Genomic DNA, 60,948 nt, shown 5'->3' on the forward strand with positions numbered 1-60,948 from the left:
ATCTTTAGTAGTTAGGTCATGCTTTGTACCAATGATGGAAAATAATAAAATTGCTTAGTAATAGGTGTAAATGCATGGGGTATCCAGTGATACCAAAATTAGTAAGTGTTTTCACCATACCATGAAACCAGACTTGTGCCCTACTTTGCATGGTCCTTTCCTGGTCATGACATGATAAGTCTTTCATAATACACAAAATAAAGTAAGTTCATCCTTACTCTTCATCACAAAGATTAAGAGATTTTTCATTCATCTGTGGGGTTGAATGTTGCTGCCTTAATATACCCGTAGCCAGGCATGCACCAGCCCTGCTGTGAGACCCCTCCCTTTGCCCCGACAGACCTGGGGCTCTCGGTGGATAAGGCAAGCAGAAAAGACTTCAGGTCTCACATCAAATTGAATTTAGCCAAACAGCCCCAAAGCCTGATGTTTCTGTCTTCTCTACGGTCTCTTGAGACATGCTCCCAGTGTATTCTTAGCAAGGGTAATGTGGTTGCCCTGCACCTACTAATAATTTGTCACCGCCTCAGATCCTGTTTCCCCAGAATAAGGAGTAACAGGTGAAGCCGTTGCAGCAAAGGGCAGCCGCTTGCTTTTGACTGTTTTAAGGGTTAGGCATTTTCTCAGCCAGCTTACAATTTTAACTATTCAAAGCAGCAATTTCTGTATTTCTTGCAGAATTACAGTAGAAATGCTTTAGCCACTTGTATGCTTTGAACAGTGATTTTTGTTGGATGAGAGTACCGTGCCACACCATGCTGTATCAGCTGCTGCTACAACTATTTTAAGGTTTCATTCCCGCGAGTGCTCATGAGGGAGGCTGGTTGCCACCTGCACCCCATCATTACAGGTCCTAGGAGATGCCCTCAGCCCAGATCCCAGGCTCAGTGTGTACTCCAGCTTTGCTCTCTTGATGCAGCTCCATTTATTTTGCCCTTTGCACTCAGTTGTCTCTCCGCTGTGGTGACTTGAAGGCAGAAGGGTCAGGTTTGTATAACCAAAAGTAATTAATTAGATCAATCTCTTGAGGCCTATTTGTAAGGGAAAAACACCTCCTGGTATTAATTTGCTTCAGTAATGTAAATAATGTATTTCTGGCTCGTCTTCTCAGACACTGTTTCCACTATTTTCACACTTCTAAAAAGGGAGCCTACAGTGCAGCAAATGGTCCGGGTTTAGCCTATGAGCTCCTGCTACATCATTAACCTCGGGGCTACAGCTCAGATTTAAATTCCTATCCTTTCCTATCTGCACTAAATATCACTTTAATTTTTATATAGAAGTCCACTAATGCCAGGCAAAATTCCACATCGTGGAGCCATTCAGGCTAATCTATCATAAAAATCCTGCCGTATCCACGCGTCTTTTTAGATCCTCCTTCTCTGTGGATCTTCTTTCTATAGCTGTTTGCGGTGTAGTGGGATAATCAGGGCAGCAACCGCAGCCCTGTTGCATGTCCTCCTCCGGAACACTTCTTCTGCCTTCAAAGTTATTGCATAGCTCCTGGCCCTGCCCCGTGCCAGCGTCCCAGAGAGCACAGGAGCTCCACTGTGCCCCCAGCAGTGGGAAGGATGTCCCAGATGGGGGGGCGGGGGGCACACTAGTGGGGAGCTTTGCGGAGGCTCTGGGTGAAGGCATTTTTGGAGGGATCACCCAGACACTCAGCTGCTGCCTCATGTGCCCTGCTGCAGTGAGCACCAGCACAGGCACCTCTCGGAGGAAGAACCGACAGACGCAGCTCCTTGCAACAGCACCTTATCGTGGCTCCACCACCTACCAGGCAAACTGAGTTTAAGGCCACAGGTATTTCACCTTGTGCAAAGTTATTTCAGGACAAGACTCTTGTAGTAAAACCGAACTGGCAAGGAGAGAAAAAGGGAAGGTATGATTCCTGTAGAATACAGCCAGCATTTCGACATCTGCCCGTTTCTGACATGAAGCAAATGGTGCCTTTTACATTCTGGGCATTCCCCTTCTTCTTCTTTCTGTCTTTTGGTCAGAAAATACACTCAGCTTTGAACAGCCAATTTTCAAACTAAACATGGTATAGAATAGGGCAAGAGCCAAGAGGTACTTTTTCTAGCTACTGATTCACACCTAGCACATGCTTTAGGTTGTTTTTAATAACATTAGTACCTAAATGTAAACACTAATGTAGTTTTAACTATAGGGAATAATTTCACTTAAAGGGAACACTTGGATTCTGGGAAAATGTTGGCTTTTTGCTGCTTGTTAGCTGCTCTGATCTATCACAGTTCCATGTCTGCTGAGAGTATTGAATGGTAAACCCTTGCCTGTGATCTGCTGTTCATCAAGTCCGAAGTCCTACAGAAGGTGTGATGTGCAATATTACATGGGAATTCTGCCATGCAGAGCTTTGGTGTCTGCCAATTACCAACACACCAAAAAAATTCAAATGCAGTTTTATATCTAGAAGACAGTTGTCAAAAAGCTACACTGCCACATACACCCTGGTCTCTGGCTGACTGAGCCCCACAAAAAGTCTGTCTCCTGCATCAGCGGGAACAGAAGAGGTCAATATCGATACCTCAAGCAACTGTCAATTTATGGTAGGTGACATCCATCAGATAAAATGATTAAGAGATCAGCTTTCCAAACCATGACCCCAATTGGCCAACAAAGATGCAGAGTGCAAGCACTAGTATGACTGCATCTGTCAGGACGCATTAGCTCTGAGAAATCATTACCCACCCTAGGGAGGAAAATTAGCAAAGAAAACCATCCTCCCCCAGCATTAGTCTGAACTGTGTGTAAATGGGACTTTCAACAAGCAGGAGAGGAAACAGAGCAGAGCTTTTTCTTACTGTTGGGCAAACATTAACTTTCCACATCTATTCCTGTAGGAAAAAAAAAAGAGATCTGAGAGAATAAAGTTTGGGAATACTGATTTTTTTAAGACAGCTCCTTCTGGCCTCCCTAGCCTGCCTTTTGTGAGAAGGGGGTTTGGCAAGACCTGGGAGTTACTTCTTCCTTTTGGTTTTGAGGTCAGGTTCCCTGAGCGCTAACAGCTTTACGTTCAAATGATACAACAAAACACTATTCATTCATAAACTAAAAGTTTTCCCTTTTGGGGGGGTAGTTTTTCTTGTTCTTGTTGTTGTTTTCATTACTAGCTTATTTTCCTAGCAAAAGCACTTCTCCCACCAGAGGCTGCCTCTGGGAAAGCTACCATGTCTTTAAATGAAGGTTAGACTTTAGGAATTTTTATATCTGAGCTAATCCTTAGCACTTGTTACTGCACAGTGTGCTCTACAGAGGTGGACCAGCAGCATTAGCTCTGTTTCAGAGGTAAAGAAGCAGGGGTGCAAAACTTTCACTAGTTCTAGACATCCAGTTCAAGGAAATTGTGACCCTGATTTTCAGAGAAGATATTATCTCACTGAACCTCAATTTCTCATTTTTACCCATTTCAGCTTAAATTACTTTTTGCTCATATTACTGTACCAGGTTTTAACATACAGTCCTAACTGTTGCATATGATGCACAGAACGAAGTCGCCTGTGGCAGGGAGGATGGCTTCATTGTGCATTTCTAGGTCTGGTAACATTCTGAGCTCGTAGGAGGTGTAAAGTTTTTGGTAAAAAAGATGGAATTTTTGGCACATGAAGTTGACAGACAAATATATATCTTTTGAAAGATCTTGTTAATGTCATTCTCTTTTCCTATTTTTTTTTAAAAACAGTGTGCTGGTTTTGGAATGCTTCCTTTTTTTCAACTACATTAGAATATAAGCAGTAAGGAAAAATCTATCCAGGTCATACAGTACAAAGGAGTATTCCTTCTACTTGGTGACAGACAGCCACTGGTGTTGGAGATGATAGGTAAGGAGTGAAAAGTCTTTGAAGCTAAAACTTTACTTTTCTACCCTAGTTGTGTACCAGACTGAAGGCAGAAGAAACATGTACCTGTGAAAGCAAAGCACTCAAGAAAAACCTTAAAAAAACATCCTGGGAAAAATCTTAGCTCTGCTAAATGAGTTTTGCTATCGACTTGTACAAGATGAGGCATTTACCGGCTTGCCCCAAGCTTCACTACTGGTTCTGCTGCTGTTTACAGGGTACCTGGGGACCTAACTGGTCAGGAGCAATGGCCCAGGACATAGAGGGCTGCATAAGTATTTATCTCTGCCTTGTCAAACGTCTGCAAGTACATCTAGGATCAAACACCTAACACAAATATTAGCATAGGTAGTCTTCTGCTTACTCTCCCTTCTGCTACTAACTTAGACAAGATGCTCAAAGATATTTACACTTTTTAATAGTTTTCAGAATCTCAGCCATACTGATGGACTCTACAGCCCTGGCAGGGCCACTCCTGACCCATAGTCATATGCCCAGAGGATTGGAAAGATGTATTAAGCAAGTTAAAAGCATTTGAACCGTCAGGGTATTCACAGACAAGGGCTATTGCTACATTTGCTGCAGGTTTCCTGGGTGGCTACAGGTATGTCACAAAATCTCCATGTGCATCAACTGCCCATCGCTGGGATGGAGCATTTCACTTTGTTTTCTCTTTTTACAATGTAATTCAAGTATAATTAATGCAATGTAGTATCTAAAGGATCTCTGTTATCTTTCTTTTCCTCCTTTCCTCTTTTAATCTTGTTCCTTGTGCTTTTGTCAACTGCCCTACACTTTAGTCTTCATGTCATGGTGCTCAAACTAGGTTTTAAAAACAAACTCAGTACCTACATGGTTTTTGCACATTACCACTGTGACCTCTGTTTGCACACTTTTAGGAGTGGTTCTGGTTTCTGCAACATAAACATAGCTACACAGGTCCAGCAGGGATTATCAGAGAAGGCACTGAGATCAAAAACAGTGGGTAATACAGAAGATCCCCACATGCATACTTGCAAGGTAGACAGGTTCATCTAAGACTGAATGAAAATTGGGGTTAAGTCACAATGTGAATTTGGGGGATTTTGATGAGAAAGCCATCTAGACTGTGCCCAGTTGCCCTCCACACCCCGTTGGTGACAAAGGAGAGCATATCACTCTACTCTGAATACAGCCATGTGCTAGGGTCTAACCTAGAGCATCTTTCCTTCAGAAACTGGGGATGGTTCTGCTGCTTTTATTTTTAGTTCATGCGAAATTCCCAGACACTAATAGTTCTGTAAGTGGAAGAGAATCAATGGCAGTGCTTTGAATAAAAGCAAATCAGAAAATAGGCCTGGCATCGCTTTCTTTGGCCTCGGAGCACTCTTCTAGTCATTCTTCCGAGAATGAGTAATGCTGGGCGTGGAAGATCCCATTTGTCAATGAGGCTGCATTGACTGTGAAAAATCAGAAGTGTAGGTTAACCTGAGGCATACAGCAAACTGAATAAACACAGCAGTGGCAGTAGATTTCATGAGAACGTAAAGTGAAATTTCAAAGCAAGAGAGAAAAGTTCAAATTGAGGTCACTCAGTTGCTGAGTGTTTACCTTGGCCCAGCAAGCAAGTCTGTAAATAATAAAGTATATTAATACACTGGCATACTTTCAGCCATTGCTGTTTCAGAAAAAAGCAATTACAACCTGCCAGACATCCATGTGTTTCCGAAGGCAAGATGCCGTGAGGTAATCTCAGCGCCGGTGTCTCTCTAGGCCTAGTTCATGGATGACTGAAGACAGAGGAGGGTCCTCCACTGGCTCCCACAAATGTTAGCTCAAGACCTATGGGCACATGAAACAGAAAACAACAAGCATCTGTCACCTCAAAAGCAGGGAGCGAACAGAAGTGTCAACCAGATTTCATTAGCTGTGTACAGGCAGGTGCTGCATTAACGCAAGTCTGTGCTTTGGATCAAAAAATACACCCTTGGATGCTCCTGCAGCATCCTGGGACTGAAAATGTGCACAATTTTATACATGGTCTTCAGTGGATTTCTTCCATTGCAGCATTTTTAGCTCTTTACTCTCTCCCACCAAATTGCATCTCAAGAGGAACTGCCATCTCACAGCCCCAAAATGTAAAACACGGGGTGTCTAGTCTTCTAGCTGCAGAGTGTCTGCGAGATCACGCACGGGGCCATCCTAGCACAGGCACAGCTACGGGCAAGTTGTTGGCAGCCTTTCCTGTTCTTTAGAGAGAGGGGGGGACAAACACAACATGAAAATGAGGAGGCTAAGGCTGCCTTTTAGTCCTTTGGCTGCTAGCTGATTTTCGTTGGACGGGAACATGAAAACAAAGGGAAGGATCAGCCCAAGGCTGAGCTCTTTGGACCAAATTCACCCTGACATGAAGCGGGAGCAGCTCCCTTCTGGAGTTGTACCTGCCTACTCGCTGTGTGGAGACCTTCCCGTCCTGGAGGATTTGTTCACGTGTTTTGCCGTGTGCTGCTTTTCTGCTCTTCTGGCATCACTTCTGGGATCAGGGAACATGAAATCTTCTGATCTTCAGTACAAAGGAGCAAAATGAGCAAACGTATGCCTGCAAGTCACAGAAAGGGGTGAAAACGGCATCGCCCTCCCCATTGCTGCATCTCCTCTGGCCAGCGTCTCTCGCCGAGGCTGGTGGGGCTGTGCGGCGGGCAGGGCCACCGAGGAGCACCCACGGTGGCAAGGGTGCACGGCCCCCCGCCGCAGCGGTGCAGCCGTGCTGCCGAGTCGACCGTGGCCGTGGCACAGAAAACCCCCGGCTGCTTCTCGACGGCCTTCGCGTCTGATTTACGACTCTGCGGGGCACAGTTGCGGCTCAGGGACAACACAAAAATAGGCTGCGCAGACAGACTGATTTTCTGCAGCAGCGGTAGCAGGTCTGTGGAGACGGGGCTTCCTACAGTTTATCATGCTGCTTTCAATTAGAAGTCTGTCAGAAAAATACAGTTATAGAAACCAATCGTAGCAAAAATCTGTAAGCATATGTAGGTGCTGATATAGGGGGCAGCATGGAAAATGGAAATCCCTGGAGATGGCTTAGCAGACCCAAAGGGAACAACAAATATTTTCCTTGTGAAATAATGAATACCTTGAGCTATTTGCAACAAAAATTTTATTCTAAATCTTTAACCCCTTTTCTCTCCATGATTTCTCTGCAACTACTCAATTGTTTATGACTTTACTTCTTAAAGTAGTCCATGAATGTTTTATATGAACATGTTTCAGTCTATGCATGCTCTTGAATAGTATATGGCTTTAGCCTTGAGTGTTTGCTTATCCTGATTTGCTCCATGTTCTCTCATTGCTCATCTAAACAACAGAAGCTATTTTTCTTCCTTACTATACGAGTGAGCCTGCACAGATGGAAAGAGCATTTGTTATTACTTTGCTGAGAACATAGAAATGACCACGTAAGAGATCCATGTTTCAGATAAGAGGCAATGCATTTATTTCCCCAACATATTTTTATGCTGTTATAAACGTGTTGCCCAAGGAAATGAAAGCACTCCCCGTATTAAATTAATTCTCACAGAATTCTGGTGATTACTATCCACATTTTACAACTACAAAGCATGGAAGAAAGAGGACATCAGTGATGTGCCTTGGCTTACACAGACAGAAGTTGAAGGAAAAACAAAGAACTGAAGATGTATTTTGCTGCAACAAGGTCTTCTTTAGCAGTGAAGCCACTCTTCATTTTTCCAAAATGCCATTTTCTGAAGCACAGTCATAAATTGGGGGTTTAAATTTTTGCTTTTCTATTCCTATAGTTCAGTCTCTGTAGTGAGATTTAGAGGTAGGTGAAGCAACGAACTCTTTGTTTGGTGAATCCATCCAGTGCTTACCCCATCTGCTTTTCTGGAAGAAAAAATTATGCCTGTCTGTCTAACTGTCTGCTTGTGCTGGTATATGCTCTTAATTTTCACTTTCTTCAGAAGTAATTTCTTTGCTCATATTTCGCTAATCAAATATGTTCTATAGATCAATTTTCATTACATTGCATTTCTGCCTCACTGGTTATGAGGAATGAGCCATGAACTGTAGACCATATCTCATCCTGGCCAGGGGAGATAATCAAAGAGATGGTTAAATCTGCTTCCTATACAGTCTGATAATTTTGAGCAATAATGTCTTTTTTTTTTCTGTCTCCCTTCTGACCCCTGTGAATATGACTTATTAATCGGAGCTTCAGATGAAAGAGGAGGGGAAAAATAAAACTACATACAGTAGCATACTGGGGCTCAAATTAACAACTTCATTCAGTGATTCTCTCTTGGCTTCAGAACTGCAGTAAAACAAATCACATTCTTAATCTTTTAATTAGAATTTTTTCATTTGAGTCATGTGAAGTGACACTTGATAATATATAAACAAATGTGACACTTAGCAGAGGGAGGTCCTATAAAAAACTGCCAAGGAGTTTCAGCTGATTCTTGGTATTTTTTAAGAAAAATATGTGTGGAGAAAGAACTACTGTTTTATAATGCTGCCAGAATCTTATCTGAAAATCAGAGGTTGCACCAAAACAATGGTGCAGTCTATTGTACTTCAAGATTATCAGAAAACAGCTGTGAATATGTTTATTATCTATGCTCTGTTTTGGACTCTTTTGGCATATCAAAGTTCTGATTTACGATGCAATATAGCCCAGGTATTCATGAATTCCAGATCACTCAAAAATCATTATATTGATTTGATATCTGTAAGATTTAAGTTCTTTTTACAGAACTCTGGGAACTGAACATAGAGGATTCAAAGTTTAAAAGTCCTGCGTACTAAAATGTCCCCCCTTTTTTCTCTTACGGGAAATTAATATAAGATCACAAGAACAGATACATTGGATCAGATTCAAGGTCCAGCTAGCTGAGGATCCTGTCTCTGGCAGTAACAAATATTCCCTACTTTGGGAAGAATATAAAAATAGGCAGTAATGTAGTGACATTCTCTTAATATAGTTACCAGCCTTCTGTGACTGCAGCTCAGGGGATGCCTGCACCAGAGATGGCATCTTGGTGTTCAACAGCCCCTGAGGATTTTTTCTTCCATTAATGTATTCAATCAATTTTAACCATTTTAGATCCGTAACATCCTGTGGCAATGAGATCCACAACTTAGATACCTGTTGTGCAAAGAACACATTTGTTTTTGCATTTCTTCTCAATCTGCCACCTAGGACCTGTAAGATTTCTCCCAAATTCCTTTGTTCTGAGAAAGAGCAAATGATTACTCTCAAATGACTTTTTCAGGTCCACTCAGGACTTAATAGAGGTCTCTGTCATACCCCCTCATTCACTCTTTCTCCCGGCTGTAGAGTGTCTATTTGTTACTCCTTGAACAGAAGCAGTGCCACAACTTTGGTCTGGCTGGTTGCCTTTCTATGTAGCTCTTCCTCTGCTATTATATTCTTTTAGAAGAAAGTGGGGGAGAGAAACCAGATCCAGATGCACCATAGATTTATATATATTATGGCATAATGAAAAATAGCATAATAATGTGAAACACAATAAAATAGCAAGAGTTAGTAACACTCACAGTGAAAGCAGCACTGCTGACCCATTAGCAATAGAGGACAACACACAAAATCTAGTTTAGATGGTGCTGTACCAGCATTATAATCACATTTGCAACTTCACTTCCATGAATTAAAAAAAGATGCACTTATTGAATCATTACATCTGTTTTAGAAATTTCAAGTCTTATGGAAATTATGAAAGTATTATAAACTCCACGTTGACATGTCAATCTTAGGTCAACCTGTACTCCTTGCCCAGCTTTTCAGGCTTAATTTTTGCTTTCAACTCCTCAAATTTTGGTAATATTTTCAAGCTTCTAAATGAAATATTTCAGGTTTTACCTTGGCGTAGATCATTTCAATTAAAATGTAAGAACTAGGAAAAATGGAAAAATACAGATTCTTTTTTCTGTTTTTAATAACTTTTCAGCATATCTGTACAGTTGAAGTTCTTCCATGCCAAAAGCTAAAATTTATCGTGGAATAGCTCCAGTTACTGAAAAGGGCTTTGAATGTTTTGGTAGAACTGATTGGGTGACGATTTAAGTCAACCTAGAGACCTATCACTGCACAGGAGTGTTCATTCTGTACAGGCGGTGGCAACGTCAGGGCTAATTTAGCACCACAGAGAGGAATGCCTTGAAAGCTACACAGAAGAGAGCCTTGCAGAAATCTTTGATTGGGTGTCCACAGGTCAAATGCATGCAGGAGTTATCCAGAGCTGCTACGTGCTTTGTAACTCATGGCTGATGTGGGACACATGCTCCATGAGTTATGCTTCACGTATCCAGGAGTAGCAATCGGTCCTCAGCTCACTATACCAGAGGTGCTCCCCATGGAAAGCAAACCCCAAACCCCTGAAATTGCACACAAGGTTTCCTTCTTCTTCCTCATCACCTCATGATGGCATAGGTGCCAACTTCCCTTCGGCTGGTTTCCAGTTCTCCTAGGCATTGGTGGGACGGGTGGGAGAACGGCGTTGCACGCACCAAAAGAGAGCGACCCAGAGCTCGGTGTTGCGGAGCGTGATGTGCTGCAAGCTCACTTTTCTCCCATATGTCCCCATTGGACCAAGGAAGCAGCAAGACAGGGTGCTGGCAGGGCTCGCAAGTGACCATCCTTGGGACATGGGGCCATCTGAGCTGCAGAGGGGAGGACCCCAGCCCTGCAGTGAAATACCAGCCCACTTTTGTCTTTGGGGTCTTGCTGCCGTATGAGCGACACCTAATCACAAGGTGCACAGAGCAGCCTGATGATGACGGACATATACGTGAGCTATACTTCTCTCTTGCTTGTTGTTTATTTGAAAGACACAGAGAGCTGGAGGGCAAAGGGAGCATGACTGTGTGTGTGCAAAGGACAGATAGTCTGCTCCAGCCCAAACGCAGCGACTCGGGCCATGACAAATCTTATCTTCCTTACAATATTTACTCTGCAACTCATGAAGCTGAGAGAAGCTTACTTCTGTGGACAGCTAATTTTTAAAACGTAACAGTGTTGGAGGGGGAGGAGTATTTGGGAGGGTTTTATTTTGTCTTTTTGATATTTACTTCCTCCAAAGCACATGGAGCAGTAAAAAGCTATAGCTATCATTATTGTGTATTTTTCCACGGACTCTTATTAGTATCAGGGCATCTGCAGTGCAAAGAATTGTGAGTACTGTTTGTTTAACTAAACCATTACAAGCAACCGCTTTCTGGACAATCTGTAACAAAAATATCTGTGTAGTTCTCTTCTTTCTTCCTCCTCACTGCTACTCCTGGCTTTGCTCCCAGACAACTACCCTCTTTGATGCAGAAAATGTCCTTTATTACAAGTCAAAAGCAACACATCCCAATAATTAAAAAATTTTTGCTATGGTAATTTTTATTTGTTCCTGCCTAGTTTGAGTCTATAATGTATATTCTGTGTCTACTACAGCAATGCTTGCTCTTAAACTTCCAGCCCAACAAGCAATACCACGAAAGAGTTATATTTCTTTGCCTGCAAATAAATAATTAAAACCAGAATGATGGTTCTAAGAGACAAGACTAATCTGACTTTCCTTATTATCATCATCAGAAATTGGAGGCTGTTTGAGAATACAGGCCAATGTATTTATGTGTGCCAAATATTAACAAAATTCTGGAGCTATTTAGGTGTCTCCTTTGATTTCAGGATGTTAGACAACTAATTATTTTTGAAGTAAGCTTAAGCAAGACTTTGGGAATTAAGTTCTTAGCTTGGGGAACTTAGTTCTTGTTGAAACTCTGCAGGTGTGGGGCACGATGATTCTCCTCAGCTCATTTGAGAAGCACTGCTCATCTTTTGCTGTCAGTAGAAGCTGGGAACTCCAGCCCCAGGCAGTAAAAGATGTGTTGACATGAAGGTTTTAGTTCACATCAGAAGTGTTTTTTCACAGGGACTCACCTGATTGTCCCCACTGGGCTTTGTTTCACACTGTGCAGCAGGTGCAGAAGCCACAAAATGGATTCATTTTGGAAGAAACCAAACCAGATGATGCAATGCATTTACAAATAACAAATGCATTTAATGAACGTCAGGTGCTAAAGCCTTTCAGCCCCCAGGACCAGCCCGGAGCCCTCCGGTTCACCAGCACCTCCCTCTGCAAAGCCACTGCCTGCTCCTGTAAGCAGAGGCAAACCCGTGCCAAGACTAGTGCCCTTTGCTAAACTGCTGCCAAACTATTCCACTCATTGCAAAATACAGTCCATGACAATTTAAATATGTTGTTGCCAGAGTTACTGAAGTGCTGTGCTACCCACAGCACTTACTCGTAGTGGAGGGCACATGGTGTGCAGAAGAGAAAGGAGACAACAGGGCAGGGCAAGGATACAGGATATATTTTCTTATCATCACTCATGGGGAAGCTGCTCTTTTAGCATCAATAGGGCACTGCAAGGCCAGAACCGCTGCAATCTGCCCTTTGTAACTCTCCAGACTTGTGCTTTTCTGCATTTGTGACAGCATTTCAAAATAACTCCTTTACATCCCATATAAACCAAGCTGCATTTACCATCTCATACTATTCCATCTTTATTCAGAAATCTTTACTACCTGTTTAAAAATTGTCACTTCTTCACTGAAATCACTTTAACTGCACTGGCATGTGTGTTGTCAGTACTTCTACACAAGTTTACATGCTATAGAAACAGCATGCCTGGGTCTTCAATCAAACTCTGAAGCTGTAACTCTGATCAGCAGTCATGATACAGACCTCTATTTCACTTCTTTCTGGTGCTATTAGGATGGTATGAATATCTATATTTTTATGTAAATGACAACCAGGGAGCTTTTTAAGTTCAACAACGACTGTATTTGCTCAGGAGTCTGGTATTTCTTCCTTATTTTCTATGAGTGTTCCTCACATGACATTTAACTTAAAAATTTACTGTCTTTGTGGGAGAGAAAGTGGCTTGTGGAGGTAGGCATTGCTTATGCAAATTGTTCAGTCCTCTGAGAAAAGGTTTAGTCACTTGTCATTAGTTTCCTTATTACCCACTGTAATGGATGAACAGTTACTGGTTTGAATATACATTTTCAAAAGTAATATTTAATAAAAACTCACCTTTTATATAGCAAAATCATTTGTGAACCACTCATAGAAAATCTACAGCCTGACAGCAAAAATGTGTTAATTTCTGTTCTCTTACTGTTAGTCACTACTATGAGACAAAGCCAAATGTGCATACACGCGTAGTGCGCAGAATTAATTTCATCGAGAACAAAGAAACACATGGTGGCAGAGTGAACAATGTTAGGGGTTTTCAATGCTCTGCTGACTGGGATATTCAGTCCCCCGGACTCTTCCACCATTGTTAGTTTTATTCCTACAGATTCAATAAGGCCTGATCCAGCTCTGTACACACAGTTCATTTACTTGTATGGCTTGTTTCTATGGTGATACTAAAACAGGAGATTTCTGATTACTCATGCTTCCTTATTTAGAAAAAAACAATGTCAGATGCTATAAACTGAATCATTTTAACCCATGAAACTAGGTAAGTGAGTTACTTTGCATCAGGGTGTGCCAATGCATCCTGCTACTATGATTGCCCAAAGTGACCTTGGCTTTACAGGACAGAAAAAAATGGGGTTTTTTTCAGATGAGATGGTTCCTCACTTTACCCCTCATTTCATTGCTTCCATTCCTGCCAGTCACAGGAAGAACGGCCTGGTTCTCTTCAGCGTCTGTTACAGTGGGATGTGTACAATGTTTTCAAAGAATTACCCTCCAAGTTGCAAAGGAAAACCACTGTAAAGGGAAAGTGTGTTCAACACGGGTTTCAGTTCAGCTTCCTAATTATTCCCTCAGGGAGCAGAATTTCTTCCAGTTGTAATCAGGATAAGTCTGGCCCTTCAAAACAGTAGATTTCCTGAATTTTACATGGTTTGGGGGCCACCTGTAGAGGGTGAGGAGACTTTGTATAATGGCACATTGCCATTAGCAACCATTTTGTCAGACCTTTGCTGCTTTCCCTGAGGCTATTCAGGAACGGCACTTCCCACGGTGCCACAGGGGTACGGGGACAAGCTTCACACTCGGTTATGTACTATCTGTCTCCTCTGCTAGGTGCCACAGACAGTGTCTGCTCAGCCATCTGCTTCTGTCCCACAGACATCACTACGATCCCACCTCCGAGGAGGTGAAATTTCCAAGGAAAGGAGATCTTCAGCCTCACTGCTCCTCACTTTCTCAGTGTATTTCCCCTGATTATCACCTGGCAGGTCCCAGCAGCTGCGGATTGTCCCCAGCCTCAGTGGGGCTACAGTCTCCTTTCACTAAAAAAGGAGACCTACCTCCCTTTTACACTATAACCACCTTCTAAACAACCGTCTGTTGCCAACCCATTTGGACTGCTGACTAATATTTCTCTGCTGTTGATGACAAAAATTAAATTAATCTTGAGGGGTTTGCGTCTTTCCCAACTTGTGCAAAGACAACCCAATCCAGAAATCCCCTTGGCATCGCGAAAGCAGCCACCGGCCTCGCAAAGCGCTTTCACACTTCACAGACCCTGAAAGATTTAACATCACAATTTCAGCAGAAAAGCAACTTAATTAGCCAGGCTTTCACTGATGAAAACTTATTCCATCTAATGAAAGAGAATATTGCCAAATCCTGAACTTGAAGGTCAAAGGTGAATCAGAAGAGATTGGCTGAGATGGATTTGGGCACCCCTTTGGAAATTAGGGATTTGGCATACATGCAAGAAAGCATCCTGGTCAGGAAAGCATTTAGATGTGGGCCTGTTATGAGGAGCATACTCACAAGCTTTCCTGAAAAGGACCTCAGTTAACTGGTACCTTTGTATAACCCCTGGTAAAGAACTTGAGAGTAGCATCTATTTTTTCAAATGTTGCCAATTCCCTTTAAATGAATACATTTCTCACCACTGTCTGAATATTTCAGAGTTAGAAAAACTCTCCCCCTGGAGAGAACCATTTTAAAAGGCCATACTTGGGTCTAACCTCATGATAGTACCCCTTAAATTAAATGCACTCTTAAAATTCATTCATTCATTCCAGTGATAGTGTATATCAGGGCCACAGCGAGGTTAGAGAAGAAGGATTGCTCTCCCGGGATGCTGGTAGAGTGGGCAAATATGTAAATACAGCTAAGAACCTAATTTTTAGTGCTGGGACTGGGCTGAGGCAATTACCACTTAACGCTGTCCTTCCCTGAGGCGAGCAAGTTAGGTAAAATGAGTGAGGGGAGGACTGTGCCAAAAAAATCTTTCTTTGGTCCTGCTAGAAATAATGTATTAGAACAGCAACAGAAGCAAATAATCATATCCTATATGAGTCCAGAACTGCTCTATTCAAGCCTGCCTTTGAGCAACAGAACATAGAAGGTGATGCCCTTGAGTAAGACTTTCCAGACTTACCCCCTGATGATTTATATACTTCATTATAAAATATTAAGAATGACAGTTGATATATCACTTCTGTTCCACACACACCATGTAAAATAGGCTGCGTGTATCCAACCGAACAATTTAATAACCCACTAATGAATTTGGGGTTTGTTTTCTCAAGGCTTCGGCAGGGAAAAAACCTTCCGTAAAAAATACTGTACAATGTACCTATCAGATTGCCATGTTGACACAACACAACCTACATCTTTCTCAAGCCTCCTTCCCTCCCCATGCTCTGCTCTGCTCACTGCAGCTACTGTAAGAGAGAGGTAGCAGAGGCACTGTGTACAAAAATGAGACCCCACGCTCTTCAATGTGCTGTGCCCTGTGGGATGCAGCAGCGTCTAAGGCTGCACGCTCGCAGAACAATGGCGGTGTATGTTAAGCTGGAGTTGGTAATTCACCTTATTACTGGGTTTCAGATTAACTTTTGTGGGTGCCGGGCATAGTCATCTCCTGTTGACTGCATAGCGCCTCCTGGGTAGGAAGGGGTCTGAGGCCAGAGCTCCAGGCACATTTGGGGCACTTGGGTTAAAAGTAAAAAATAAATAAACATACCAACAAATCAAGTAGAGAAATGAGTAATAGCAGGAGATGACAGTTTTCTGAGGATTTCCTCAGATGTTTCTGGATATCAAATTGTAAGGTTTGACCAAATGCAGTATTTTGTGGGAAGCTTCTGGTTTGGGAGGACAGTTGGTCAGGGAAGTTAAAAAAAAAGACTGAAAAGCATTATTTCAGCTAAGATGGAAATTTTGCGCAAGGGAAAAAAAACCACTTTCTTCCAACAGGTTCTACAAAACAACAATTTAACCTGTCTGATTGTGACATTTAGGAATTGCTATTACTTATCCTGAGATAAATTTCGTTTTTATGTGTTCTGTAAACAAAGGTTGCTGCTATATATTATAATAGGGTCTGCTAATTCGAACTCTTTCCATTTATTTAAATGGGAAATATGTCACACATTTTTGGCTACTGTAAAAAGAAGTCACTATTCAGGAATCCCTTCCTGTAGTTAATGAAGTAGTAAATGAAGAAACACAGAAGCGTATGCAAGCAGGAATGCTAAGTTTTATATTCAGATAGATGTATTTACACGGATGCTTTCCTGTATGTCATTTTGCTAGAAGACTCAGACACACACTTTGTTTTCACTATGTGTTTGTGCAATGGCTAAGATCCAAATGCTGACAGAAGAGCATCTAAACCAGTTCTGCATTAGAGAGATTGATGTCCCTTTTGTTCCTCCTTTAACCGCACTCACTGATGATGATGCAGATAATTAATTACAGCTATGAAGACTGAAAGTGAAGGGGCCATATTCCCTCCTCAGCCATGACTCTGCACTGGATTAACATCAGGGAGGTTGCAGGGTCAAAGGAGTTCAGGAAAAAGCCTTTGGTAATAAATTATACTGAGATTATGTCCTGTAACCTAACTGCAACATTTCCATCAGGGATTAAAGATCAAGTGTAAAGAGCTCTTAAAAATCTAAAAGTCATTGTTTCTCCCTGCAAGGAAAGTGTGGCTGAAGATGGATGCGTTTCCCTACAGCTCGCAGGGCAGATTATTCGGCAACCTTTCCTGTACCAGGGCAGCGCTGACCGGCTCATAGCTGCATCTGTAGGTGCTTCTCTTACTGTGTTTGAAGGAGAGCTAGGACCCAAGTGCGTTGCTTTGCCCTTTCCTTTGTTAACTTGGAGTCATCTTCTGGGTTTTTGCTTGCTGAACAGGAACCTGTATGTGAGCTGCAGAGGCTGTTTTGTTAAGAAGTAACCAGTCCAGTTTTAGAGATGAGGCAAAAGTTCATTTTTAAAACAGCTTTGGTAGGTAAAGCCAGTTTGCCAGCCCACCCCACTGCCAGCTGCTACCTCCAACACCATTGGTGGCACAGGGCAAATGAATTATGCAAAACCAAACTGGCCACAAACATATTGTGAGCATGATCCAGGCACCCCATGATGCTAGGGGAACGTGCATGAGCCCAACTCCTCTCCACCAGGGGAAATAAAATCCGCTGCAGAGAGACTATAGCAAAAAATGGCCGTTTCTGCAGCAATGGTCCTTACGCTGGTGCTGGTGTTGGTGTAGAACGGAAACACGGGAAGTGTCTGAGGGAAGGAAACACGTCAGGATGTCTATAGAGAAGACAGCCTCCCTCTTACTGTAGATGATCGATAAATCCCCAGCCCAGACCTTCCATGGACCTCAGCATGAGTCTCTCTAGTTTTAAAAGTCCTCATTTCTGGGCATTCGGTACCTGAAGGTTCTGGCAGATGATGTCCATCAGATTGGGCTGTTTCGGCTTGGGAAATCACAGGTGTGGAAGGTGCAAGGTGAGCCATGCTGCCCACCGTGACTGGTGGTCACAGACGTGGAAGCACCTGGCCATGACTGAGACCAAATACACCTCTCACCTATGATGTTGGGAGCCTCAAGCAGGAGAGAGGGACCCACCAGCAGCGACCTGCAGCTAAATCTCCAGAGCACAGGTCTCCTGAGTCAGCAGGTCTCCTCACGGGCGTTTAGACTGGACATGCTTGAAAATGAGGGGATGCTTTTTAGCTTGACTCCGTCTCCCTGCTCTGTAGCCTCCCTTCTGCACAATGAAGATAACAATTCCTGCGTCACTCAGGCACACGCTGATGACAAAATCATCCACCAAGACCACAAACACTGCTGTGCGGACTTCCAGAGAAGACCATACAAAAATAGCATATCTCTTTATCTCAGTTAAACGCAGCCTGCAGATGCAGTAAAATCCTCGAATTGTTCTCTGGGCACAAAAATAGGTTTCTTGTCACTATGACACAAAGCAACAGGATTAGGACGAAATTCAGGAGTTTTCAGACACTAGCAAAAAAGCCAGGAAATACCTTTGGCTTTGAGTGGCAGGTTTTTGAAGGGTTGGCCACTCTGCGTTACCTGAGAATGCTTATATTTGGGATTTTTCCTCCCTCGAGAAGTGTCTGTGACCTGTGGAAAGCAGCAGGGCTCATGAGCGTAGTTGACCTCCAAGCCCAGTTTCACGGTTTCACAGTGTCAGCCCCATCTCATCGGCGGTGCGGAGCAGTGCCAGCGGCGTGGCACTGTCATCTCTCTTCTACCATGAAACATCCAGCTGCCATGGGCCCTACCCTGCACCCTTCAGAGCAGATGGCCCCAACCCACTCAGGGGTGGTGAACCCCTCTGAGCCTCAGCTTCGGCCCTAACCTGCTCCCAAGGCAGGGGGTGGTCTCTTCCTAGCAATAGGAAGCATTGGAGACCCTGTGGGTATACTCCATTGCCACTTCCAGGCCGCCCTTTCCATCAGTTAATTGGGAGAGCAGTGCTGCTGTACTGGGTCTGCGTGGGGTCTCTGCATCCCTAGGGACATGGGATCTCATAATCCACACAGCAGGAGACGTCCCTTAAACATTGGAGAAGAAGCTGGGCCTCGGCCCTGCTCCTCCACACAGAGCTTCTCAGAAGGGAACGGCACTATTTCCTCTAACATGCATCATGCTTTCCCGTCTCTAAAATAAGGGGGTTACAGCAAATTCAAGTTATTTATTTCATAGCTTTGGGGCTTCCCCCCCCCCCTTTTAATTTTGTCTTTATTTAAACACGCCCTAACATAACACCCCGGGGGGAAATATCGGGTTGCATTAAAAGGGAGGGAAGGCTCTGCACCGTATCTCTTTTTGTCCCAGCCCTAGCTGACAGTTACCATTACAAAAATAGGAAAAAACATCCTACACAGAGATCACCTCCCCCCAGCATTTATGGCTGCATGACACAGAGCTTAAAAACATAAAACACTAGACTCCACGTGGGCAGGACTTGACTAACAGTCCATCTGTGGAGCAAAGAACTAAAGATAGGGCCCTGACAGCTTCCCCGGCTAGCTCAGTTTTCGAGAGCAGGTGGGACGATTTTGATGCCGGGGGCGATTTCTGAGAGCTTGTGGAAATCAGCATCTCCTTCTGCAGAGTGGGCTCTCGCTCTGTGTCCCTCAGGCGGCTCCAGCAGGGCTGCGGAGCCGAGGCGCGGGGATTCGGGGAGGGAGCCGGCCGAGGGGGGCGATGCCGGAGCCCCTTCGCAGCCCCAGCGCCGTCCGACCGCCCTCGGGCGCCCGGGGACCGGCGGCTCGGGGGAAGCCCCGCGGGGGCTGCGCGTCCACTGGGGACCGGGCCGCCTGCGTGCCCTGAGGGTACGCCTGGGACCGGGGCGGGGAAGGCGGGCGCAGAGCTTAACTTTACGCCAAAGGCGAAGGGAGAAGAAAGAAGGAGAAAAGGAAAAGGAAGGAGAAAGAGAAAAAGAAAAAGGAGAGAGAAAAAGAAGTGAGAAAGAAAAATAAGGATAAAAAGAAAGAGAAAGAGGAAGAGAAAAGAAAAAAGAAAAAAGAGAAAAAAGAAAAGAAAAGAAAAGAAAAGAAAAGAAAAGAAAAGAAAAGAAAAGAAAAGAAAAGAAAAGAAAAGGAAAAAGAGAGAAAAGAAAAGAAAAGAAAAGAAAAGAAAAGAAAAGAAAAGAAAAGAAAAGAAAAGAAAAGAAAAGAAAAGAAAAGAAAAGAAAAGAAAAGAAAAGAGAAAAGAGAAAAGAAAAGAGAAAAGAGAAGAAAAGAAAAGAAAAGAAAAGAGAAAAGAAAAGAAAAGAAAAAAGAAAAGAAAAGAAAAAAAAGAAAAATATTAACAATAAAATAGAAAAATTTGTTAAAATAACAATAACAAAAAAAATAACAATGCAGTCGGGCGCGGGTTGGTGCACCGGCTGCCCCGTGCGTGTAAAGCCCGCCGGGAGGGATGCTCTCAGCGGGGCGGGGAAGGACACCCTCTCGGGGGCGGGGGAGCCGGTGCCGGTGCCGGTACCGGTGCCCGGAGCGGTTCACGTGGCGCCTCCCGCGTGGGGCGGAGCGGAGCGGGGCGGGCGGACAAAGCCGGGCTGTCAGCGGGGCGGGCGGGAGAAAGGAAAAGCGGCGGCGGCGGCGGGGGTCCCAGCAGGTGAGGAGAGCATCGCGGGGGGCCGGGAGGGGGAGAATTGTGCCACCCTGGCACCGGGAGCGAGCGGGAGGTGGGGGGGAGGACCGGTCGTGCCACGCGTGGGTGGCCCTGCGGGGCGTGGGCGGCTTTGTGCGCCGCGGGCGAACGGATCGGCCCGCGGAGGGGGGACGGGACCCCTGTCGCCCCCCCCCGCGGGCCCATCCGTTCACCCGTGGGCAGCTCGGGGGGGGTCGCAGCCGTGGGTCCGAAAGGACTTTGGGAAGGGAGCAAAGCAGTTAGTAGTAAGTCACTCTTTGTAAAAAAAAAAAAAAAAAGGAAGTGAAATTTTAGCGCTGTGACGGTGCTAAAACAGTCTCCCGACTCCAGCCGAGCCCGCTATCCTGTGGCAATTAAGCCAGAAAAATCTCAGGAGCGTTACGATGAGTAGCATCGCTAGAGAGTGATTAGTTTTTAGGGGGCTTCAGGACTGAGAAGCATGTTTATGTGTTTGTTTTGTTGACGTGAATAGTTGAAAAACCAAAGAGTTGTTGGCTGGCTCTGCAATGCGTTGTGTCAAGAGCAAGAAGACGCTTACAACCAAATTAATTTCAAATCTTTCGATATATAACTGGTTTGCACCTCGCTGCTGAGTTGTGAGCATCCAAAACAGCTTGTGGTAACAGAGGTTTGAAAGGAGCTTTCCTTCGGCATGCTGCGTGGTAGGGAAGCTCCGTGGTGAATAAATCCCATTCCAGAGAATGCACCTAAAAGCCTAATGATTCAGCATGCTGCATTCACTGACCAAGAGTGGCAGCTCCTGCAAGGAAGGATGCAGCACTACGGGCAGATAGTAACGCTACCTGAAGCTGCAAGCTTCCTATGCAGCAGTGGCACATGTGAGGTTGTAGGAGAAAAAAAAAAAAAAAATTACCGCCAGTTTTTCTTTTTAAACAGCTGCTTCTGATAATTCAAACAAACAACCCTCTGGTGCTTTCTACAGTGAGTGAGTTACAGTCCTTTTTGTACTTTCCTTGCTTCCCAAAGGGCTATTTGCTTTTTATCTGTGGCCCCAAACTGTGTAGCAAATGAATTGAGGCTAGTAATATAAGCTCATAATTTAACATAGCAGGAAATCTGAAGTGGTAAAGAAGTTGAAAACTTTTTACAAGAAATACTGTAGCAATTTTGCTATGTTTTAAGAGAAGATAAACACTGAGATAGAGATAACATTTTAGAAGTGGAAGAGCCGAACAATATTTCAAACAAAGCATCATACAGCTTAAAGGTTATTTTGTAAGATGCACTTCCTCTTTCAAAAGACACTGTCTTTTGAAGTCAAACAAACTGTGAAAACTTCTACAGGAACACTATCGCAGGGTAAATCTTTTAGTCAGGGTTCTGATGGCTCCAATGAAGAGCTAAGTATTTAGAAGTACCATCTCAAGGGCATGTTGAGATATTTATTATCCAACAGCCGTATGAGCAATTGTACACACTGTCACATCAGGCTGCCCAGGTCAGGGGCCAAATGCTCTCCAAATCCTTGGTGTATACATGCTTGCTCCATCTCCTTTGCCTGACATGCAGGCACTTCACCCAAAGAGAGAGAGAAGATACAAAGAGCACAAAATGTCTTTGTCTCCCACAGGGGTTGTCCGCAACCACTGCTGAGATTCAATGGCTGCTTGTTAGTAAAGTCCTTGCAGTGAAAATCACCCCCAAAGTGGAGGACAGGAGGGTTATGACCCCTTAACTCACCCGCTGCCATATCCTGTGGGTGCGGTGTTTGAGTTACAGGAAGCTGTCTTCCTAAAACACTCAAGATTTATGGTATTGCTGCTGCAATAGTGAAGTTTCATACTATGCCTAGCAGAGAAAGCTGACTAAGGTGCTACACAATCTATTTAAATACAACCAAGGGCTTCAGAAACGACTAGCAGTTGGTAAATTTGACTTTTCCTGAGGGCAAGTGTGGTTTCCTTCAGTGTGCCTCAAATTCAGCGTACAGAATCCATGAGCTACTTCAGCTTCATGAGGAGAAAAGGATCATCTTAGTAAGAGAGGGAAGGAGTCAGGGACAGCAGCATACAGGGCAGTTAACATCTCGGGGACTTGGTGTCTATGAGGTACTTACGCCTTCTGGAGATGTTTCAGAGACAGGAAAATATGAATATTTTTCTATGACCTCCCTTTGTGGGGTGTGCCATGGCAGGTCGGTATAACTTGGCCAATTGCCCTATCAGACTGTATCGGAATGCCTGGTGCTGAATATGGTTTGGTCATTTGGGGTGTCTTCTGCTTATTTAAAACTTTTGGCAATTGGCCACTTACCAGGTACCTGTTTTCCAGGTTAAGTCTTCCTGTAGCGTGCTGCTTCCTCTGAGCAGCAACAGAGACTCTTGTGCCATTGCTTTTGCTCCTCAGGCAGGAGAGGTTCCTGTCCACAAAGGTGGTGGGGACAGTTTACTCAGGAGGACACAGAGTCTGTCTAAAGAGTGTTGGAAATAACCTAGGCATTGACAATGCTGACTGGTAGTCTGGGGCTGGAATAGTTATTTCAGCCCTATGATTTTGTTTGTCATGGCCTGATTTAGTTTTAGTCTGATATTCTAAATCTAAGGCCCCTCTCTGACAATAGAACTCTCAAATCAAGTTTCTTCTAGCTCTTCGAGTCCAAGCATTCTCAACAGTTTATCATTGTCTCTTCTGGCTAATTAACATCTTTCTATGCTGTTTTTGACCATTCCTCCAAATGCCAGTGAAATATTTGGAGGAGTTAAAAAACAAATGACACCCCCTCCACCCACCCCACTCCTAAATGTATAATCACAAGAATTCATCCACAGTTAATCTTTGGAAAAAAAAAAAAATTGGGGGACCTTCAAAATTACTAAAACTTGCTAAAACATGTCATTCAAATTTACCTTAAAATAGCTTTTTATCCTGACCCGTCTTCTCTTAAGCCTTGCAACATTGAAACCTTAATACAGTCAAATTTTTTAAAAAATAGCTTAATTCCAGAAGAGGGAGAAACATTAGACTAACACAATTAGGTGAGTGGAATGCATTTTCCCCTCGGGCACCTCTGGAGAGTGATACAGTACCCTGTTAAACAGTGTAAGCTGTTGTCTCAGGCAGAGCTGGGCTGGGCCGGCGTTTGCAGGAGACGCGGGAGGGAGAACTGCAGCGGGTGCAGAAAGCGCAATGTCGATAGCATTGCTCTGAGTCACTGGGGGCCCAAAGACCAACCATTGCATGATGGCACACGTGGTGGTGTTGGGCGAGGTTTAAATGAGATCCCGAGCCTTTCAGCACCCTTATATACATTATTTATTTATTTATTTGTATGCGGGTATATGTGTGTGTGTGTATGTATATAAAAGTCAGCGTTTTGGCTTAGCTCCTTTGAGGTTAGCTACAACTGCCAATGTGAAATTCTCGCAGCTTCAGTGGTGCTTGATTTCTCACTGATGAAAAAGTGAGGTGATTTGGGGAAATCCATGTACGGCTTTTGCGCCCTTTTTTTAATGGGGTGGCTGTGGATTCTCCCTGCTGACAGTCTGTACACTGCCCATCTCTAGAAGCAGTGACCTTAGAGACTGAATTCCGACAGAGCAATGGGTGCTCTAAGGGCAGCAAGAGAAACTACAGGGTTTAATCTGTCAGCAGGAAAGGTGGGTGGGGAAAGAGCCTCAAACAAGGTGTGTTTTTCAAGGGGTTTGAAAAGACACTTCATGGACTGTAAGGAAGAAGCAGTGACTCATCTTCTGCATTTGGGAAAGTCGGGTGAGGAAAAAGGGGACAGGCAGCAGGAGTCAAGAGAGGGGAGAAGGGAACGCAAAATCTGAACTGCAGGGAAAGGATCCCAAAACCAAAAAAATGCTCTAGGAAAGCTGTCAGGGCAAGCACTTATATTATTATTTTCTAATTGGATCTCAGAACAGTTTCACGTTGCAGTTGTCCCCGATGAGCTGGAGAGTAGCCGCAGCGCACAGTCGCAGGGCAGGCAGGATTAAGGTGCAAGCCTCTTCTGGGAGCGCTGCCCAGCGTCAGCAGCCAGCAGCGGGGCTGCCCTGCACTGTTTTTATTATGGCCATGTCCAAAAAGTGTTTTAAAAAGGCTGAAGGAAAGCAACCCTCCTGTCTAACAGAGTCTCTATAGCAAGAGCAGGACTTCAGGTGGGGAAGTATGCTCAAATCTGATCAGCAACTGCTGCCCTAAGGTGGGGACAATTCTTCACAGTGGTCTGGTGAAGATGCCCGATGGTGGTGAAGAGGAGGAGGAGGGGTGGTAGAATATGAAAACATGGCAAAGTTTGTGGGGAGAGCCTTGATGATCCTGGTCGAACACCTCCTCCGTCCCAGAAACTCCCGAGTCTTGTACTGAAGAGTTTTGCAACCATCCAGCTTCACTCCACTGAACCTTGCATGACCCCAGATTTCAAATTTGTCCTATTTAAAGTTTAGGAACAGTTCTAATGCTTTACAGGAGCCTAATCTTTAACCTGGTCTCTTCTGAGAATGGCTCACCATGTTACTTTCCCACCTTCTAGGAAGAAGCCAGTAGTATTTCTTCAGTACAACATTTACTCAAGTTTACTCTTTTTTCCTTAAGGGATAAAATTAGTAGGGTCACAACACTGGATAATCTGCCGTACGCATAAATGGCAAGCTTTCAGGTTGATCTAATTACCCATGCCAAACCACATAACAATAAGAAGTTGCCAGAAAATACAAATCCTGCATAGATTTGACAGGTGAGAAGGGAAGAAGGATGTAATGTGTAGGTCTATCTGCTATAAGCTTCAGAGACCTAAGTTGTTTTAACCTAGTAAATCTTGATAGAATTGTTAAAGTCAGTAGGGAAAAATCTGTCTCTCATTTCACCGCATGGTTTGGTTGTGCAACATCTAATGTGAAATGGCTGAATATCTTCTCAGGCTACTCCTTCCAGAGGAATTTTATTAAAATAAGCTTTGATCTGGTAACCATTTTATGTCTCAATTAATACTGGGTTGAATATGTAGTAGTAACAATCTCTTCAGACAGTTTGAATCACAGTGCAAGCGAAGCATGTCAAGTTTTATCAAAGGAAAACAATATGTTTTGCTTGGCTTTACAATATTCAGACTAAGTAGAAACGCTGTGAGTAAACTCAGTCTTGAAGCTTCATTGCAATATGGCACTTGAAACTAACCTTGGATCTCATGACTCATCTCTGCTGGGAACACAGCATCCCTTGATGAGCTAAGGATTCTGAATCCAAGAATATTTGCAAGCCAAAGGCAAAGATCTAGGCTAAGAAGCAAAACTGAAGCAATAGATGACTACCTTTCTTTATTTCCATCAGAGCCTTGAGTTCTTCATGTCTGATATTAGTTCAGAAGACATTGTCTTGCAGGAGTACCTGCAAATGCAAATATTGTTTGGCAACATTTAGATCTTGTGGATTTAATGACCAAATAAATACATTTCCAAGCACCTGCAAATATTGTCTGTTTTGCTTTGTAAAATTGGAAATAGCTCATTGACAGATGGCATGAGCACATCATTAGTATTAATAGACCTATACACACAAAAGGAGAACAGGTGACTTCTGTTTGTAATTAAGCTAATCACAGAGGCAGCAGGGAGCTCCTGTCTTATCAGGATTGCTGCTTAAACTCCAACTACCAGACTGCACCAACAGAGCAAATACTTGCCTTGGCACCTGACGCTCCATTCAGCATCGTGTGCTTTGGGGGTTCCCTGGAGTGGTTAGTGGCCAGGGCAGGATGTCCCACTCATGCAGCTCTGTTCCACTTCAACAGGTTAGTAAGCACGTCTGCTGTAAAGCTAAATAATTTAGTTATTAGCAAACAATCGGGTATTTAAAAACCCTGACATAAATAATCTGTGCAACATATACAGACTAAGCCTTAAGCTATTCATTTTTTTTTCTGCTTTTACATCTTTTTCTTGCAGCTCAAGTTCTCAGCCATTAGTAATTGCACTGACTTTTTATGGTCAGTTCTATTCTACTTCTTTCAACTCCGTTAACCCTTTAACTCCCTCATTAGCCTTGGTGCCAATCATAATAATGAGAAATATTTACCAAAAAAGCAGGAAATTTAGAGGTACAAGAGAGTAGACATCGGCAATTGGCTGTGAACATCTTTACACCTCGTTAGCAAGCCACAGGAAATTTGCTAGGAATATACATTTCTGTAGGGGAAGCTCAGGTTGCAAGGTGCAGCTGAAAACAGTCTGGGGAATGTCAGGGAAAACTGCATTTGCTGACTTTTTGAACAGGAGCTCTAGGTTGTCTGTCTCGTGGAAGACTTTTGAAGTGCAGATTAAATAATTCCAGATGATGGCAAAAAACTCCGTTAAGAAAACAAAAGGTCTGGACTTTCAGCCACTTCAGGGTTGGTTTTGTGCCTGGAAAGAATCCCGCACCCATTCACTACTGCAGCAACTGCTCCTCTGGAGCGCCCCTTTCTTTCTCCTACAAGATTTTTCACATTTTTTTCTCCTTTCCTGCATCCTGGCTTCACCACAAAATTGGCAATAATTCTGCTACTTTTTTTTTTTTCCCTGCCTTTGCCTCGGGGGCTGGATAGCGTTCTCTTTTTATGGAGCCATAGAACAATTAGGGTCACCTCGTTCCGATCTCCCCACCACAGGCAGGCAAAGGGGGGGACACGTCCCTGGGTGGGCTCGAACCACCAACCTTTCGGTTAACAGCCGAACGCGCTAACCGATTGCGCCACAGAGACCGCCTGCGAGGCTCGCCGTGTCCCTCCCTCGCGGGGTGGGGTCCTGCGTGTGCCCGGCCGCGGTGCTGTAAGGCCGGCTCTTAAACCCCTCCTTCACCAGGCAGGGTCTCCGCTGCTGTTTGACGACTAACTCTCGCTTTCCAGGCTGCTCTTGGGTTCCGTGGGAAAGGCAAGGCAGCGGGAAAGGGGTGCGGCAGAGGTTTTCGGGTTAGCCTTCTGCCAGCCGTGCGGCGGGGCCAGAAAATGCTGCGCCTTACCCACGGGAGCGAGAAGCAGACTCTGCGGTCAGGTGTTGAACACGCTGCTTTATCAAACCGAGAGCTTTTGGTCCCGGCGGCTGTGAAGAGGGAGGTGACTGTGGAGCAAAACGGGACTAAAACTCAGTCTAAGTTTTCCCCCGAACCTGAAGTGTCAGCAGGCAGGTTAATTCTGTGCTTTAAACGTCGATGCCTTGCTAAGCATGAGCAGATGAAGAGGAGCTCTTGCCACTGCCCTTGCTCAGGAAAGCAAATTATTTTTTAAGGCTTGCCTTTGCAGGGTAGCAGCTGGCAAAAGCAAGATGACATCAATAGAGGTGAGTATGACTGAAGTGTGTCCTCAGTGAGGGCTAACCTACCAGGCCCTTGCTTGCAGCTGTGTACTCACCTCTCCTAGTTTTGGCTGCTAAAATGCGATCTGGTCAGCTAAGCTTTAGCAATTTCCTTTGGTTGTAATGGCAAAAAGCGTGATTGCTCTTACAGCTGCATAATGCTGTGTTTGCCATTAGGACAGTGATAAAGTAGTTCTGGCAGGCAGTGCAGGTGTGCCCTCTTAGTTGTAAGAGGGGTTGCTGATATTCAGAAAATAAGACTTCTTTTTTTTTTCCCCCATGTGCGGAGTTTATTAGGAGCAAATTCCAGGCACTGAGCATTTTCTGTCCTGATTTTATTTGCTAGCTGCTACGATAAAGACTATACTCAGTTTCACCTTTTCATGTTTTAGAATTGGGGTGTAGTTACTACCGGCTAAACCAGCAGAGCCTTTAAAAGTTAAAGCATCATCTCTGGTATCTTCCCAGTCCTGTACTTCTAAACAGAGCATGGTTTCAAGCCCCAGCCTAGGAAGAGCATCAGTACAGAGTTGGCTGCACTGAGTGCAACATGCCAGCACTCGTATCCTGATTTCTGGTCTTACCCATCTCCTGTGATATTCCTCCTCCTTTCACCCACACCTGTGGAATCCCCCACTATGCCTGGGGAGCATCAATTCAAAAGAAGTGAGAACTGAACCAAGGATGTCAGAGCTGACTTGTCTTGTTGATCATCGCTGAAGCAGATAGAGGGGAAGCCTGGCCACGGTGTGCACCTCTGCTAAAGGACCTCACAATGGTAGGAAAGAAAATGAGCTCGTCTCCATTTCTCCCAACTCTGCATTTACATAGAACTGCTTTCTTTACTCTGGCATGCTATGTTTAATTTGTGAACTCGCTAAGATGTTATCTTTTTCCCAGAATCATCGGACTTTCTTTAAAGGGTGAAATGGTTTTATTGCCCTTGGAGAACACTGCAGAATTTTTGCATTCACGTACGGTAGAGCGTGAGATTACAGACTTTCAGCCACAGAAAGGGACATGGATATCTGTCCTTTAAACATGTTTTTTAAAGTAGTAGATGCTTTATCTTGCCTGCAGAGGTACAGAAGCAATGAAAAATGAATGCTGTAGTTTATTAAGCAAAATTTCTTGTTGCAATGAAGGCGGCTTTTTTCCTCCATCTGACACTCTGGGAGGTGGGGGAAGAAGAGCATAGGCAGTATTAAGCTTATATTCTGATTTTATAGTAAAAGTTCCACATGGATACATATATTTTAAAGACCAGTTAGCATTTTCAGACACTAATGACCTGGTACTGTGCAAAGGGATGAATGTTCTTGTAATACTTTTTAAAGATTTGGCCCTAATCACTAATTCTCAAGAAAATACCTCAGCTCTTCATATCAAGATGGAGCAATCACTTCAGCTTAAATACAGGAAATGTTGGGCATAATAGCCATTACTTGCACAGATCTTGTTAACAAGAACATAATTTCCTAATCACTCCCTTGAAAGCAAACCCAGATGATAGAAGCATAGTTGAGCTCTTGCCAAACACCTCAAGAACTCTGATTTCACACCCAAGCTCCTGCAGGAGTGCCAGGATAACCTCAGCTATTCAGTGAAAAAAACAAAAAACCTTAAGCACTATGCTTATAGTTACTTATACTTGTATTCTTAAATACAAAACTGTCAGTTGGGATAGTACAAAAACTTGAGTAAGAAACAAGAGTGCAGACATCTAGATGGGTTTGTATTACACATCAAGGCAATATATAACTCTGCAGGCAGTATTGCTTTAGTGGCAACATCCTAGTCCCTCTCCCTGTCCTCTTGAATTAGGCCTGGAGAAAAAAGAAAGTTCACTCGTTTTTTTTAAGATGTAGAGTAGGTAGAAGACAAAAGAACAGATGCTGGGTTTTATTGGTGGTGGTCCCTCCACAGTGAGGGCATGTGTGTGGCTAAAGGAGGCATGCAAAGGGCTTTGATCTTGCATCATCTTCATGATGCAAGTGATGAAAACAGGAGCCATCACTGGTGGTGGAGTCTCATCAAGAGGTGATGCAAGTGACAATTGCTGCAAGTCCATAGATGTGTCAGGTTTCAATATAATGCATCTCTAATACAAATAAATACTAAAAGCTGTTAGATTTCCCTCAGGTTGTTACAGCAGTCCTTTTAAAAAGCAAACAACTGGGCAAGCTCACCCACTAACATGTAGACCATGTTGCAGGAACTGCAAATATTAGAGACAACTTTAATTTTATTTATCTACATTTTTACCATTAGCTTGTGAAACCAACAACTAGTTATCTGCTTTTTTTTTTTTTTTTTTTAAACAGAGCACCTGACAAGTTGACAAAATTATTATCTTGCAAGAGAGAAGTTTTTTATAGACTCTCTGGGTTTCTAAATGGGATGAAGGGTGGAGCTAGTCATTTAGCCACACCCATGGTGAGGTTTATAAAAGGAAGTTTTCTTAGGGAAGCCCTTTTCTACCAGTCTATGAGAACTGGCAGTTTTATTTAACAGGCTTTTATCTTTAAAAAAAAAAATTTTAAAAACTTCTACTATGTCAAGGCCTCATAAAGATTCCCATAGTGGGGATGCTCCTCTAAATCAATCTTTGAAACAGCAAGGTAAGGTAAGTCATGGAGTCTGCTTTATTACTTTAGTGCATTTTTGCACATGATATTTCTGTGGCAGAGAGCTGAGTATTATTGTAATTTCAAAGGTCTGTATTTTCTCTGCCATTTGTAATTGGAGTTTTGTTCTCTGTAGTTTTGTATTCCTGTAACACTAACTCAAATGGAGAAAAAACAACCTTAAAAAAACATCCTCAAACTTATTAGAGTTTGGAGAGGTTGCTATTTGTCATAGGATGGTCAGGCTTTCAAGACCGATGACTTCGAGGGCTAATTTGCACCACCTGTCCACAATACTAAGGTTAATGTGGCTGTTGTAATTGTGCTGCTGTTCATAAGTCACACCAATATTAATTTCTCAAGCATACAAATAAAAGATATGCTATGCTTTATTGCACAATTGCTGTGACTTAGTCATGACTTTCTGATACACCCAGGAATCCTGCCATAATTTTTTGTTTGTACTGTATCACAATTTCCTTATGTATACATGCACATGACTGCTTTTAAGTTATTCTGTTCAGCAGAGGTCTCGTGAGTTAGTGTGGATGTTCCCCAGTGAGATTAGGTGCTATAAAGGTTTGTTTGCTGTTGAACACAGATGTTCATGTTGGTACAAGAATTGTGTAGACAGGTCTGTATCAGTTTACAAGATGACTGGGTGAAATCTTTCAACTGAAGTCAAATGCATTGTATCAAAAAGTAATCACAACAATGTAGGGTGTGTAGCACGGATGCGTCAAGAATGCTGGTCAGCATTAAAAAAATGCCTATCTCATTAAACCAGTTACCTAGCTCTGGGCTTATTGCTGGTGTGATAGTAAAGCAGAATTGTAAGGAATTGGAGAGAGGGGAATGAACCTTGAAAAAACCTTTTAGGAGCTCCTTTCAGGCCTCTGGGAAAATGGAAGAAAGTCATAACTCCTTTGAAAACTTAATAAGCAACCAGAGACAAGTGTCTTAAAAGTTAGCTTTTTCCTCCAATTACTTTATCTGTACATAACTAGATCGGAGCAAAGTAATGAGTTTTCTCTTATGAGCCTTCAATTTAGAAGAAGTCACTAATATTGTTGTTATTCATTGTGCCCAAAACAGGGGAAGTATTTGAGGATCACTAGTTGTTCTCCAGAATATACTAGTATAACTACCACTTGCTACAAAAATAACCAAAGCAATGGTTTCCACAAGACTGGTGGTGTTGATGGGTTCTCTTTTTCAAGCTGTAAGCAAAACTGTGAATTAATGTAGCTGGCAAAAAGCTGACTGATGGCCTCTTGGGCAAAATAGTATGACGTAAGTTGGAGAGGCTGTCAGAGTATTTTGACTCTGTGTGATTAGTAGACATGAGAAAATAAATGCATCTTGCTTTTGAATAGACATGTTTTCCACCTTGATAATGCTGTGGGGGTTTTTGGAGCTTTTGCTGTCAATATTAAACTTCTAGGATGCTTAACTTGAGCAGTGTGGTCATTTCTGCTTTTTACCATGTGTTTTTACTGATATGTAACAAATTGTGGCTGTGCTGGATTGTGGTGAGAGGAGCCTTGTTTGACAGCACAGCCGTCTCCTGCAAGGGAGTTCCCTTGGCTTTATCCGCTGCCATTCTTCCGGGAGGTTGATGTGCTGCAGTTAGATTGCTCGTAGGTATTTTTAAATGCATTGTATTTATTTTAAGTGCCTGATGTAGACCAAACTGTTAAAAAATATTTGCTGTTGTCTTTTGTTGTATTAGTACAGTGAATGGGAGAGATGAAAGAAGAGGAAGTGCTGTCAATACTGGCAGAGAATCTTGGATGTCTCTGCTCTTGGATACTTTTGGGTGGGTTTTCTGAATGGGGGAGAAAGCTTGAGTTTTTCAAGTGGGTAATGTAGAGTTACTTACTTTTTGACATTGCTGCATAGCTTAACGTGTGTTTGTAAATTTGGTCACCCTTCCAGCAGGGATTAAAGTGACTTCTGTCATTTTGTGACTTGAAAAGCAATATTTATGGAATAAAATACTTATCCAGGGTAATTCTGACACTAACCTGCTCTGCAACACAAATGAGTTAAGGGACACTGATTGTCCTATGGCCGATTACTTATTATATTTGATAAATCTTCAAAAGGCTACTTTTGAGTAGCCAAACCACAAGTCTTAGGGTGCCATCTTCCTCTCCTGATTTGAATTTTGGAGCCAGGTATGTACTAAATACAGAAAGTCCACAAAGATGACTTCTTGGTGGTGAGCTGAGTAAGAGGCAGATGGCCAATGACAATCTCTTAGTAACTTATTTATCTGAGGTGACGTATAAAGACTGACACTTACTCTGATGTGGTATTCTGTTAGTCCCTTCACATTTCAATACTTTTGCTATCAGAACATTCATGCACAAAACTTCAGTTTATTTGGGTGGATGCTAAAATTACGTCTTGCCCTGGGTTCTCTCTCCTTAATTCATGCATAGCAACACAAGTGTGTTCAGAGCTGAGCTGGGGGAGGGATGTGGGGCAGCTTGCAGGTTCGGCTGGGTGGGTGCAGGGGTGGTCGTGGAGAAGGGGCTGGTGTGTGTGGCCAGAGAGGGTCCAAGGGGAGGAGGTAGGTTCACAGGAGGATGAGGAGGGCAGAGTGGAAGGAGAGAGGCCCCATCACGACAGCAGCTTCTGAGTCTTGGCCCAGCCTTTAAATCTTGCTGGCTCTGCACAGTCTTCAGTGTCTCTCCTTGTTTCCCATCATCTCTTCCGCTACCACCAAGAAAGTAAGTTTTCTGACTGCTGGATGAGGACAGAAATGCCTTTTTCTCTACATTCCCGGGTCTGCCAAAGTCAGTTTTACCTGTACTGCTGAGAAGACCCAAGCTGACCCTGCTTAGCTGGGTCCCTTACTGGTTTATGAATCAACACACCACTATGGATTCCCCTGTTCAGCTGTTGTTTATTTAGACAGCGGAATCTTGAAATCAGAAGGGTTTTACAGGTCCTAAAACCACTGCAGTTTCTTTAACATGACAGGATTTCCTTAAATAATATTTCTTTCTCAGGGCAGTGCTGTCAGAGGAAAGTCAGCTGGCTTTTGCTGCCCTAGTTTAGTTCAAGTCTGGTAGACTTAAGTTTGTTCAGTTTTTGTCCACCTGACAATCCTGCGTATAGGCAACACTTTCCATCACAAGGAAGAAGCCTGAAGTTCAGCTCTTTTGTGCAAGCTGGAAGGGGAGTTGCAAAGGATGTGGTATACAATGAAAACTCTCCTTAGGTAATGGAGATCTAAATAACAAACTGAGAAAGAAATATAACTGCCAGTCAGATGTCACTTGGCCTGATGCAACATTTTTGAGGTATGTTTGTAAGATGCTTGAAGGCCACATCAGGTAAAGGATGTGATTGGCATCCTGCATATGACTTTAGGATGATGTTTCATCTCTGCTGCAGCAATAATCCTTCATTGGGATGCAGGGACTACAGGCAACATGTGATCATGTTAGAAAACCAGATAGAGAAATCCTGCAATGGGCTTCTCAAATGACAGGGAACTTATTATGTAGCTGTGGAATGGACCAACAAGAAACGTTTGTCTGACTGATGGCAGTGATATCTCTTGTCTTCCTCTGAAAGGAACGCGTAGCTACTGGTACAGTTCTGTCCATTAAAACAATGTGGCACAGAGGAGTTGATGCTGCTTTGTTACAGAATTCACTGCAAGAAATTCGCTACTGCAAGAAATTCAAAGTGTTGCCTTCTGCTCTTTGACCATGAAGATCTTATTCTGGGTTTTAGTGAATTCAGTGATATACCATAAGACATAAATACAATGTGTATGTTATGCAATAGCCTAAATGCATCCACTTAAATGCACTAAGGTTGGTGGTACAGGGTATAGGGCCTCTGAGTTATTTCCTGTATATGTCCCACTGTGTGATATGGTGTTAATCTATGTATTTTTTTCATCATGACCTGTTTACATTTGATAATTCACTTCTAAAACTTGAAATTGCCGGAAAAGGTTTGCTCAGAGTGATGTCTGAGGTAAAACTGAATGGTATTTCTGCCTTTCTCATAGCCCTAAGTGTACAGGCTGGTGCTAGAAGGTGCTGGTGAGCCTGCTCAGAAGTGATCAATGAGAGCTGGGTATCAGCAGCCTGTGTGCTTGCAGAGTGCTGCAGTGGGGCCTGGAGCTGGCCTGAGCTTCAGGGGAGAACCACTCACTCTATTATATGAGCGTAAGTGAGGTGTTAGAGGATTCCAACCCACAAAGCTGATTTTATTAGAACATAAAAATACACCTTAGAAGAAAAAGCACTTACCAGCAGGAGAGACATCTGGTAGGTGAGGTTAAAGCTCTTCAATAATATATACCTTCCATGCCCAATGTATCCTATGCAGTAGGGTCCTTCCCTCCTACCTTTTCTAGCTCTCTAATTTTTTTGCTTCTGAAGTTGAAGAAATTCTGCACTATCCCCAGGAGAGTTTATTTTCACTTCTTGCCAGGCTTGCCTTTTGGTTTGAGTCCCTGGCACCAGCCCAGTACTTTTCTTGGGCATCTCCTGTTGTCCACTTGTGCGTCATGTTGACCACAGAGGGGTTTCACTCCCAACTCGCCCCGTGGCATGCACCCACAGCTAAGCCCCACAACAGTCAAATAAATAGCTTTCTGTGTGTGTATAAACATAAAAACTCCCTTTGGGTCGGATTATCTTGCCGTGCTACCGGTTGCCTTTCCATTGGTATCAAGCAGAGACAGGCCCATCTCTTCTGGATGTGGACTGCCAAAATGTGTGGCTTTATTCCAAATTAACAAATTGACTCTAAAAGAAGCAGCAACTTGTGTTTCTGAATTTATTGAGTTCTTAGTGTCAGAAAACTGTTACGTTGGCTTGCATGTCCTGTTTTCCTATGTGGAACAGTAGAGGAAAGAACACAGCACTTCAAAGAAAAAAAGGTTGTAGGCATCTGTACTAAGGAAAGCAGTGTTTCTGGGATTAAAAATAGTGCACTTCCCAGTGTAACATCGTGTCACTTGGTTAAAGTTGAGGCAGCTTCAGGTGTATTATTCTTTATAAATCTTGTATGCCAAAATATATTAGCTCAATCATTTTCATATTCTGGAAATTAAACTTCAACACCAATCTGTCTTTGAAAAGGTGTAGGAAAGCTAAACCCTGACAGTCTTCTCTGGGATACAGCAGTTTTTCAAAACTGACACATTACAGTGAGGGAGAACAGAAGTAAAATGATGTGCTTGTGCTCTCGACAGGCAAAAGGCATTTAGTTTGATAAGGTGCCAAACAGTGTCATTTGAGAGCATTGCAAAGACTTCCAGCTGTCTTGTGTATGCTAACTAAATATCTGGGTGAATTAGAATTTGTCCCTGTGAATATTTGACCAGAAGTGACCTTGCCTGATCTGGTTAATTTAAGCTCAAGTGCAGCTTGTTGCAATCTCCTGATAATATTTTTGACCAAGATTGCATTTCTCTGAGCACCCTAGACAATGCTGAAGTGAAGGACTGTGTTTGCAGAAGCATAGCAGGGCTCTCCTCTCGGCTGCTTCCCAGCTTGGTGCGGGAGATGCTGCCTTGCTCTGTTGACTCATGTGGAAGGTGTGGCGTGTTTTGACCAGGAATGGAAAGGCGTAAGAGAGTTGCAGCTGAGTGCAGGAGAGTCTGAGACAGGCCCTGCAGGGAAATCAATCTTATGGGAAAGCGTAGGTTGAATCTTGTATTTTTGCTATGTGAATTAACAAGCAAGCTGACTACCAAAAAGGGAGAAAAATTGGACTTATACCATGAGCATACATAAACTGCTCATTGGCTTGTGAGAGAGGGACCTGCTTTCAGCTGATGCTGGATGCTTCAGCTGCGCATGCTATCCGGCTGCTCATTTGTTCCACAAGTTACTACCTTGATCCACCTTGGGCATGTTCAGTTCAATAATACCTTGTTACAGGGACTTCCAGCAGCTGACTAATCTTGCTGAAAGGAGAAGGCCTTTGTTAAATGAGTGCATGCTTAGGAAATAAGGATTTCATTTGCAGAAGTTTTATTTAGAGCTCCAAAATGCATGCTCACCTTTTGCACATGTATTTTATATCTAGCATTGTTTACTGAAGTAGTTGTGCATGAAAATACCTGATAGTTGCCATCTTGGGAGCCCTGGATGCAAAGAGAGTGAGTTTATGCAAGACAGGAGATGTGCTGAGCACTCTTTCAGTCTCAGCTGAAGGACACGCTGGTCACACCAAAGAAAAACAGTTACTAGGAGGCTGCTGCTACAGAAAGTGCCACAGTTTCAAGAAAGCTCATCTAGCAACATTAACAGGGGCTAGGTTCTCTAGGGCAGACTGCGTGTGCCTGAGAAGAAATAGTAAGGCTTGTTCTCCACAGGATTTGCTGTACTGGCAGGTTTATGAAAGAGGGAAACAAAACACACACACACACACACACAAAACCACAAACAAAAAACCCACACACGAAAAACCAAACACCAAAACTGCCAGACTTTTGCGTCCCAATCTAAGCTAAAAGGCTTTGTCTTCTAGATGTGAAAAATTGGCCAGCACAGAAGTTCAGTCTATATGGGAAATAGTGTGTATGTAAATGGCAAATCAATCCAAAGAATCCATTTCTCCAGTTACGTGGTGACTTTTCTTGCTTAGTTTGTACAGCAAACAGAAAACATAGGTGTCTGGGAAAGGCAGTGAGGGAAGTATCTACACTTAAATTGTGTATACTACTGAAATTAGTTTAGTGCTCCTCCAAATCAGTTCTTACAGGCAGCGTGCTGAAGGGAAAACTTTCTAGAGCAGAATGTGGAAGTTTAAATTCAATCTGATACTGTAGAATAACTTGGAAACTTCCCAATTAGCTTTTTTCCTAATGAGCAGAAGTGATGCACATGCCTTCAAATTAGCGGACTGGTCCACTGTGTTCTGTGGCTCTTATCTGCAGAAAAATGTAAAGAAACAGTAATTCCTGTGAGCTTTGCACTGCAGCCTCCTGGAGGAAATACTGCAGCTCAAAAATGCAGCCCAGAAACTTCCGATTTGGTAGACTTCAAATACAAACTATCCTTTCAGAACAAAGCAGCATTAATTTGAGGGGTTGAAGTTTGACAGCCAACCTTTTGACCCCCCTCCCATATGACTTGCTTTAATTGTGTAGTATCATGGAATAGCTAAATGAGATAACAAACTGTCACTCTTATCTCACAGACTGGAATGTTTTCCTTCAACTTGAAGTTCACAAGCTGTGATCAGGTGGCAATGTTATTGTAACTGAAGGAGTAAAAGGTATTTATGCAGCTTTCAAATACAGTCCTGCTCTGAAGAACCCCTCAGTGATACTCTTTGTTTCCCTTAATGTAAAGTAGAGACCCATTTCTTGTTTCCAGATCTATTAAACACTCAAGAGCCAAAAAGCTCAGCTGGCTCTGTGCTCCCTTTGTCAAATATACAGATTTTGCAATTTTAGCTCTAATTACTTGTGTGGGGTCATTACCACAATGCAAGCATCCTCAAGGTTCAGTGCCTTTTAGCATTCCCATTTTGCAGGCAGGATGCAAGGCTGGCCCCAGTTTCCAATAGACCTTTTACAAGTGCAGGCTTCTTATCCTTGTGGAGAATATAGGTAGCTATTATACTTGTCAATGAAGTTCTATTTCTCTTAGTGATCTGAGCTACTGTCACTGGGTAGGATAAACAAATCAGCACTCACTGTTTTGAAACATCAATAAATAACAAATAGCATTTCTCTGCCTACTACCCCAAGGGATCCAATCCTGTCGACATAACCAGATCAAGTTACCTGTGCCAAACACAGCAATTGCTGACTGCTTTCAGTCAAAATATATGCAGAAGAGTGTGAAGTGATGGTGTGCCATTCCTACGCCTTGTAGGTGAGGATGGTTGAAGGACTGACTCAAAATATGAGATACTAAAAGGGATCTGCCCCTCAGCAGCTTGGAGAAGGTTTAAAACATGCTCGTCCAGAGAGTTTCATGACCACCTGGCTTTGATTGCCATTGGGACCGCCTGACCGCTTTTCTCCACTGATTAAGTAATATAAAAGATTAACATAGTCCTTTCAGCAGAGATTGGCACCATGGGATGATTATTGCACTGTGGATCTATGGAGAAGTGACTCTTACATGTCACCTAGGAAAACTGGATGGTTGGGGTTGATAAGGTGAAAATGAGACAGGAAAACACTCAAACTTTTTTTGGCTTTTGCTTTATGACTCGGAGAACGTGGTGATCTGTGCAGCACAAATGAGGTGATGCTACATCCTTCAGTGTGTCTTCAGCTGTCATGTGAGCACCTTATCTAATCAGAGGTTCACAGGACATTTCCACAAACTGTGGCCTTACAGCCTTCATAGGTTTGTATGTCTGTAATTGACTACAAGTAATCCATTCTGCTTGCACAAGAGAGGAGTCCAAGTACTCTTTATCAGCTTCACCAGTGCTGTAAAGAGCAAAACTTTGGTTTTTGGATTTAGATATTGGATATTATGTATTATAAATATATTTATGTAGTATATATTTAGATTCTTAAGGACTGAAATAAAAATCAAGATACAAGACTTTAGCTGTTTTTACCATTGCCGCAGGTACTGAAATCTATCTTTACACCCTTGAGTTAATCCCATTTTCCTGTTCAGGAACTTGAGGCAGAGAAAGACATGCCAGAACTGTTAAAAGGGCTGAGATGGAAGTCTAATACCCTAACTAGGGCTCTCTTTCCTGGGTAAGGCAAGCAAGCAATGAGAAGCCTGAAGTTGTGACACTTTTACACGGAATCATTGGATGATACAGGTTGAAAGAGATAATCTTTTCCAACCCCTGTTCAAAGCCATCCCAAACAGGTCAGGTTGCTCAGGAACTTGTTGAGCTCTTAAAGACATTCAGACTTCCCAGCCTCACTGGACCCAATGTTCAACCATCCTTATGATGAAAACACTCTTCCTAACATGTAATCAGGATTTGCCCTGTTGAAACTTGCCTGTTGCCTCTTGCAATGTCAGTGTGTGCATTTGAGAAGATCCTGGCTCCATCTTCTCTACACCCTCCCCTTAGGTAGCTGTGGGCTGCAATGATACATTCCCACACACCCTAAGTCTTCTCTTCAGGCTGGACAAACTCAACTGTCTCAGCCTCTCCTGTAACATGTGCTCCAGCTCCTTACCATTACCATCCTGGTATAGTAGACTGGGCTCCAGTAAGTCTGTCACTGGTTTGTGGCTCCCCAGCACACAGGCACTTCGCTTTTGCAAGCCCTGAACACAGGGGAATAATTACTGCCCTGGATCTGCAAACCCAGCACAGTGTAGGGTGTCCTTCTCTACTGGAAGGGCACACTGCTGAGTCTTTTCCAACTTGTTGTCCGCCAAGACCCCCAGGTCTTTCTTCTCTGAAGTTGGTCTCCAGCTAGCTGGCACCCAGCAAGGTCATTCCCTCCCACGGACAAGAATTTGCATACTTGCTTTCCAGGCCTGTCCTTGCCTCTTTCCTGGTCTTAAACAGGCATCAGTAGTGAATGTTGCACTGGTTTAGAGATCATTTTTACTTTTTAAAGAATGCTTCTGAATTCTGTAGCTTAGCAAAAATCACCGGTCGGGAAGCTAGACAACTTGCGGGCACGGCCGTGTGCTCATAGCAGAGCAGTGTGTTAGAACAGGGGGTTGGTAGGAACACTTATCTCCCTCTGTGTGGCTACCTAACTGATTTTTGCTGAATATTCTCTGATATGCTTAATTTTCTTCACTCACTGTAAAGAGAGATCTAAAAAACTAATCCCACAATAGAGGGAGATTCAGCCCATCTAATCTCAGGCACCTGAGCTACCTGCATTTTTCTCAGGCATATCTAGAAGCATAAGGGTTACAGTGAAGAGTGCCATTTCAATTTAAGTTACTTCTTGAGTTTAAACAACTGTCTTTTAAAGCTCTTAAACCAACTCGTTCTTCTAAATATTTTGCTGGTCCTGAAGCTGGTACGTTTTAGGTCCCTGAAGCAGTTCTGAGAGTCCTGCAGTTTGCTGTAGCTGCCTGTATAACACTTCTATGGAAGTTACCTTTGGGCTCTTCTTACCATGCTTCTTCAGCAGGCTTGTTTTCAAAGAATGTCACCTGTGTAATACAATATACTATTATGCCATCAGGAGTCCCTGTGTTAAACTTCAGGTTTTGCCATCTTAAAAGAACTTCAGAAAATATGTCTCAGGTCGAAACACAGAGACAGGTTTTTTGGTTTTAACGTCTGGATGTATACCTTCATGCTTTTTCCTTGAATCTTCTTTGTAATTATAAGTTGCTGATTAGCCTGTAAAAATTAAGCCACAAAATGAAGCCTGAAGCTGGGCACAGGAAATTACAAACATACTGGAAACTTGTGGTGGGTTGACCTGGACTGAAGCAGTTGCTGGTAGCTGGCCTCCACGTGTCTTTTATTCCTTTCATATTGAAGAGGGAAAAGCTGATACGTGTTCTCCCACAGCTCTGTGTACCCACCAATCAATCTCCAGGCCATACTTGAAAAGGAATTCATGTCTGCTTTTAAAGCTTAATATTTCAGCCCACTCAGTGGAGCTGTTCCCTGTACCTGTTTCTGATCAGCAATACCAGCCAGCGAGTTCCTGCTCCCCCCCAGTTGTGCAAACCCAGTTGTTGACAGGGCCGTGATGTGTACTAAAACAGGGAACTGCCCCAGATTTAGTTGTTTTAATCTGGAAAAAGAAAAAAAAAGATACCTTTGAAATTAGATCCCTTTCTGTGTCTGTTTCAGAGTGGATTGGATTCAAAATTGTTCCAGAAAAACTGAGGGGCAGCCCGGAGATATAAATAAGGAGCAAACAGTTAAGGCTGGAATACCTTAAGGCAATATTATTACCAAATTCTTCATAATGTGAAGCCTTAGTCAGTGCTGGCTTTTCTTGCCTCACTATAAAACATATGCATCACTGCAGCATACCTTTATGTTTATAAAGAGGAAAGTATTAAAAAGAAATGTGTTAGGTTATTCTAGTGTATGAAACAAAGCAGACACCTGATAACTCTAGTTATTCTTAAACCAAGTGCGTTCTGTGAGATGGTATAATGCCTACCAGAAAAACACATCAAAATGCGTAACACATTAGTATGTACAGAAGTGTATCAGTAGTAAACTGCAGTCAAATGTGCAAACCACAGACAGGTGCCAAACAAAATTGGTGATTGTATTAGATGTAGAAGCCAACAGCTGTAGGCACTAACAATACAAGTAGAGCAGATTTTTAATGTGATAGAAATTGAAATGCGGACATCAATGACTCTGACCTAAAGTTTAAACAAAAGGATGCCTCAAATGATTAAAGGAAGATTGTTTTCTCAAAAAGGAGCAAAGACAGAAATTTTTTTGGTTGAAATGGACCTAAGTGTAATGTGGCAGCCTGCTGCTAAATACAAAGAATGATAAATACACATTCTCATCTGTTAGTCCTATTAGGTCTGCCACCTACTGCTTGATATACTGGTTGGGCATTACTTGTTATGCCAAAAAAAAAAAAAAGTTTGCCAAATTTGTCACAGTAACTAAAATCACATGAACTAAGCTCTGTTACCCCCTTTTCAAGTTGGAAGGTAATTACTGCATCTCAAAGTTACTGGGCAGGAAGGCAGGGAAGGTATTTGTTAATAGGAGGAGGGCAGGTAGGCTGCTGCAAAAAGGTAGGTGTCACACTGCCATTGGCTGGAGCCTTGAACTCAGCATTGTCTCCAAGGCACTTGGATCTTGGAAACTCCAGTTTACAAAAGGTTGAGGAAGGACAGGAGAGGACAACAGAAATGGCAGAAGCTGGGTTACTGCTCTATGGGGAGAAAAGTCTAGTGGCTTCCCAAGCAGGTTTAGAAGTCTTCCTGAGAAAGGATGCATGTTCTTTCCTACTAAGTAGGACATGCTTGGATTTACTTTAAATGTAAATGACCAAAAAAGATTGGTAGCTTTGTAAATGAGAGGGAGGAACAGTTTTATAAGAAGTCTCTAGGATCTTTTTCATGCCAATAGATGACCTCAAATCAGAGCCCTGTCAGAGGAGCAGAACCACTGGGACAAAGCTGTGTTTGAAATGGCAAGAGCAAAAGAGGTGCAAAGCTCTGTTGTGTGCTCGGTAGCAACACCCCCCATCTTCTGGGGCTGCCATCCTTGTGAAGCACTCTGGGTCAAACTAGGGCATTTCTCATGGGTTTGGGGTTGGAGATAGTACTAAACTCAGCTCTGTTACTTGATTTCTTTGCTTTGAGTCTTTGTCTTTGTGCCTTCTGTATACTGCTGCAGAGCCCGGTCCTGAGTAGGTGAAGAGGACTTACCCAGGAACAGTGAGACAGCATAGGGTTGGGCTGTCAGTTAACAGCAAGTTGAGAAATCTGCCCAACTGTTAAGTGTATGGGGATTTTTGTTTTGGTTTTTGTGATTCATGCACAGCTTATAAAAACAGCAGTTCTTTCCTTTGACCGCTGGAAGCCTTAATCTTCCAGTACATCTTTTCAACAAGAAAGCATATGTAAATAGTGATATACACTGTTTTCTGATTTACGCTCTAATTTTGCCCATTTCTGTAATTTGTCAAGCTATTCTCCACTCAGTAAATGCCTGGATAGCAGCCACAAGGGGTTTGCTTGAATTCTTTCAGTTGCTAAAAATAAGTTGGTTTTGAAGTTGTTTTCTGTAACCGCTGAGGATATTTGAGGCAATAATAGGTGACTGTCAGCCTATATTATAAATTGTTTTCATTCAACATCACATTCCTAGCCCTTGGCAGAGTTGGGGTGGGGGTGGAGATCTGTGCAGTATGGAAGAAAGCATCCAGTGCACTGAGACACAGTAGCAGAAGACAAGGCTCTGTGTCCACGTGGGAAATACAGTTCCTGGAGACAAAGTTTTGAAATACATCATCAAATCTACTAGAAGGCATTTGATTTAAGTCACCTTGATAAGTCTGTCCTAACTTTTCCTCCTTGGTCCTTCAAACTAACAACAATGGGTACTACTTTACATAGTATGCCTATACAATGTGCTTCTAGATGCTGTTGTACCTTGTTTTCTGCAGATTGCCTCTGCTGCACTGTCTTTTTGACTTAGTTGCTTTGCTTTCAGCTTGCTTTCTCATACCCCTCTTGCCCAATCCTTGTTTTGTTTGTTTATTTGTTTTTTTCAGTCAGTATTCATTCAAAATTAAATTAATGTCTTACAGCATTTCAAGGGATATTGTCATAGAAGCCCCTTCTGTGTTAGCTTATGTGAATGGCTTCAACAGGTAACTGAGTTTGTGGATGTAGCAATAGCTACCAGAAAACAAGTTCACAGGGAGGAAAAGTATGCGCTGAGAGGGAGCAGGTGAAAACCTTCTGAGACCAGATAAGCAGTAGTCCTGTTGAATCCACCGGATATCCCAAGATCCCATAAACTCTGAACAGCAAGAGTCTGCGAAACCTGTCCGAGGCCTCCACCAGCACAAACTAGTATCAACAGGAGGTTGTGTAACCCAACTGCATCTGAGAAAGTGGCAAACATAGGCTACAGGTCTGTACATACACCTGGTGAAACAAGGGACCCCCCTGAGGGACTTTCTGAATGCTTACCTGGAAGCCAGTGGCCCACCAGTCCGACCCCCCTGGCTGGGCTTGGCCTCCCAAATGTCACTGCAGCAGGATGACATGAGGGGTTGCAGGAGTGGACTGTGGGAGGGAGAGAACTGGATGCACTATGTCAATAGTCATCGGCTATTAACAAAATCTGCTAAATTCTGTTCATAACAGCTTAACTCAAAACATTTTCTAATAAGCATTGGTCTGTTTCCCCCAACATAATTGCCCCATCAAGGAAACAGATAGTATAATACAGGGAACTTGCAGCTATGTGTAACTTTAAAACATGGAACAAATCATAAGTTTCTGTCCTGAAAAAATGCATAATCCTTTTTTCTTATCTGTTTCGCTACATAGGATTTTCTGAGATTCCTCTTTAAATTGTTGTTAAAGAAATTTTTTTTTTCCTGCGTTCTAAGGTCTTTTCCTTTTTCCAGATTCTCTAGATCTTTATCTTCTTGGTTTTTACCTGTTGACCTTTTTCCTATGTTTACCAGTGTGGAAGGAGTAATTTCTTTAGATGTCTTTAAGCGACTCTTTAGGAGATGGGAACCTATTTTAAAATCAGTGCACCCTGTGTGTGTTGGAGTTTTGAGGAACTGAATTGTGCTTGCTGATTTATGTAGAGTGGTGATAAGACGCCAGTGTCTGTAGCTGAAAGCTGTGCATGGCCTGGCATGTAGTGGGAGGAAATGTGGCATCCTTTCCTCTCCCTTGTTTTCATTGCACACCTTTATCCCTCCACCCTTCCAAAGAAGACTCCAGCTCCCCATCGTTACCTTCCTCACACCCACTAACTAGGACCTCTACTGCATTCCTTTGTCCACCTAAATTAAATTCCACCTTAATGATCCGGTGTTTCCTACCACTCCCTTGCCTGGGTGCTGCTCCGGCATCTCAAGCTAGAAGTACAGGTCGAGGTGTTGGCATGGCTTACGGAGCAGGTGGAGACCTGGCAGTGCTACTGCACACAGCAGCAAGCAAGTGCCAATTATCTCATCTGGCCATAGCCTTAGCACTGCTCCCTCTACCTCTGGTAAGGACCTGTATGCAGGCAAAAAGTCAGGACCTGTCGCTGAGATGTACCTCTTTGGTTTGACCTGTACACCCATCATCATCATCGTCATCAGCTTCCAAGCTTTAGGAACCTCTGCTGTGACAACTTCTCTTTTTTTTTTTTTTTCTTTCGGACTGTATAAATGAAGTTCAGTGTGGCGGTGTTATTCAAATCCGTCTCAAACCAAGGTCTACATACTGAAGACGAATAGTTATCTCTGTCTTCAGTATGCCGTAAATATCACTCTCTTCAGAAAGTACAGTGTGGAAAATATTCCATGAGCAAATTAAGTCTCCCATTTCTAAGGGAATCGCCATGTCTCTCCACTGCTGTTGCCTGTTAGAAGTTCTGATCAATGCCTTCTGATGCGAAATTACTTCTTCTAACCTTCGTCTTAAGAGTATCCCATGCTTACAAGTTATTGGAGTAGTGCTGTTAGATCCCAGCTTAAGTTCAGGGGGGTCTGCTTGAGCAAAAGCCAACATACCATGGTGGATTTGCTGTTCCTTTGCCAATAGGATGCCTGAGGTTTGTCAGCTGTGCTGGAATCACTTTCCACATTAAACAAATGGAGGAAAAAAAGAGTACATTGAAAAGCAAAGCTTAAGAGGCTTGGAGAGCTTCAAAGAAATGAAACAATAACACGTTTAATAGCTAATTCCCTTTCTGGTTTGGCTTTAAGGTAGCTTCAGCCTTCCAGTCTGCTAGCAGCCTTCCTAAGTTCTCTGCCAGGATGAGTCACAGCTCCTGGAGCTGGGACCCAGTCCTTTAGACAAGCCATCTTTAAAGGTCTGTTTACCTTTCCCAGATGATAATGAATTGTAGTGAGAATTGCTGTATGTTTTCCTCTTCTTAAAACAGGATTTATGATGAATACAAATTCACCTGTGGGAGCTTCTTGCAACCCTCAGTCCTGATTCAATCCGAGCACCCCTGGGATCCTGTTTGGTGTAGTTTCATGCTGTTATGCAGAGATAGATGCCTTTGGAATACCCCTCCCTGCTGGGCTGTCTCAACTAGTTGACTAGGAATGCAAAACAAGCAATAACCAGAGCCCTGGTCTGACTGTAAACCATTATTTACCTGCTAGGAATGAAATTTCCTGCTGACTGAGAAGGCAAATTAAGAAACTTAGCCACGTAACACCAGTATGTAATTCATGGCACAAATTGAAACCCATATATGGTTGCTCCTACTTATGCTTCTGTAGCCTGTAATGTAGCACTTGAGAGAATGGATGCGAGGACAAATCTAGCAATTGTAGGCAATCACATCTAGGAGCACAGAAGGGAATGGGCCTTAATGTGGCTGCTACAAGTGGGCAGCATCATGGCTTCATTGCTAAGTGAGACACTTCAAAGGATTGCTAGTGTTTTTGTGTTGCATTGGCAAAAACACAGGCTTTCCTGTGTATCAGTTCATGTGTTTCTCAATGGTAGATTTTTTTTTTTTTTCCTCTGAAAAGCTGTTCAGGCAAGTGCAGCAAGGCCCCAGTTGCATGACACAACGGTCATAACTGATTGCCTGTGCTCGGAAGAAGCCTGGTCAGATGAAGAAATAGCAATGTGCCTGGCAGTTATGAATAAACTCTGAATGTAGCACTGCATAAGGGAGCTCATAGATTTGCTACTATATCAGAGGGACATCTGATTGTTGTGCAGATGTGTTAGACACTGAACCATTGTGAACACAGCTGAATTAGGGTATTGTAATGAAGGGCTTCTCCTCTTGTTTTATTTTTAGCATACAGCTATTGCATCACTGCCCAACCGATACAAAGACCATTCAGTGAGTCTTTTTTTTTTCCTGTTTGCTTGTTGAACTAAAGGTTATCGTGTTTTCTTTCCAGTACCAAATCGCTGCAAGGAATACTTCAAGCCAGCAACCAGGGAAAGTGTTTGGATGCTCAAAGTAAGTATGTTTGTGTGTTTGTATGTGTGCTAGTGACTGAGAAAGTACCCAAGAACTTGTGTTTGATGTCTGTAAGGTGGTAGCTAGATAGGTCTGATATCAATAATAGAGTTATGTTCCTTTGCAACATCTTTGTGTAATTAATAGATTCAAGTAATAGGGAATTATTCACTCATGAAACAGAACTGATAAAAGCTAAACTAGATGCCACAGACTTTTTGGAAATAATTTGGTGTTTTGACTGGAGTAAGAAGGAAATGCTGGTAGAAAGGAATTAAAAAAAAAAGAAAAACTAAAGATGGACAATGATTCTCCCTTTCTGTTTGGGAGTTTTGAGAAATTGTATTCTTGCTTTTGTTTTGTTAAATGTTGGCTTTTCTGCACATTATTAGTGCTGCCTTCATAATGTTAGGTGGAAAAAGAGCAAACTACGTGAAATGCTGCTGTACAGGGTTAGTAATTAATGTCTGATAGAATTCGTAAGGTGCTGTCCCTTTTTTAATCCCCATCTATGGGAGTTTAAATTGCATCCCACCCGAGCTGGATGTTAACTTAAACTGTCCAGCCTCCAGCTTGGCACCTGTAAAATCTGCACAGGGAGTCAGTCACCTGCGCAGAGTGGAGAGATCAGTGATACCAGGAGATAGGAGGCCCACAAGGTGGCAATGTTTAGAAGGCCTTCGGAAAGGATGCGCCTGGAACAGATCTGGGCTTCCTGCCGTTGCCATCCCTTGCTGCTCTTGTGTCATTGCTGCTGCACCTGTGCTACTGAACAAGAAATTGTCACTGTTGCCAAAATGGGGCATAGGATACCCAGAAAAAAAACTGCCCCCCCCCCAAAAAAAACCCCACAAACAAAACCAAACACAAAAAACCAAACAAACACCCAAACCCTCTTATTTGAACAGATTCACTATTGGCAGTGCTCACCATACTGTGCTGGATACCACACGTGCCTTTTCCCTTGGCAAGGAACGTGCCGCAGCATTAGTGGTTTGCAATACAGTGTGGGGTTTCTTTACTCATAGCAAGTGCTGAAAATATGCGTAGCACTGAAATGATGGTAGGGGTGTATAATGAAGAACTTTCATTTTAAAACACACCAGTGCATTTCTGGTAATGCCTGAAAAGCTGTTACAGTATATAAATGCTAACTTTGGATGTAGGAGGCATTTAAGTTTGCGGTGATACTTCCTGTTTTGTAGTTAAAAGTAAAAAGTTTTGAGCTATTTTAAAGACTTGTTTCACAGTGAAACTAGGGATTTGCTCCAAGTTATTTAGTGCCCTGAAAAAAAACTTAAATATGTTTGCAAAAAATTTCTCCAGATATATGATAGACATGATGCAGGGTAAGTTCTATGGGAAATAAAAGAATTGCCTGTGTTCACTGGCACAGACACAGGTAAGGAAAAGAGACTGACACTGGGAGAGGGAGAGTTAAACAAGGAACCACAGAGTTCAGATTCTTCAGGCTGTGAGAGAAGAGTTACTTTCACAGCAATTAGAAGATATGCAGGGCTCAAGTGTACCTAGAGATTCTCAGGAGGAGAACAGCCTATAATTTAAAGCTGAAAGAGGCTTGTATACCTCAAGGATGAAGCGATAGCTCTAGACTACAGGAGGCATCCGAGAGCACAAACTAGGAAAAAGTAACATCCACAGGGTCCACACTCCTTCGTGAAGGTGTTGCAGATGGAAGTGCGGCAGGGCAGTGCCCTGTGCTGACCCATGGTGGGTTTCATCTATTGCTTTCTACTTTTGCATGGAGTAGGTGCTGCTGCTTAAAGTCAAGCTTCATCACTGTGGTTATACTGGTGTTGTCACAAGTACTTTGAAACAACAGGAAATCTAAAGAAAACTGTGAGCTTTGAGATAGTGTGCAGCCACCAAATAGACACTTACAAAAGCAGACCGCATCCTACCTGTCTAATAGAAACTTATCTGACATGTGCAGATTTCCTGCAATGAGTAACCCTCTCCATGAAGCAACAGACAGCTTTCTAGTATATTCCCCAAAGGTTGCTGCTTACTGTGTAGCCTTTACTTTCCAAATCCATTAGTACTTATGGCCTATTATACGTCAAAATAAAGATCTAACTATCAGCCTTCTAATACTAGAGATTCATTATATTGCTGTAGAATTAGCTAAGCCATTACAATTGCAAAAGCCAAATCCATGAAACGTGCTATTATATACTAGTCTTCGCTCAGGAAACCTTGCAGTCAGGTTTCAGTGCCTTTGAGCCTGACAAATGGGTGTATTTTTTCATGGAGTTCAGTTATATGGACAACAACATGAGGGATAGATGTTGGAACATCCAAGGAATTTTACAGTTCCCACATCAGGCACTATCGTGTATGAGACACAGATGAGGGGCCTTTGGGCAGTTATAATTCCTTGCCTGATGTATCCTTGCTTGATATATTATCACTAAAACAATTACAATACACCATAACATTAGAAAGCAAGTCTGGTTTCTACTGGAACATTATCTTAGGAATTACCTGTTATATTTCAGTAATTTTGAGATGGGGGAAGAGAAAGCAAGTGTGTTAAAAATATGTATATATACATGTATATAAAGAGTGTTTGTATGATGAACTTTTAACCCATGAAGTGTTCAGGGGAGATCTGAACAAAAAGGCCTGTATGAGCTTTTCTCTTCCCTGCACAGAAACAAATGTTCCCTGGTCATTCATGCTAAAGGTGTGTTTCCTCTCACTTCTTTCTCCCTATCTCCCAGCACTGGTGCAGAATAAAATGCTACTTCTAGATAAGCGCACTTTGTTTCCTACTCAGTTCTCCACTGCTTGTTTCCCCAAACCAGTGCCCTTGATGTCCACCAAAGAAGACTTGACTTCCCTAAGGGCTGCTTTATACCTTCAGCCAAATAAATGACTTAAATATGAAATAGGTGAACTTCTGAGCTGAGTGGTACTGCTTTGAAAGTATTTTCATTCCATGGAAACAACACAAGGTCGCCCAAAATGTAGTGGAGGACATCTGTTTCAGAGTCAGTCCTGCATACGACACAGCTGCTTCATAGCTGGTTTTGATCCAACATGAGAAAACCGGAGACCTAAATCTTGAACCTAAGAGGGCAAAGTTAACTGAAGTGGAATGTTTGTTTATGGCTGCGTGCTCACCAGCCCCGTTCCTTTCTTAACTTAGGAATTGGGTAGCTTGGATAGCCTTTTATGGTGCTGTCTGAAAATATTCTGAACTTTGGGGTGATATTTATTTTTTTAGTGCCCAATACCAAAAATTATCCCACAGGAGCTCAGCAAAGTGGCTGACTCATCAGGAACGTAACTTTCCTTTTTAAAAAAAGATAACGTGTGGTTTTGTTCAGAGTTAATAATGAGATCCTTTCCAATGCAGAAGCTGTCAACAGCACTGACATACATTCACAGTTACAAAAACACATAGCCTTGTGGTTGGGGGTTTTATTAAATAGAAACCTCATTTTCTACTGTAATAAGGAAAAGGCACTGTTTTCATACCACTAGTACCTTTTGTGCTCAAAATGCTACAGAAGCCTTTTTTCATCTTATACACAATATGACTGTTCAGAGGTTACAAAATGTTGCTACTTTGTGCCATGACTATTGAAGCCATGACAATATACAATAATATAAAAAAAGAATGATACCCTTATTTCTAGTCATCTTTTGTTGCCTTCTGCATTTTGCCTATCAATGGTGCCTCATTTAAAAGTTGGAGAATGTTTATTAAAGGATTATTCAAGTAATGGTTTGTGTTCTGCTCCAGCAGCAAAAAAAAATCTTTTTTTTTTTAAAGACCTTAAAAAATATTAATCCTTGTTAGATATGTCAAGTATTTGTAGTGCATCCAGATGCTGTAAAAATAACTGTGTCATTTTTCAAAGCAGTTTCTAGATTTTATAAATATGATCTTGCAAATGTGAGCAGGACCTACCCTGATTCTATGCAGTCATCCTGAGTCTGACATCAGGCTGGAACTGTTAGGAAAACAGAGGATCTTTTTCTTAGCAGTCTGTATCTTGCTAGTCTGTTTGCAATACTGACTGCAAGTGTGATCACTTGCTGATCACTTTAATGTCCAGAAGGTGCTACCAGCAAAGTGGTAAGTAGCCCTAGACTTCATCTAGGGAAGGAAAAGCAAAGGCAGGAGAGATGGAGAAAGGAAGGCAGATGGAGGAGCGTAAAAGGAAGATGGGAAGAGAAGTGACTGCACACAGCAGTGATCCCCAAGTGCTGCTGAGGAATATGACAAAGAACTGAGCTGAAACCAAAATGCTGTTGCGGATGAGGTGGGAGGCGTGTGGAGCTCAGAGTGCCATGGCTTCCGTTCCCACCTGTACCTTCTTTTCTATGAAGTACACGTGTCCCTGTCCTGTGGCATGGTAGGCACTGCGTAGCTTACCTGGCCTCCTCTCCGATGCTGCTGCTAAAGTCTGTACCTGCACATCAGGCGCTGGGATGCTGAGCTGTGATGCTCAGGGCCTCCAGCAGCAGAGTAAAATCCAGTGGGCGGACAGGCTCCCAGAAACCCACCATGCCTGCTAAGAGCCCAAAAGTAAAGAAAGGCTTGATAGAGGTCATTCAAATATTGCACTTTATTTTAAGGGGGTGGGGGGTGGGGGGTGTTTGGTTGTTGCTGGCTTTTCTGAGTTTTACTCTTTGGGTTTTTTTCTTAATCCAAGTATCAGCATTTTCCAATATTTCTCTGCAATCACTGAGGCTGGAAACTTTGGTTTTCATTAGCTGACTGCTGGGGTTCTTATACAATTAAGTTGGTCCGTGATCTGCAGCTTCCAGAAAATCACCCTATATATTGAGTCACAGTAAAGCGTGAGGTCAGGTGCTGGCAACACACAGCACGCTAGTGAGGTCAGGTGGAAGCAACACGCATTTAATTTTATAAATTGTCCCTACAGTAAAAATGTTGCTTATAATGATGGCTTCTTCAGCCTTCTTAGAGACTTGTTTAGCCTTAGGTAGAGTGTGGGAAGGCCACTGTTGTGTGCACTGCTGTTGCATTACAATACAAGGTAGCAAAATTAGAGGTTTTCAGTGTCTTGCGACCTAGTAATTTGTTGTCCTTGATACGTTTCCTCTGTTGTTAATTCAGGGCTTGCACTCAAGCCCCACTGTTGTAATGATCTGTATCGTCTCGCATGTTTGTTCCTCCCTGAGCCCGGAGCAGGCACAGCAGCAGGTGTGTGGTGGGAGGCGCTTGCACATGGGCAAAGTCGACAGCAGCTGGCTGGAGCCTTAAAAGCCTCAGCGGCAGGTCTGCCACCAAAGTGTGCACAGCTGCAGCCCCCGCCAAAAATCCTCTCTGAGTGAGGAGATAGGCCAGGTACGTGTCAGGGTTACCATTTAGTGTGGGGAGTGCCAGTTTTACTTCTCCACGAATACCCCCGGTCCTCGTGGAAGGAAGCTGGCAGTGCCCCCACATTAAGGTTTATGCAGTGGCTTCCATTAGAGCTTCATCCTCTTACACAAGGCCTGGATTTGGCTCACCACTAATGACCTGAGCGGTCTGCACGGGATAAACGCCTTCTGAACGGCACTGTAGGAAACACCCTTACATTAAATTGTAGGTTTTAAAAAGAAGAACTAGTTCTCATCTCGTGTTTGTATAAAAGAACAATACCGACTGCGCTCAAGTATGTTCAGACTTGGTCTGATTTCATAGCTGGGATCTTTTTTGTCTAATATAAGAGGCTTCGTGTAATCACTCTTTTAAATCTACGGCTTATGTTTGACAAGTGGGTCATTGGTTAATGGAAGCAAGTAAATCCAGCTGTTTATCTTTTCAGTAAGATCACGCACTTTCTGTATGTTCTTGTCTGCTGGGAATGGAGAGGGGTACGTTTTTAATGGCCCTCCCTCTATTTTAGAGTAGGGATGTGAGCTTTACGTTACATTTCATCTGTTCCCTACATTTAAATGAAACAAAGTCACAGTAGTACTTCAGCTGGTATCACATTTGATCCACACATTTACATCAGCAGTTGTGGTACAATTAATTTAATTACTAGGTGTGATTTTTAAAAAGTTGTTAACTTGACTTTATAAGGAAAATTTACTGTTGTACATTGCTTGCAAGTTTTGTTGCTTCCTCATTTCTCCTCCCTGACCCCCAGTATTTGTGTGTGCTGCTGTTAGCAGATGCACCTTCCACTAAAGCAGGCCAGTAGTAGCTTTCTCGCAACTAGCTTTGCCTCTTAACAACCAGGCAAGGACTTTTTTTGCTAATTTTCTGAAATCCTGAAGTTTCAAGTGTTTGATAAGCTTTCCGTAGGGTGCTAGTATCTAAATAAAGCACTAGCTTACTAAAGGTCTCAAAGTATTCATGGAAACTTGGTCTAATATGTGAAGTTCCAAAAGTCCTCTTAGAGAATGCCTGTCAGCAAGAGAAGTTTCTTGACACAGTTTGCAATTTCTTTTTTTTTTTAATTCAGAGTACTAATATAAGTGTAACATGGTTAAAGCTGCCTGTGAAAATTATTTTTCCTCTTCATTTGAAGGGTATTTTATTAATAAAGACTTAGGATAAACACTAAGATGATAATGAACCTTGATTTGCCATCGGAAGAAGTCTGTTGTCCATCAATAAATGAGGAAACTAAAACTTTAAGATTAGTGAGAGTATTGTGTAATGTAGCAATTAGATTGTACTTACAAGAACAGTTTCTTGCTCCCAAATGCTCTAGCATTTGCAAATAGTAACTATTACTTATAAGTGTGTTACAAGTCTAAATACTTAAGAACAAGTTAAAAAGCATGTGTGTAAGAAATCATCAGAAAGTAAAAAACAGAATGCCTCAGATGGGTGCATTTGGCCTGTAAGGAGCCTGAAATAACTAAGAGCAAGTCTATTTGAATGGTAAGACAAGTTTCTGTTAAAAAAATTATGTGTGTGCAATATGTATATTTGTTCTAGCCCAAAGAGGAACCACTCCTTGATTTCTCTGTGAGCTAGTGATCACAAACAAATCCTTGCAACCTAGTTTTTCAGAGGTGCTGAGGTGGCTCAGGGATTTCAGCTCTTTAGTATGCTAATGGCAGCAATGTGTCACAGGACATGTGCGAATCGTGGGTGTTATGCAGCCCTTAAATACAGATGTCACTTCTTGGGATGGCTGCGTGTGGATGTGCATGCACCTTAGCAGGCAAGTACTGTAGCACATTCCTCTTAGCCTGGATGAAATGGGGCGTAATTAGCTAATGACAGTATGTTAGCTGGACAATAGATATGCTGGGGACTTTGTCCAAGGGAAGGGAACCGATTTGACCCAGGTTCTCAGCAGGTGGCCGATGAAGGAAAGTGGAAGTTGCCCAAGCCTACAAAGGATTACACCTGACAAAGGAAGGGTGGGAAAGAATGGGAGAAAGAACGATGGGGAAACCTCAGGTGTGGAAGAAATCCTGAGATAAAAGGGAGGAGAAGCTTGTCTAGTTGCAGCAATGGAGAAAAGGGATAGGATTTGCTTAGCTGCAGAGCTGGAAGCACCGCATGGATCAGAAAGCAAACTGTGGAGGAAAGGTTGGGGACCCACCATAGTGGTGCTGAGGATGAAGCTTGCACAGACTTGGGACAGTAAGTGTTTTGAGGAAGCTGGTCATAGCAGCAGGGCCTGTTTCTGTGCCTGTAAAATGAGGAAAGCTGACAGAAATTAGTTTTTGTAAAATGCTATGAATGTCCCAGATGAAAAGTAGTTATCAAGAGAAGGGGCAGGCGGCATACAAACAAACAAAAAAGCACGCCTTTTTCTGTGTAACTTCTTGTCGTTTTCTAGTTTGATGGGCATGTGACACATTTGCTTTGTAAGAGAACAATTTGTAGCATACTGTAAGGACCTGAGGAAACTGTGTAGAGTGTTTTGCAGCAAGGCGCCGGATTCTTGGATCAGCGTTTCCAATTGCAGAAAAACTCACACACAACTGAATGACTTGGCAGTGCAATTTTGATCCTGGTCAGGCATGAATACGCTCTGTATTTCTTTCACGTTAGCTAGAGTATGTAATAATGTTTATGTTGGCTTTTTGCTGGGTGTGGGAGGATGGACACTTAATTGACAGTTTCCTGGGACAAAGTAACCCCTTCAAATCTTGGTTTGTAACGATCTAGCCCTTTCTGTCAGCTGATTGAAGCATTTTTGATCCAGTAATAGGTATCCAAAAACTTGAATGACCATCTGCTGGAACCATTACTTTCTGGTGCCAGCCTTCTCCCTTCCTTTTTAGCAGTGATGAGCGTCTTTGACAGGTTGGTAAATGTTGACAAATGTAATGTTCCTTATGATGGGTTATAAACCCTGTGCAAGCTTCACGTGTTCAGTATCTGTTATGCTGATATTAGACAAGGTGCAACACTATGCTGAACAGATCTTAGCCAATAATCATTCCAAACCATTAAAACTTCTACTTGTGTTACATGCAGGTATCAGATGGTCATGTGGAGCATTAAGTTACTTGGATAACATGTGCAAATCAAATGGCTATCAGCTTCACAATGCTTCTTGTACAATAGGAATGGAGAGTCATTGATCCCGAGAACCATTAATAACTATTCTTGAATTCTTAGTACGTAATATCAATGCCAAGCCAAGTTTTCAGCAGAGTAATGTAACAAGTTATGTTGAAAGTCATCATCTACCAATAAAGGTATCCCTCTAGTGTGGGATACAGCCATATCAGATTTTCACATTAGAAACTTCTGCCCTTGACAAATGGTGTTGCGAAGTTTCTCCTTTGTCCTCCCCCATGCCCCAGTGTTGCTTTTATGAAATATATCATTAGACTGAAATGCCTTCAAAGTATATTGCTGATATTTTCAGTGTAGAACAATAAGAAGGAACATCAGAGAGGTAGATTGTCCACTCCTACATGACTTTGTCATCTTTCTGCATTTTTCCAGGCACCCCTTTTTAGCCCCAAGAAAGTCAAAGATGCCTCAACAGCTGAAAATATATAGAGAAATGCTAGGCTTTTTTCTTCTACTCTCTCACATTTCCAAACCCTTACAGGCTTTTACCATTTATAACTTGTTTCATTGGTTTTGTTTAGGATATGAATGTCTGAAGCTCCGACTTTTTCCAATGGTAACAGTCATAAACTGTACTGTACTGAAACTTGAAAATCCTAAATCCCTCTCTTCTTAGAAGACTAATCTCACCTTCATTTAATTAAAGTTTTGTCATTCTCTGAAAAAGTCTAGGAATCCAGATTACCTGAACACTTTGAATGTTTTTATCTTGGCTTTTCATAGTCTTTACATCTGAACTCTGACAAAACAAGCCTGGAAAACTAGTTAACACCTTGGTGCAAATGGAAGTGGTGATGGTAAATGTGGAACAGCTTTAGCCAAATGTTTAAATGAACGTGAGTGAGCCATGAGTCAGCTTCCTGCCTCAATTCCTTTCAGTCAGTATTAAAGGCAGATTGAGACAGAGGAGTCCAAACACTTATTGATCACAGCTTCCATTTACAGGTTTTCAGATGAAAGCAGCCTCCCAAGGTGTGCCTGAAACTCTGCTATTGCCTGGTGGATGTCACTGAACACGAATGTAACAGACACTAAAGAATTCAAAATTTTGGTTTGGTCTGGAGTTAGTGGAAGTAAAAACTTCTCTTTGGAACCATCCTTCACGGAGTGTTTCCTGCTCTCACTGGAGCTTTTTGTTAAGTAGGAAGTGTTGACAAAAATGCTTTGGATATTCAGTGTGAACTTCTTATGTTTTAAGTACAGAATCCTTTGATGTATACTGAAGAGTGCTTCTTTCTAAATAGGAATTTGGGTTTTTTCTTTAAAGCAGCTGGATTTAGCTAAACCCTGAAAGGGTTGAATTTAATAAATGTCCACTAAACCTATTTATTAATTTTAATCTAACAATTAATATTAAAAGTATGTAACAGTCTTAAAATATCTCTTTTATTCAAGGCTTTCTGAAATCCTGTTTCTGAACAAAAAAATCCTGGTTTTGTAGACAGTGTTTGAATCTTGAAATAATCCTCTGATTTCTATTTGATTTTTACAGTAAGTATAAAAGGTAACTGCTGCCTTTTTAAAGAAAAATACCCACAGGCTGTGGCTCTTCAAGACCTCTCTCTTTAGTGAGGAATTTATACACTAATGGTCAGATTGGATTTGCAGCTTCTTAGGCCAAATTTTCAAGAATGCTTAGCTGACAGAGACCCCAAGTTTTATTTTACTCTTCTTCACAGGCACAGAACACTTCTTAAAATATTAAATGTGACCTCTGAAGTATAAATATGTCCGTATATTTAAAAATAGACTTGAATTACCTCATAGGGATGTGGTCCCTGCACATTGTGTAATTGGGACAGCCCTCTCTTTCTTTCTCTTTATCTGTCTCTCTCCAGGGAAGGCAAATAATCAAGACTTTGCTTAAAGTGGCAACACTACAGTCCCCAAGGGTGGGAAGCTCATTCTTTACCTACAGGATGTCTGGAGTGATAAGTAGCCATTTTATTAAAACTCATGCAGTGTTTCTTTGTCCTGACAAAATTATCATTTGCTGTTTGGTATGGTGAGTTTAAATGCAATGCGCCCTGAAAGTTAAGGCATAGAATGAAGTAACAGGATGGAGGTGGGAGAATTTATTCAATGCTGTATAAACAAAGAAAGCCTATAAAATTATAGTTTTGAATTTTCACTTGAAGTGATTTTACGCCACAGTGGGAGCTTTCCTTTGGCCTGATTGGTGAGGTTGACAGTATGTCAGTGAAACGGGAAATGTGAGTTGTTCTGCATAATCCAGATCAGCCTGAAACTTATCATACACCACATCATATCTGATATACATTCACCATGTTAGTAACATTGCTGTTGCTAATTCTTCTATGGATGTTTCTGTGTAACAATTTATCATTACAGGTTAGAACTGTGCGCTAATTTAGGCTGGCACAAGCCAGTGCTCTCTAATAGACATGCAGATACCTCATTTGTACTTCCTGTAGATAACATGCAAATCTGGATCTCCTAAGTCTTCTGTTCTTAATTTACTAAATGAAATTCTTATTCATGGTGTATACTGTCAGAAATTAGGCTGATTCTGATGCAGCCTAATTAAGTACGCTCATGGTTATTATATCCATCTTACTGAATCTACTCATGCTGGGAATAAAGTATGTCTATGTAGCTGAATGAACTGGGGCTTCCTTGAACAAGCAAGATGTGCTCAAGACCTAACAGAGTGACTTTTTTTGTAGCTCTTCCTGATTCGCTTTATTCACTTATTTGAAAATCTAAACCCTGTTGGCCAACTCCTTCAGGGAGAGCCTGTTTCTGCACAGGTTTCTGATAAACATGCACAGTTGAGTGCTAGAAATAACTTTGATTTTGCTTTACAGTGTGTAAATATGTTGCTTTGCAGAATTTTGTTAATCTTCATCCTGATAAAGGAAGCAGACTACATTGATCAAACTGCTGCTTTACAAAAGCTGTTGCTACCTTCTAACTGTTTGTTTGCCTGAAATCTGGTTTTCTCATTCTCTTTCCCAGTGGAAAAACTGCATTTGTGACAAGAGTGTTCATGAAACCCATCTGAAGAGTGAAGTACATGGGCCAAAATTATTATACTTGCATGGTGTTTGCTACAGTGTGAAGTTGTAGCTGAGGTGTATTCTGAGAGCAGTGCAAGGAATATCACACAGATTCTTTTACAAACTTGAACATGAACAGAGATGTCAGAGATGAGGGATGCTCATTGGCCACTCTAGGGTTAAATGCATTTTTCTTGATCTCACCCCCTATCCCCCCTGCGAAGTTATCCAAGCACTGGGGACTTTCTGCAATCATTAATTGTATTTATGCTTTGGCTATATCACATACAAAGCTCCCCAAAACTGTGTTTCTTTTTTTAATCTTCTGACAAATGCATCAGCAGAAGTCTCTAGTGTGGCCATCACCTCTGTTTTCAGAGGCTGTGCATCGGGTACTTCATATCAGCATTAAAATACTCATAATTTATTTCCACATTAGCTGCCTAATATAAAATTCTGGCTCGAGCATGCCTGAGGTCTTTCTAACAACGCATTTTGGGCTTTTAGGGGATTTCACTCTCGGGTGTTATAAATTATGCTGCATGGCCTTTTTACTGCAATAAGTGAGGCCTAGAGCAAGTAAGGAGAGAGGAACTGAAAACAAAAGCTCTCAGGAGGGAGGAGCAACCAGATTTTGGAGAACGACGTTTAGGCCTGTTGGAGTGCTCACTGGTGTTTGCTCTACCTGGTTCACCACAGCAGAAGTCAAAGGACCGGAATGCATGAGCTGGGGTAGGGTGATGCCTTTTTCATCTTCGGCACATCTGGGACTTGCTGTATTCTCCAGGGGAAGCGTGGGATCACCTTGTAGCCAAAGTCAGGTGGCAGGCTAACGTGGCACGGGAGCGGGTTGCCCTGAGAGGATGTGACATCTCCATCCTTGGAGAGATTTAAGATTTGGCTAGACTATGATCATGTCACCAAACATGACCTGATCTTGTGCTGGTGATGATCCTGCTCTGAGCGAGAGATTGGACTGGACAACCTCCATAGGTCCCTTCCAGTCATTGCTTCTGTGGTTCTCAGTGCTTGAAGATCTATTACATCAGGTTTTGTAATTCAATTCTTCAGCATTAATTGCTTTCCTGGCTCTTTGCTTTGCTTAGTCTGCATATCACTTGTGAGTACTAGATTTCAGTACTTTCAATGTACCATAGGTGGGGCTTTTATATCAGCACCATGCTGACCTTTTATTCTTCAAGCTGCTTTTCTATTTGTATGCCTACTGCGTGTAAAATCTATAAAGGCAACACAAATGCACAGGCAATAACAGCAACAGGTTCCTCTTGTTCTGTGTCCCTGGATCCACATCTGAGACTTCTTTGCTCAGAACGATGGAAGTGGGAAGAAGACGCTGGTGGCTTCCTGCACGTACAGATAAAGAGTCGTGTTTGTGGGCCACGCAGTGCTCAGAAACAGAGATGTAAGTGGAGGGAGTGCCATGCATGTGGAATCCGTATTGCGCACTGTGCCCCCCAGGCTGTGCTAGATCAATCGAAGAAGCATGTGCTTTTTGAAAACCAGCACCAAGCTTCTCTTGCTGAGGCCTGGCTCAGCCTCTGTAAAGGTAAGGTACTGTGTTGAGGCAGCGTGTGTCTTCCGAACTTGAATCCTAATGCAGAGGCAAGAAGGGGTCTGAAGCGAGGCTGCTGTGCTGTCCTCACCTGCACTTCTCTCCATGTAGCTTTGCCAGTACATGTTTCAAACAGTTTTGGAGACTTCAATAAAGAAGCTTCTGTTCTTTGCCACTGGTGAAGAAATAAAAATATTTTTACAAGTTAAGGTAGCGGAGTGTTTTACTGCTCGCTGCCCAGCAGAGCAGGTAGGGTTATGTCTGGCAGCTAAAGACCTGCTATAGATTATTTTTATATTCTGTCACCATGCAGCGTTTCTGGCTTCTCCATGCTCTTGAGTGTTACTAAGGCGCTTACTGGCTTTTTTAGCAGAATGTATTTTGTTGCTTGTTTTGAAAAAGACAAAGGCAACTTTCTCCAGTGGGTTTACTGTTGCCAGATGACTGGAACATTTTTCAATAAAGTATGTCAACTGCAAATGTCCATAGGTTGCTTACTGCAAGCGAAATTTGAGTATATTTGAAAACCCGTCAGAAAGAATAAATAAAATCTCCCGTCTTGGTGTTCAGAGGACCGTGGCAAATTGGCAAGCTAATTTGAGTTTTGTTAGAGATTGCTTTGTGTGTGTGTTAAAGTATACATCCGATTTAAAACCAAGTAGTTTCTCAGCGGTCCAAGTGCTCTGCAGTTGGTGTTTAGTTATTCACCTTACAAGCTCTCTGTGAATCCAGACTCTGTATCATGAGCACAATCATGTAAACTAAGCTTCCAGGAAAGTGTTATTTCAGTCTGAAAGGTTAGATAAAGATTAGTTAAAAATTTGTAAAATCACTTTCTTCATGCAGAAAAAAATCTGAGGTACAAACCTGATCAAACTCATACTTCAGAACTTTTGAGTTTTAATAAAATATCAGGATGTGCCTCTGAGAACATATTGGAAATACTCATATTGCTTCCATTTGACCTGTCACCTTAAAACTCTTTCAAAAAAAGAGTTGGA

At 42.5% G+C, this 60,948-nt stretch overlaps 1 long non-coding RNA gene and 1 other non-coding gene across 2 annotated transcripts; one reads left to right on the forward strand and one right to left on the reverse strand.

The window, feature by feature from the left end:
• Positions 1 to 26,962: 26,962 nt before the first annotated feature.
• On the reverse strand, positions 26,963 to 27,036 carry TRNAN-GUU (transfer RNA asparagine (anticodon GUU)). Its single transcript has one exon. It is a non-coding gene; the product is annotated as a tRNA-Asn (tRNA).
• Positions 27,037 to 30,227: 3,191 nt separating this feature from the next.
• On the forward strand, positions 30,228 to 59,806 carry LOC142029030 (uncharacterized). The gene is made up of 3 exons (XR_012649782.1): positions 30,228 to 30,251; positions 46,751 to 46,812; positions 56,300 to 59,806. It is a non-coding gene; the product is annotated as an uncharacterized LOC142029030 (long non-coding RNA).
• Positions 59,807 to 60,948: the final 1,142 nt, after the last annotated feature.

This window comes from Buteo buteo, chromosome 3 (genome assembly GCF_964188355.1).
Source record: "Buteo buteo chromosome 3, bButBut1.hap1.1, whole genome shotgun sequence".
Taxonomy (NCBI): domain Eukaryota; kingdom Metazoa; phylum Chordata; class Aves; order Accipitriformes; family Accipitridae; genus Buteo; species Buteo buteo.